Source organism: Desarmillaria tabescens (genome assembly GCF_030435595.1).
Source record: "Desarmillaria tabescens strain CCBAS 213 chromosome Unknown EV420scaffold_197, whole genome shotgun sequence".
Taxonomy (NCBI): domain Eukaryota; kingdom Fungi; phylum Basidiomycota; class Agaricomycetes; order Agaricales; family Physalacriaceae; genus Desarmillaria; species Desarmillaria tabescens.
Window position 1 is genome coordinate 1 of NW_026848496.1, and position 57,603 is coordinate 57,603.

General features: G+C 47.8%; 12 protein-coding genes across 12 annotated transcripts; 8 read left to right on the top strand and 4 right to left on the bottom strand.

Annotated features, from left to right (window-relative positions):
• Positions 1 to 2,989: 2,989 nt before the first annotated feature.
• On the bottom strand, positions 2,990 to 5,532 carry EV420DRAFT_1488774 (uncharacterized protein; the record flags this gene model as incomplete). Its single annotated transcript, XM_060470652.1, has 11 exons — positions 2,990 to 3,252; positions 3,387 to 3,501; positions 3,559 to 3,643; positions 3,702 to 4,396; positions 4,418 to 4,666; positions 4,725 to 4,751; positions 4,870 to 4,911; positions 4,951 to 5,042; positions 5,092 to 5,156; positions 5,215 to 5,390; positions 5,440 to 5,532. The coding sequence occupies 11 exons, from the start codon at positions 5,530 to 5,532 to the stop codon at positions 2,990 to 2,992; spliced, it is 1,902 nt and encodes a 633-aa protein (XP_060321654.1).
• A 17,272-nt stretch (positions 5,533 to 22,804) lies between these two features.
• On the bottom strand, positions 22,805 to 25,142 carry EV420DRAFT_421482 (MFS general substrate transporter). The gene is made up of 14 exons (XM_060482040.1): positions 24,603 to 25,142; positions 24,531 to 24,547; positions 24,460 to 24,479; positions 24,396 to 24,405; positions 24,326 to 24,345; positions 24,112 to 24,269; positions 23,889 to 24,055; positions 23,752 to 23,836; positions 23,640 to 23,701; positions 23,507 to 23,582; positions 23,418 to 23,452; positions 23,303 to 23,364; positions 23,166 to 23,244; positions 22,805 to 23,116 (listed from the first exon to the last, which is right to left on the bottom strand). Exons 1-14 carry the CDS (start codon positions 24,842 to 24,844, stop codon positions 22,935 to 22,937), a joined length of 1,215 nt encoding a protein of 404 aa, XP_060321655.1. The 5' UTR covers positions 24,845 to 25,142; the 3' UTR covers positions 22,805 to 22,934.
• Positions 25,143 to 25,776: 634 nt separating this feature from the next.
• On the top strand, positions 25,777 to 27,896 carry EV420DRAFT_1754600 (uncharacterized protein). Its single transcript, XM_060480487.1, has 11 exons — positions 25,777 to 25,858; positions 25,913 to 26,293; positions 26,363 to 26,375; positions 26,427 to 26,481; positions 26,536 to 26,733; positions 26,782 to 26,864; positions 26,914 to 27,018; positions 27,070 to 27,129; positions 27,184 to 27,271; positions 27,327 to 27,640; positions 27,691 to 27,896. The coding sequence occupies exons 2-11, from the start codon at positions 26,256 to 26,258 to the stop codon at positions 27,736 to 27,738; spliced, it is 1,002 nt and encodes a 333-aa protein (XP_060321656.1). The 5' UTR covers positions 25,777 to 25,858; positions 25,913 to 26,255; the 3' UTR covers positions 27,739 to 27,896.
• Positions 27,897 to 28,230: 334 nt separating this feature from the next.
• Positions 28,231 to 30,950, bottom strand: EV420DRAFT_1654167 (phenylacetyl-CoA ligase; the record flags this gene model as incomplete). The annotated part of the gene is made up of 18 exons (XM_060478794.1): positions 28,231 to 28,290; positions 28,352 to 28,423; positions 28,484 to 28,589; positions 28,642 to 28,699; positions 28,751 to 28,799; positions 28,848 to 28,917; positions 28,978 to 29,001; positions 29,054 to 29,249; positions 29,300 to 29,429; positions 29,481 to 29,514; positions 29,563 to 29,642; positions 29,701 to 29,818; positions 29,869 to 29,993; positions 30,038 to 30,368; positions 30,420 to 30,468; positions 30,524 to 30,550; positions 30,606 to 30,620; positions 30,779 to 30,950. 18 exons carry the CDS (start codon positions 30,948 to 30,950, stop codon positions 28,231 to 28,233), a joined length of 1,716 nt encoding a protein of 571 aa, XP_060321657.1.
• A 1,102-nt stretch (positions 30,951 to 32,052) lies between these two features.
• Positions 32,053 to 33,878, top strand: EV420DRAFT_1282740 (acyl-CoA oxidase; the record flags this gene model as incomplete). The annotated part of the gene is made up of 6 exons (XM_060468306.1): positions 32,053 to 32,369; positions 32,419 to 32,532; positions 32,589 to 33,121; positions 33,170 to 33,204; positions 33,260 to 33,272; positions 33,322 to 33,878. 6 exons carry the CDS (start codon positions 32,053 to 32,055, stop codon positions 33,876 to 33,878), a joined length of 1,569 nt encoding a protein of 522 aa, XP_060321658.1.
• Positions 33,879 to 34,021: 143 nt separating this feature from the next.
• EV420DRAFT_421644 (tetrapyrrole methylase) lies at positions 34,022 to 35,183 on the top strand. The gene is made up of 5 exons (XM_060482041.1): positions 34,022 to 34,129; positions 34,180 to 34,251; positions 34,299 to 34,423; positions 34,475 to 34,744; positions 34,796 to 35,183. The coding sequence occupies exons 1-5, from the start codon at positions 34,067 to 34,069 to the stop codon at positions 35,142 to 35,144; spliced, it is 879 nt and encodes a 292-aa protein (XP_060321659.1). The 5' UTR covers positions 34,022 to 34,066; the 3' UTR covers positions 35,145 to 35,183.
• Positions 35,184 to 36,260: 1,077 nt separating this feature from the next.
• EV420DRAFT_1654170 (uncharacterized protein) lies at positions 36,261 to 37,843 on the top strand (the record flags this gene model as incomplete). The annotated part of the gene is made up of 11 exons (XM_060478795.1): positions 36,261 to 36,323; positions 36,375 to 36,458; positions 36,514 to 36,526; positions 36,575 to 36,619; positions 36,679 to 36,876; positions 36,926 to 37,008; positions 37,059 to 37,163; positions 37,213 to 37,272; positions 37,321 to 37,408; positions 37,464 to 37,771; positions 37,820 to 37,843. The coding sequence occupies 11 exons, from the start codon at positions 36,261 to 36,263 to the stop codon at positions 37,841 to 37,843; spliced, it is 1,071 nt and encodes a 356-aa protein (XP_060321660.1).
• Positions 37,844 to 40,213: 2,370 nt separating this feature from the next.
• Positions 40,214 to 41,997, top strand: EV420DRAFT_421787 (uncharacterized protein). Its single transcript, XM_060482042.1, has 11 exons — positions 40,214 to 40,407; positions 40,463 to 40,475; positions 40,527 to 40,581; positions 40,636 to 40,833; positions 40,883 to 40,965; positions 41,016 to 41,120; positions 41,172 to 41,231; positions 41,281 to 41,368; positions 41,424 to 41,725; positions 41,779 to 41,825; positions 41,886 to 41,997. Exons 1-10 carry the CDS (start codon positions 40,370 to 40,372, stop codon positions 41,815 to 41,817), a joined length of 981 nt encoding a protein of 326 aa, XP_060321661.1. The 5' UTR covers positions 40,214 to 40,369; the 3' UTR covers positions 41,818 to 41,825; positions 41,886 to 41,997.
• Positions 41,998 to 42,908: 911 nt separating this feature from the next.
• Positions 42,909 to 43,854, top strand: EV420DRAFT_1654172 (uncharacterized protein; the record flags this gene model as incomplete). Its single annotated transcript, XM_060478796.1, has 8 exons — positions 42,909 to 42,946; positions 42,999 to 43,011; positions 43,063 to 43,117; positions 43,167 to 43,364; positions 43,416 to 43,498; positions 43,548 to 43,652; positions 43,705 to 43,764; positions 43,819 to 43,854. The coding sequence occupies 8 exons, from the start codon at positions 42,909 to 42,911 to the stop codon at positions 43,852 to 43,854; spliced, it is 588 nt and encodes a 195-aa protein (XP_060321662.1).
• A 2,290-nt stretch (positions 43,855 to 46,144) lies between these two features.
• Positions 46,145 to 46,623, bottom strand: EV420DRAFT_1488782 (uncharacterized protein; the record flags this gene model as incomplete). The annotated part of the gene is made up of 2 exons (XM_060470653.1): positions 46,145 to 46,398; positions 46,515 to 46,623. The coding sequence occupies 2 exons, from the start codon at positions 46,621 to 46,623 to the stop codon at positions 46,145 to 46,147; spliced, it is 363 nt and encodes a 120-aa protein (XP_060321663.1).
• A 1,066-nt stretch (positions 46,624 to 47,689) lies between these two features.
• On the top strand, positions 47,690 to 48,168 carry EV420DRAFT_1488783 (uncharacterized protein; the record flags this gene model as incomplete). Its single annotated transcript, XM_060470654.1, has 2 exons — positions 47,690 to 47,798; positions 47,915 to 48,168. 2 exons carry the CDS (start codon positions 47,690 to 47,692, stop codon positions 48,166 to 48,168), a joined length of 363 nt encoding a protein of 120 aa, XP_060321664.1.
• Positions 48,169 to 49,881: 1,713 nt separating this feature from the next.
• Positions 49,882 to 51,207, top strand: EV420DRAFT_1771194 (uncharacterized protein; the record flags this gene model as incomplete). The annotated part of the gene is made up of 8 exons (XM_060481087.1): positions 49,882 to 50,264; positions 50,320 to 50,332; positions 50,388 to 50,442; positions 50,501 to 50,698; positions 50,748 to 50,830; positions 50,881 to 50,985; positions 51,036 to 51,101; positions 51,160 to 51,207. The coding sequence occupies exons 1-8, from the start codon at positions 50,227 to 50,229 to the stop codon at positions 51,205 to 51,207; spliced, it is 606 nt and encodes a 201-aa protein (XP_060321665.1). The 5' UTR covers positions 49,882 to 50,226.
• Positions 51,208 to 57,603: the final 6,396 nt, after the last annotated feature.

Sequence of the window (57,603 nt, forward strand, 5' to 3'; positions counted from 1 at the left end):
GATGGCACACTAATCGGCTCTAAAATAGCCACTTTCTGAGTTATACCATATTTAGCTCGCCCCACTATAGACTTAGATGATAAAGTACTTTATTGGATGAAACAGAGCTCTAAGGAACTTAAAAGAATTATTGACTCGCCAGAACCCAAAGAGTGGTGGCCAGTTAATTTCACAGAAGAATTTGAGGAGGTGGAAAATCCAAGGGTCTCAGAGAGAGTAGACTTAGATGAGGACTAGAGATTAAAATGAATGCGGAAACGCCTCCCATGGGCATTTTATTCGAGTAAAGACAGAAAATACAGTAAAATTGCTGTATGAGGAAGGAAAATAACTACGACTTATGGGTACATATCAAGAAACTTTGCGACAAGGCACGTGACTGTCTTCTCTAGGAGTGGAAGCGAATCAAGCTGGAAAGGCAATATGTACTCAGTGTCGAAGTAAGGATAAGAAAAAGAAGGATGTAAGCCATGATATACCGAAATGAGGCGACCAGAAGACGGGTGGATAATGTAGACATCTAAAATAATAGGTTTAGAAGTGCGTAGCTGAAGACTCCATGCTAGACGTGGCAGAAGGAATGGGACGAGTGTCGGCCTCCACATGAGTGGTATCTCCAGCTGGGGTTGCCTCTTGAACCTGTGGGCGAAGGGCAGCCTGTATTCCATCAAGCTCATTGAGGAGAAAAGTGCGCTGCTTCTCTGCAGTGTAAATTGTATGCTGTAGCATGAAGATGTCACCCAAGACGGTGCTCTCAAGCCTAGCCAGATGCTCTGGTTGCTCCACCGTGAGGCTGCCCATGGATGGTCCCTGATAAAGCTTGTGAAGAGCAGAGCTGCTGGGAATACTTTCCCCATTGCTGGATGCTAGAAATAACAGTCAAGCATTAGGAATTAAAATTAAGAGAGATAAAGAGTTAGATACTTACAGGTACTAGTAAGTCCCAGAACAGAGGCTGGGCATTGATCTCCGACTCCTTTAGTACCACGAGTGTAATACTCTCGAGTAGAGGGTAGAGGGAAGGAGTGCTTAGCATGTTTATTAATGTGAGAACTGTCCTTGTTGACAGACTTGGAGGAATTTGTCTGAATAACTTTGTGAGTTAGAAACAGAAAGTAGTGCGTGATTAACTGAAACTCACCACGCCTTTCTCAGGACAATCCAAGAGGGAATGAGTATTTAAGCCACAGTGGAAGCAGGCAGAAGGCTCCTCCTAAAAGTCAGGACCTTTTAGTGGGGGGGATATGAGGCAGAAAGTGCAATAAAAATATTACCTTGCTGGGTTCCTTGCGCTTTTCACCAGTAGATGCCTCGCCCGCCTTAGCCTACGAGAACTTGAGGTTCTTAGCGGTCTTGGATACCTCGTCATCGAGGACCATCTTGAATAGACTCTGAGTCAAATAATCAAGCAGCAAGGGATTCTAAGCATACTTTAATCGACTCGGTATCAGAATCAGAATCGAGGGGGGCTACCTTGTCATTATCCTCATCTTCATCCTCAGAGTCAGTATTGACTGTGGGGCAGGAATGGTGAGTAAAGCGACCTTTGCCCTTGACACGAGATGCAGCATTGGCCTGAATAAAAATAGGTTGAGCCCGAAAGAAATAAACTAGAAGAGAAAAAGCCATACAGATTTACTGTCATGTCATGTGCCAGCACTAGCAGACGAGGAGTTATTACCTCCCTCACCAGACTGGGAACGCTTGGACTGAACCCATCCAGTAATAGTCTTGAGGACCTTATGGATGGGCTGTTTTGATGCACTGGTATGATATTCCTTCTCAACAGCAGTGCGAGCATGAAAGACAGCCTCCTTGAGATCCTTGTCCTTGATAAGCTCAGCCTTGTAGTGCTCAAGATGAGACTATGTTGTGTGTTTAGCTACAATAAATCTGAAAGATAGCATGACCGGACTTACAGTATATTCCTGGAGCTGAGCAAGATGCTCATTTGCAGTGGTAGCTGGGTCCTTGCAAAGGGACATGATAACAGCCTTCACAACGATGAAAGTAGGAATCATTTTGAAAAAGTCAAGAGTTGAGTAGTGAGAGATAAAAGCTTGGTAGGGCGAAGACAAGAAAAGATACCGTTGAGTGAAGAAATAATGGAGAGACATGCCCACTTTTATAGTGAAAAATGAGGGCATAGACAACCGCAAAAAGATTTAATTGCAGCGAGACAACTGTAGAACAAAGTCAAGCCTGTACTTAGAAAAATACATGGGGATAATAAACTACCGCGTGTGAGCCGCTAAGCTGACATTAATTGACTGGATGAAAGGGAATTAATTTATTTGAATTTGATGACTGAGGACAGTCAGTTTCTTTTAGTGGGGGGGATATAGTAGTATACCTACAGTATTACTATTAACATATTACCTGGAAAGGTACATAAAATTTTGCGATTTTCTGAAACTCAGAAAGAAGAGAGCAACAGAGTACCTTTAAGAATGAAAAAGAAATAAAATCAAATTAGAGCGGAAATAAACTTACAATATATGTCACGGTGTGGCGGATATGACAGATAAAAAGACATATTTCCTAGAGTGAAAAGGACAGGCTACAAAGCCTGAGGAATACAGGATTGGCTGTCACAACAAGCTAGGAAACAAAAGGAAATAAATTTAAGAAAGGAAAAACGAGATGATAAAATAACGAACTATGGAGCAGATGAATAAAGAAACTGTGGATCAGGCACATCATGACATGCCACAATAAGACGTCATTGACCATTAAGTTTGAAGGAAGAGAGACTTAGAGAGACACACAAAAGAGGAGCAGCAAGAAGAGAAGAGATGATATTAATTGTGGAGTTGAACTCTGTAAGAAACTGCATGGCATATACAATGTAGCTACTGCTGGCTGCATCTAAAGACCCTGAGTGCTACGATAAATAAAGGAAAATGAATGTACAAGAAAACAATTGACGCGGTATGACAAAAGAATACTAGAGCATTCAAGAAATTGGTATAGTACATACAAAAACCCTTTAAGCATCATCGGCCCCACCCTCAGACCCAGAATCGGAGGCATCCTTGCCAACCTCAATGATGAAAGAATGAATAAGGTTGGAGACCTCAGCATAGGCGTCGATGATAGCAGTTCCCCCCTCACGCAAAGCAATAGAGTCGAGACCGTCAACCAATTCTTGAACGACCTTGTTGTGCTTGGCCATGTGGCTGTGAGCAAGGTTGTAGAAGGTTCCGATCTTGGCATCGAGGACTGTGACATGGTCAAGATGCTCGCAGATAGCTGAAAAGAAATAATGAACTATGAAAAAGAAGAGGGAAATAAATAAATAGACTTACCAGGGTCACCACTCAAGGTGAGTGGGTCGAGAAGGGTAGCAGCATGCCGGAAATCCACGGCATTGAGTCATGCGGAACATTTTCCATGCCTGCCTGTCTTGCATTTGGTGCAGGCTTCTTCTCCAATTTCCCCAGTGAACTTGCAGAGTTCAGGAAAACCAGAGAAGCTGCAGTTAAAGCAGGGATGGAAAATCTGAATGAAGAAGATGAGAAAGGAGAATAACCATGACGAGAGAGAAAATAAACTTACATTAGGCATGCACAGGATGTGCGCCCCGAGATCAGAGTGAGCATGGAATACAGCAGGATGGCCATTGCGCATTTTGGTTGAAGGCCTAATAAATTAAGTTGAGCAGGAAGAAAAGAAAGAGAGAAAGTAATAAAATGCCTTACTTGAAAAGAGAAGCCAGTGCAGGAGGTAAAGCCAAGAGCTTGAGGTGCTCGAGGGCTTGACGGGACAAGGGCTCATGAAATTGGAGGTCCACCGATGGGTGGAAGGCACACGCATACATGGTATTGTCAACCATGACTGAGTGGACGCTCAAAGAAATTTCTTCCTCAGGCACACCAGAGCCAGACGCAATGGGCTCAGTCACAGCACTAGTAAACCTCCATGCATGCATGACATCGGCCATGACATGAGGTACAGAATCCCCCTGCTGCATGGCTTCCTCCTCGTCCTCGGGTACTGGCTCCATCTCCTCCTCAGGGATCTTGTCTTGAGAGTTGGGAGAAGGCGCTTCATAGGATAAGGCCTCAGATGCAGCCTTGGCATGTGGGTGTCCAGTAACAATAGAGGCCTTGAGATGGCCACGAATAGATTTTTGCATGCTAGAGGCACCCCGGCCTTTCTTGTTTTTGGAACTGGGGGGTCGTCCACATCCTCGCTTAGCCGGTTGAGGTGGTGGTGATGGGGAAGGAGGCACGGCAGCCTTTTGTTTTCCCTTGGCCTTCTCAGAGGGTGCAGCAGGTGGAAGAGGTGGCACGGGAGCACTGGGCACTATAGAAGATGAAATAAATGAGAGACCGTTTAACGGCTCTCCAGTGAGAGGATGATATGCATGAGGAGGGGGTGGCACATCAGGTGACTGCCTTCATACACGCTTTACCAGTGGAGGAGTAAGACTAGAGTCCTCCTCTATTAATTCCTCCTCCACAGCTCCTTCCTCCTCTGCTTCGTCTCCTTCCATCTCCTCATCTTCATAAGACACGATAGGAGGAGCTAGGAATAAGAAGTCGTCAGCAGAGAGAATAAGTAGAGGGACAAATAGATTATTATCTGGGATCACCGGCTTTTTGGCTGTGACCACGGGTTTCTTGGGGGATGGAGACCCCTCTTGGGTTCCACATGATGAAATCTATAAGGGAGAAATGGAAATTGAATAAAAAGAAGATAGCAAAAGAACTGGGGCTTACATAGAAGCTTGTGCCTTTTGCGGAGTACTTAAAATAGGCAACTAAAAGCAAAAAAAAAAAAAAAAAAAAAAGCGTCAATAAGAATAAGTACAGACAGAGCAAAAATGTACTTACACTGTCATGCTCGTGCTCTTCACGAGCTCACTTGTGTGTAAGGCGTGCAGGCTAGAAAGGAGAACCGAATAGTCTAAGTGCGGGACATGAGTGACTAAGTCAGTACACTCACAGGTGCTGGGAGTTTTGAGCTGGGCACCAGAGCAGGCACAGCTGGCTTAGAAGCCTTTTCCACCTTGTTGGAGGCACGATAATTGGCAAAAGCTATAAGAATTTAAGCAGAGAAGAAAAAGATAAACAGAGAGATGCCTACAAAGTTCCTTCAGTGGTTGAGGCCTCTTGATCATGACTGGGTGAGGAGGCTTGGTAACCTTAGGACTAGGGAACAAGTATTAAGGCAGGAGAAAATTAATTAATGGCCAGAGAAATTAATTACCTGAGATCAGCAGGTAGAGCCGTTTTACTGGGGGAAGGCGTCGCGCTAGGCCAGACAGGAGGCACGATGATATCCTCGATGCAGTATGGCCTGAGGTTGTATTCTGACATGCAGTGTTCACCGTTAGGTGAATAATCGGGGTCCCCAGGAATGCAGAGCGATTCGTCAAAGACGAGCTACATGAGAGTAAGCCAGGAAGAATAAAGAGAGAGTAAAGGAAAATACTATGCACAGTATCACAATAAGAGTCACGCCTCGACAACTCCCAGACACGCCATTTTGCCCAGCGGTGGTTGGCTGATAACTGAGCAACCACATGTTGGATCTGACCATGGAGGCCAATTCCATAGCACGAGTCTTGAAGGTGATAGGTCCGCAACATCTCCATGTGCACGTCCTAGGAAGTGTAACGCACTAACTTGGATTGAACAACGTTTGCCTCCAAACTGTCACTCACATTCAGTGATTCAGTGTGATAAAGGGTGTTGCAATCGCTAGGTCAGGAACGATAGTTCTTAGGCACGAAACAGGGAGTTTCTGCATGAAAAGTTAGGAGTGTATAACTTTAGCTGAAGCTGGGGTGTAAGACCACAGCGAGGCTTGTTTAAATACATTGTGGTATTTACTAGTATGTACTGCTCCTGTATCTCGGTGCGTGCTGTCCCAATGCAGCGCTGTCTTCTATGTCCTCCATGTCGTATGGTACTTGGTATAGGAGAAGCCCTCCTGCGAGTAAGAAGGCTGGCATCCATAGGGCATGGTCTTCTGAGGAGCGTACGTGGCGGCTTGTCCATCCTAGGATGTGATCAGAGTTGACCTAAAGAAGTGTGACTGGGTGAAGGAGGGTCAGGCCCATAGGAGTGTGATCAGTCTATGGGCCATCAAACGGATCATGCATGTGAGCGGTGGATCCAGGGACCTATCAGGGAAGACTGATGGTTGTGTTGTGGCAATGCTCCGATGATGCGGTGTGAGCGTGATGATGCTAGAAGCGCTCCTGCGAGTAAGAAGGGCAGCATCCATATGGTGCTGCCTCCCACCGTGTATGGCTGCAGAGCCCATGACAGAGTCCCAGTGATATGGTCCATGGCGCGAGGTAATGCCGTGTGGGTGTGTGACCGAGCAGGTCATGAATGATGTGGATCAGGTATGAGGAATGATGATGAGAGTTGAATGACGAGTTGATGAGATAAGATAAGATAAGATAAGGCAAAAAATAGGGGTGAATTCATGACAGGAAGAGCACAATAAATAAGAGAAGGAGAGAATATAAATTAAGACACACCAGATATTGGTGAGTGTTGACCAACGCTGCTTTCATCTCATAATCAGAGGCGCAGCTGAGCTGTCGAATATCAAAGTAACGACCAATGTGCATATGAGCCCTGCGCAGGTTGTGGCAAAACTCCTCGAGGGGGATAGCATATGAGACGGCGAGGGCATCTTCAGCGACCATGACAAGTGATGGTGACAGTGATGAGAGTACGAAATAAAATGAGAGGTAACAAGAGGACGACCCTTGCATACGACACAGAGGTGGAATGAAAGAGAGGATAAGGAAGAAAGAGGAGAAAACGGGCTGGAGTCAGTTTAAATATTCTCAGAAGTTCAGCGTGACATAAAAAGAGAAAAGAGAACATAAGAAGTTCCCACTGTCATGAGAAGCTGAAGATGCTACATGACTCAGGGCTTCTTTCCACATGAAAAGAAGTTGCCATGGTAACCAGAACCCATTAGAACCTACTGGAACCCACATGCACAGACCATGGAAGGTCCGAAGCTTAGTGAGGGGGATATGACACATGCGCAACGCATTCATATGTGTAATTTGCAAATCCTGTGAATCCAAATGTGTGTCAATCCACTAAGTAATATTAGAGTGCATACCCGGCATGGAGCGACATCTGTTGAGTGTTAGCCACTAACTCTATCGACTTAGATCGTACTAAGGTCGCTACTCGCACTTCGGTAGACGACGCTTTAGCAAGTCAAAGACGACGCAAGTCGATGGGACAGATAGTCACGAAGGACGGAGTTCGATATTAGGTAGATTAAACCTTAGCCGAAGCTGGGGTTCAGACCAGCTGAGGCTCTACTTAAATACACGTGAGTATTCTAAAAATACTACTGCGCAGTCAGTCCGTGATGATCGCGCACTGCGTAATCCGGCTGACTAAAGAAAAGAAAAGAAAAGAAAAGGAAAGAAAAAGAAAAAGAAAAGAATAACCGTAACATTACCCCCTCCTTAAGACTCATTCGTCCCGAATGAGAATATAACTCCTTCCTTCCACATCAGCGAGTCGAGGGTCTCCCTTCTGCTTTAAAACAGGATTGATTGGGCCTCCGCTACACCGTAAAGAGTCACTTCGTGTGTTCGGCCTCCAACCCTCTCTCCCCCTGGACTCAGGTTCCTATAACTCCTGAGCCACCTTGCGCCGGTTAGGCCTCGACTGTCTGTCGGGATTCACAATCCCTAAGGGTTCAGTGCTCGTGATTGAGCAGTGGAAATCCCCTTCTACACCGTAAGAAATGGCCTATCTAGGCCGCGCTCGTCTGGAGCGAATCGTTTGAGTCGGTTCCCTCGCTCGAGGTAGATTGTCGTGATTGTGAGTAGAACGACCAGGTATCGTCGTCTGTGTCGTCATCTCTATCGGACTCGGTGTCCCAATTCTCCCTTATACGTTCAAGGTTTTGGAGGTTGACCTCTTCTTCTTCTTCAGGACTGTCGTCGGGAGGGGCGATATGGTCAATGATGTCGGAGTGGTTTGGATTTGTACATTCCGAGGAATGCACCGTTTTGATGTCGGTGACACATGGGGAGTAGGGATTATGGTATTCGACAGGCAAATTGCGTGGTATCTTGTTGTCGAATCCGATTGTCCTTCCCTTGTTGTTCACCATCCAAATCATTTTTTGGATTCGGGCCTCATAGTCGTTGACGAGGTCCTCGGCGTTGGCCATGTCGGAACACTTTACCCATGAGTTTTCCTCCGCCGGGTATCCTTTCCAGTTGACGAGGTATTCTGTGATGGTGCGACGAGTTCGTCCGCGACCAATAGCCCGATCTCTTTCTCCAACGATTTGTTCAATCTCATATTCTTCTTCTTCGTCAATAAGTTCGGGAGGCGGTCGCTCAGGTTGTGGTTGATTGGGGAACTCTGGAGTCTGGTATGGAGTTAACAGCGATTCATTGAATCGGTTATGTATGCGCCACTTCGTGGGGAGCTTCAGTTCGTATGCTGATGCTCCTTTCTTGGCCACGATTGTAAATGGTCCTACTCTCCTGTCTCCTAGTTTCTTTGTTGGACGAGGGAGGTTTAGGTTGGTAGAATCCAACCACACCTTGTCGCCGACTCGGTAGTCCCGTGCCTTTCCTTTGTGCTTATCATAAGCCCTCTTCATGGATTCTGCCGCTCGCTCGAGCGATTCTTTCGCCTTTTCCTGCACTTCTTGAATCCCTTGGACGAGTTTTGAGGCAGCTGGTACCGCGTCCGGGCGTTGCACTGCTTTGATTACTTGCCCATCATGCCCGAAAACAACTTTGTACGGGGAGAAGCCCGTGGCTGAGTGTTTTCGGTTATTGTGAGTGAATGCAGCAAGAGGTAACCAGTCGCTCCAATCGTCTTGGCGATAACTGACAAACATTTTGAGGTACTTCTCAATTTCTTGATTGACCCTCTCGGTTTGTCCATCCGTCTGAGGGTGGTATGCCATGGAAGGGTTCCCAGTTACGTGAAGAAGGGCGTAGAATTCTTTCATAAATTTGGACACAAAGACCGCTCCTCTGTCGGAGATGATCTTTTCAGGCATTACTCCGTAAGGTACGTAGACGTAGTCCCGTAGGATTTTTGCAAATCCCAAGGACGACAGCTCCTCGGTGCACGCGATGGGGATAATGGTTTTAGAAAACCTGTCGACTAGGACGAGAATGGAGTTATTTCCCTTGGAGTCCGGAAGTTTGGTGATCATATCGACCGAAATGTGCATCCATGGTCGATCTGGAACCTCGTTCGGGTGGAGGGGAGCCCTTTTTGGGCGACGATCTGCCTTTGTTCGTTGACAGACTTCGCATCCCCGTACGTACGCCTCTACTTCAGAGCGCATTCGGGGCCACCAGTAATCCCGTAGAATCAACTCTTTTGTCTTTTCTATCCCTGGATGCCCGGCGGTTGCATGATCATGTCGCAAGGCGATGATCTCCCCTCGTAGTTGCCTGTCCCGGGGTACATAGATGCGTCCATCGTACCATAATAGTTCTTGGTCCCGGGAAACCCCTTTTTCGTGGTTGAGGGAATCAGAAATTCCCCGATCCCACTTGCGGGGGTCATGAGTGGCCACCCTGATCTTTTCGTGTAAGTCCTCCGTGGTTGGCATGATCAGGGCCCTGAAATGAGCGGGCTTTAAGACTGTCACGTCTTTATTATCGTCCTTCCCTTGATTGTGATCTGCTCGTCGAGATAACAAGTCGGCTTTTCGGTTCTGAGCCCCTGGTTTATGATGTAGCGTGAACCGGTATTCAGCCAGTTCCGTCACCCACCGGGCTTGTCGTCGATTGAGCTTCTGGGGCTTCCGGAAGTATTGGAGATTGGAGTGGTCGGTCCAAATCTCGAAGTCCTCTCGAGCCCCCATGAGATACTGTCGCCATTCTTCCAGCGCGAGCATAATGGCAAGGAGCTCCTTGTCATAAATTTTATAATTGCGCTCGGTGACCGACAGAGCCTTAGAGAGGAAGGCTACCGGTCGCCACTTCTCTTCCTGCCACTGGGACAGTACTGCCCCGATTGCCCCTTCACTGGAGTCGGCCTCTACGTGGAATCTGCCTTCATCGAGCGGAATGGCTAAAACCACGTCTTTTCGGAATAGCTCCTTCAGTTCTTCGAACGCCTTTTGTTGAGACTCTCCCCACTTCCATTCCACCTTTCCGGTTAACATGGTAAGCGGTTTGACATGCTTACTATAGTCCCGAATGAACCGTCGATAAAAATTGCAAAAGCCTAGGAATGATTGTAATTCCTGCTTCTTCGACGGGACTGGCCAGTCAAGTAGACCCGCGATCTTGACGGGGTCCATGCGAATCCTCCCTTCACTAATGAGAACGCCCAGGTACTTGGTTTCTTCGACCTCGAACTCACATTTCTCCGCCTTCAAGAATAACTTGTTGTCACGGAGTATTTTGAGCACTCTGCGCACGATACGTCGATGATCTTCTTTGGTCTTGGAGGCGATGAGTATGTCGTCGAGATAGACTGATACCTCCCCGGCGGTTATTAGATCCTTGAAAATATCGTTCATCATCCACTGAAAAGTGGCCGGAGAGTTCGTGAGCCCAAAGAACATAACCAGGGGTTCATAGAGACCCCGATTGGTCCTAAAGGCGGCTTTCCACTCATCCCCGTGCTTTATCTGGACGTTGTTGTATCCCCAACGCACGTCTAGCTTGGTGAAGTATTTGGCCTGTTTTAGGCGGTCCATGAGTTCCCCGATGAGTGGTAACGGATAACGATTCTTGATAGTCATCTCGTTAAGCTTTCGGTAGTCTTGCACTGGGTGAAGTTTTCCGTCCTTCTTCTTAACAAAGAAGAACGGAGACGCCATGGGAGATTTGGAGGGCTGAATGCGACCGGTGGAGAGGTTCTCGTCGAGAAACTTATCCAACTCCTCTTGCTCCGTTGGATTGAGCGGGTAGACTTTACAGTCCAGATTAGCGTTGGCGTTGGGAATCAGCTCAATGGCGTGGTCCCATGGTTTTCGTGGGGGTAGTTCATCGAAATTCTCTTTTGCGAACACATCCTCGAAATCCCTATATTCCTTGGGAACAATTTCTTCAAAGGATTTTGCTTCCTTGCGGGCGTTGGCTTGGGCAGCCAGTTCGTTGGCTTTAGTACCCATGGCTCGTACATGAAACGCTTCTTCGAAGTCGATCACTAGGATGGTATCTCCTTCCTCATATTCGTCCCACTTGGATGATGGATCCGTATCAGGCAGGGAGAAGGGAATCTTTCGACAAGTGCAGCGAGCTAGGGTGACCGCTCCGGTGTCCCAGTCGATCAATGGGTTGTGTCTTTGCAGCCAATCATGGCCGAGGAAAAGGGGAGTGGAGCCTAGATCCACTACGGCTAGCTCGATCCGTTCCACGTGGTCCCCAATGCGAAGCCGTACCTCGGCATATTCAGTGATGTCACCTCCTTTATTGCGGGTGCCATCCGCATTATATACCGGGACCGGTCGGGCCGCCTTTTTGAGATTAAGGGTGTGACTTTGGGCCCAGACGCGGTCTATCAAGCTGCCCATAGCGCTGCTGTCCACCAGCGCCTTTATGGAGTGCGTTTCTTGGGTGTCTAACGTTTCCAATTGCACGGTAATCGATACATTGCATCCTTTCCTTCCTCGTATATACATGGGTGGTTTAGTGAGATCCTCCATCCATTCCCACTTCTCTCTCGCTTCAGCGGCCGTTTCAGGTTGTTCCTTGAGCGCTTCCCATAACTCCGTTGTCACCTCCCCTGTTCGTCGAGGGTGTATCCATCGATGAAGGGCGGCGAATGCGGCGGACTCGTTATTGGCCAGTCGTAACGCCCTTCGGGTCCAGTGCGGACCGAAGGGCTGGTAATACGTGTCCAGGACGGGTTTGCGGCCCTCGCTCTTGAAAACAGGTGCAGGGGTCACAGGAGACCTCCCCTTCGGCTTGTTGGTCGGAATGTCGGACCGCAGGTGAGCTTCTTCATCCTCTACTTCTTCCACGGAAACTGGCGGTGTCTTCCCTCGAAGTGGCATTTGGTCACCAGGACGAGAAAGGTCCCGAGGTGGCACTTGGGCGCCCTTGGTAGTCAAGGTGGTGGAGGAGGGCTCTCTGCCCTTTGTTCGGCCCTGGCCTCGGGCGCTTGTGCGCGGCGTTGTAACCTCCACTTCGAATCCGTACTTACTGCTCTTCCTAGACCTGGCGGTACTTCGGGCTGCCCTTCGCGGGGGCACACATATTGGCTCCCTCGAGGGGTCTGCACTGTTGGCCACCGGATTGCCCTCGGCTACTAGGGGCAGGTGGTCCCTCGAGTTCCCAGCCTCAGCTGCTTTTCCGACGCTTCCTGCGAGAACAGACGCCTCCACATACGGGGACGCAGGCCCCGCAGGCTGGGCTGACGGCCTTTCTCCCACTCCGGGGTGACCTCCCCACGTCTGGGGTGCAGTCGAGACTCGACCTAGGGGGCTCTGCCCTCGAGGGGCTTTCCCTATACGGTGAGCCGGGGGTTCCTGAGCTCGGACGGCCCCTAGGGGTTCAGTACTGAGCGCAGGCTGCGCGGAGTGGCGGAAATCCCCTCCTACGCCGTTGGTGTTGTGCGATTCCTCATCCTTAGTTTCCTCGACTGGTAACGCGGCGAAAAGGTTGGTATATTGATCAAACGGAGTACCTACATACGTAGTATAAGTCCGACTAGAAGTACATGAGCGCGCACCAGTGGAAACTAAGTCCTTAGCCGACGCCGTCGAATCGCTTATTTCGACGCCGGCTCGTCTTTTGACGACTTCTCCTTCTCGTCCTTCACTTCTTCGACCTTGGTGTCCTTCCCGAGTTCTTCTTTCTCTGCTTCAGCGAGTAAAAGGCGCAGGCGGGCGACGTTGGGCTTTTTGCGAGGGGGGAGCTTGACAGGAAGCCACTTTGACTTGTCGTCGGGGCATTTATGTTTCGGGCTCCACCCCGTGTTCCCACACTTGAAGCAGCGCTTATCGGACCGAAGTTTGTCGATCTCCATTGGCTGTCCTGCTCCACCATACGTGGTTCCCGTGGCGTCCTTCTTGTCGCCGCTAGAACCCGATCCCTTCGATTGATTGCCTCGACCTGAACCGCCTTGGTTCGGGGAGGTCTTACTTGCGAGGCCCTGGGCCACGTCGTACCTGTAGTTGGCGTCGATCCGTAGGACTCACGCCTTCCATTGCGCATAGGTTGTGGGGCGCTTGTTGTCCCCATGCATAACCGTTTTGCGTACCGTCGATCTGATTGCCGCTTCGACCGCTTCAAACATCTGCTTCTCGTCGCCAAACTCCCCGCACTTGTGGGCCAGGCGCTCGAATTTAGCGAAGAATTTGACTGCGGACTTGAACTCCGACTGTCGCACCTTCTTCCATTCGGCCTTCCATATCGCAATCTCCGCCACTTCTCGGAATTCCTGCGTGATGTCGCGGGAGAATTCTGCCCAAGTGGGGAACCTCCAGTGCCCCTGGTCGTCCCGATAACGATAGTATTGGTCACCCCACCACTGCTTGGCCTTCTCCCATAGGTATCCCTGCGTGAAGGTGATCCGATAAGGGTTTTGGCCCTGATCGTTCATCGTGAAGTGGAGGGGGAAAACCTGGAAGTACATTTCACAGTGGTGGAGGAATCGGTTGATGTCCTCGGATTCCCCAGTGAAATACTCCGGCTGCGTGATGAGTTTAGGTTTGACGTCATTCCACGGGTTATTATCTTTCCCCGCGGCTAACGTCCATGGGGGAATCGGGTCCGGGGGCGATGGCATATGTGGCGGTACCGGGGGGTTAGGCGGCCTCGGTAGCGATCGAAGTTGATAATTGTCCCCCGGCGGGGGGTAGTCGCCCGGGTAAGCGGGTTGTCGTGGAGGCTGCGGCGGTGGTCGAGACGGGACCGTGGACTGCTTTCCCTTGTCCGAGGGCCTGGCTCCTGGGTCATCCATATCGTCATCGTCAGGCCCTGCTCCAGCCCAGAACTGCTCGGTTTCGAGCGGGTTGGGCATTGGTTGGGGGCGGTGGTACGGCGCGCACCCAGGCTGCGGTGCCTCGGGATTCATCGTATTCCATACGATGGCGGCCTGGTGCCATGTTTCTACTTCGAGGATGTTTTTCATGAGGTATACATCCCCCACGCTCTTCGCGCTTTGGTAATCTTCCCCCGCGTCCGTAAACATCCACTGGGGATCCTTCTCCATGTGCTCCATGATGATTTCATACAGTCCATGCCAGGGGAGTATGTTGAAGATACTAGGCTGAGGGGTCGGGCCCCTGAGGATGACTTGCGCCACCACCTCCATCACCGTCTGTTCGAGGCTCTGGTTCAGGGGCCGACTCGGCATCCTTGGCCGCCTGCCTCTCTCGGGCAAGGCGGTCAATCTCCCGGTTCCTTCTCCACCTCCCGATGTCTGAGTCTCCGTCAGTGATCTCGGCCTGGTAGGCGTTCCAGGCTCTCCTCTTTGCCTCGAGGTCGGTACCTGCTCTTCGAGCGGCGCCTGAGTATCGAGTGGCAGCGGCGCGGATTCGATTGTCCACCTCGGTGGGGGTGGCGTCGGGCTCGAGGGGGAGGTCCCACCAACCATTGGGTCCCTGGAGGGCGTCCTCCTCTGCTCTTCAGATGCGTGCATCATGCGCTCTGCCTCGCTCCATTCAGGCCTCGACTTCTGGGGCGAGCCGGGCAGTTCGGTTGAGTCCGAGGGACTCGACATACGTGTGATAAAGGAGCGGCCATGGACGCTGGGAGAGCGGGACGGGATCGGCGAAGGCTCTCGAGGGGACCGACGGCTCCCAATTGGCGACTCCGGCGAGTCGCTCGGCGGCGGTAACCGTTCCAAGTTCGTCAGGGTCGTAGTCTGGGTACTCGTTCCAAAGCTCCCCATCCGTCTGCTCGTTCGAGGAGACAGCGGGAGGGACCGTTGGGCCCTCGGTCCTTGGAGGGACCTGGTCGGGCTCTCCTGTGGGCGCGATTCTGGCCACAGGAGTTTCTTCCCTCCTGTCTGCATAGACCCAGCTTGTTGCGGGGTGCCAGGCGACTGGCTCTCCCCTATCGGTCGGCCAGGACCTTGGAAGAGACTGTGGGTGAGCTGTACTGGTGGAAGCTGCGGAGGCTCCGAGGCCAAGCTCGCCGGAATCGCTATCGTAGTCGTCCTCCTGGGCGACCCTGTATCTTCTGCTCTCACTCTTCCAGACTGCGTCTGTCCACTTGTTCCCCTCGTCGGTGTCTCTGGTATAGGTTGCATCTTCCTCCTCACCCGGGTAGAGGTCGTTGAGGAGGTCGTCGAGCCGGGTTCTTTCCCACTCGGTGAGCTCGTCCCCTTCGAACTCGGTGTTAGTTTCCTCCTCATCGTCGACCAGATGCCTGGTGCCTTGTCCTCGGCCTCCGTCGGTGCTTGACTCGCCTTGGACTGTAGGCTGGTCAAAGAGACCTGGTATGGGCGAGTCTCCTCTGTCGAGGAGTACGCCCCGGGTATCGGTGATGTCGATGGAGTCGGCTGGTGCACTGGAGGCGCTTCTGTAGGAGTCGGTGCTCGACTCTGAGTATCGCGAGCTGTGTCGCGACGATGTGTAGAGGGACCCTCCAGATCCCCCGGAGTTGTTGGATTCGACATCTCCTAGTGTCTGCTGGGATGCCGATGGAATGTCGATTACCGGCGGTGGGTATGCCGGGGTATTGGGAACGTAATGGAGCGGGAGTTGTGCGCGGACTTGTCTCCACTGGCAACAACGGTGAAGTTGGTACAAAGTAATGGAGAAGAAAAAGAGTATGAAAGTCGTGAAGACGGCGAGAATGGATTCTGACCAGGGCATTCATCAGTGGATCTATCCTCGGCGTAAGTCGACGATTGACCATGCAAGCTGATAAACAGCGAGTATGGTGAGGACAATGAGAAGGGCGATAATCAGGCTAAGGTCGGTCTCGTAGTTGGATCCGTTCATTAACTGGATTTCGCAGGATTCGTCGGATGGAGAGCTCGTTACTATCAATAACGCGATGGTTAAGATAGAGGCGAGCTGAAGGGCAAGTATGAAAGGTTTCGTGTTCTTAATGATGGCGTAAAAATCCGACCCAGAGGAGCAGGAGGAGTCCTGCAAACACTGGGGATGGGACGTATACGCAGGCGAGGAATACTCGAAGGATGGTTACAATAACCAATCCAAGAGGATCGTTCAGGAGGAATTGCAGCACAGAGAGTGCCACAACGATGAAGAGAATGACCGGGAAAATGTTGGGCAACGGTATGTCGTTGGGCAATGGAAGACGAGCTTCGGCTAAATGTTAGCCACTAACTCTATCGACTTAGATCGTACTAAGGTCGCTACTCGCACTTCGGTAGACGACGCTTTAGCAAGTCAAAGACGACGCAAGTCGATGGGACAGATAGTCACGAAGGACGGAGTTCGATATTAGGTAGATTAAACCTTAGCCGAAGCTGGGGTTCAGACCAGCTGAGGCTCTACTTAAATACACGTGAGTATTCTAAAAATACTACTGCGCAGTCAGTCCGTGATGATCGCGCACTGCGTAATCCGGCTGACTAAAGAAAAGAAAAGAAAAGAAAAGGAAAGAAAAAGAAAAAGAAAAGAATAACCGTAACATTGAGGCAGAAGCAGCATATAATAAAATAATCTGAGTGGAGCACATGGCTTAGACTTAGAGCAGCACACTGGTGTCATTTAAGTGTGGAGTATCAGTGCTCTGACTCACACCCTATGCATCCCTCAGCAGCGTCTCGCTCAAATAAAATACACTGAAAAGATAATATATTTATGGAGCTTTGCGCAACATTGATCTATGACGCGCAAACCCTGCCAGTCTGGCAATCACCAAGAGACATCATTCAGAACCAAGGACCACCCAGTCCAAGCCTCCTGAGAGGGCTTCGGCTGACACGAGAGAAACCCTGTACCCAGAATGAAATATTAAACTAAGAAAAGGTTGTGCAGCAACCAAATAAAAATACCAACTTGCTAGCGATGTGTGCGACAGAGGAATTAAAAACAAGGAGCCAATTAGGAGAAATATTCCGCATGATGTGGCAACTCTAGACCTTGCCAAGAAGAAAGAGCAGCATGTTACTGAGCACTAACTCAGATGACTGACTCAGGATATTAATTGGTGACCATGCGGTTGACGCGTCATGGAGAGAAAATGGCTCTGGGGTGGAGCATATCTATTTTTGATATTTCTATTTATATAATTAGCTGTAGATAAAAGCGCAGTAATTAGAAGTAGGTAGGAAGCTTTCGAACCCCTGCAGTTGTGACACAAAGCAGAGAGCCTAGTGCACAACCAAAGGACTTGTGTTTGTAGCTTCGAGCGAGAGAGTATTATTGGATCTAGAATTATTTTGAGATGCTTGAGAGGTCGTGAGGCATGCCTTGCTCACGCATGATGCCTAGCTTGATTCTGGACAGTAATTGATTGTGCTCAACTCAGAGAAATATTGTATTGTGATAACTTGAATGTGCATTTGTGTTTGCGGAATGTGTTTGTGAATTCTGAGTTGTTGCAAGTAGCAGAGGTTCGAACCCTTTGGCTTGTCAATACTCTTTGAGGGTTTTTGGTTTATTCCCAAGTAGCATAGGTTCAAACCCTGTGGCTTGTGGACGTGTTTCTGTGTTTCTGTGTCTCTGGATCGCATAGGTTTGAACCCTGTGGATCTATGAAAGGTTTCTGAAGTGTTTTCTGCTTAGAGCGTGAAGCTTTAAGTCGTGTGTAATTTGTTTGACAGGTTGTGGCCATCTGTGTGTCACATGCAACATCAATTGAGGGTTGTACATTCTTGTGGGACATTTGTGGGCTTGTGAAATATTACTTTTGCCTCGAGGCCGAGCGATACATATTGCTCACCTCCTGTCCTAAAAGCATTTGGACTTAGAGAATTCTGTTGAGCTAGCGCGCTATTATATCTTGAAGAGTGCAAGACATCTTTTAATTCTATTGTTATTGTGTGCTTGCATCGCACATCTCCCCCAAACTACTGAGATTCTGTGTGTGTGTGAGTGTGAGAGTGGGTGTGTTTAGTGTATCTACGCTATCGCATTTCGAGTTTGGCATGCACAGAGCCTCTTCACCAGAACAGTCTGAGCACAAGATCAGGGTCGGTTAGAGCATGGGGCCCATAACCTGACGAAGTCTAAATTAATATACTCAGTCATAATGATGACAAACTTGATATATTACCTGATGAAGTCTAAATTAATATACTACATCAGAAGTAAGTAATAGAATAAAGTAATAAGTAAGAAACATACCTCAGTCGTAATGATGATGAACTGAGGAAACAAGAAAGGAACAGTGTTGCGACTGCAGCCTATTTATGCGTGTAATTTTGCAATCTAACATGTTTTACATGCATACTGAGATATAGTGAGCGAGCGGACTCAAACTACACGTCGACACTAATGCTACGTGGTGCAATGATATGGAATATAACTTATGGCATAAGAAGCAATGGGATTCTAAACAGGACTTAGTCACAGCACTGTACCTGACGGGCATGCGTGATGAGAAGGCCAAACCCTATACCCAATGCCTTAGGCTTTAACTTACAAGCATGCTCGTGGGAGCTAGATAAAACCTTGAAGATTGCAGTGACACTGAGAATACTTAGCACGCTCGCTAACTGTGACGCGTCGTACCTGAAAATCCAGGGAAATCCTTAAGCGAGATGACAGATATCACTGGCACGAGCTTGGGCAATGGGCTTCGGCCGAAGTCCACGAGCCCACGTTCCATTGTTCTGAGTCCCATTGTTAGAAGACTCACTTGTTGCTGTGTCTATGAGAAGCCTCTGTGAATCCAAGAAAGAAGTCTTGAACAACATACACCAGGACTGATAGTTCCGGGCACCTAGACCTGTCAGTCGCTAGAAAACAAGCCTGCGGGTGTCAGGAGAGCACCTCTTGGCATGCGTTTAGCGAGCTCACTATAGAAATGAGACTAAAACTGGGAAGTCCGACTCGGATGCTCAGTAAGGCGGTGGTGGCAACGTGCTACGCATGTAGGAGTCTGGGTACTGCATGACATTTGTAATTCTAATTCCCCTGTAGTATAAGTAGGCGGGTTACAGTAGGTAGAGGCCAAGTTTCGAGCCCCCGAGTTCCCGTGCACGCGTTGAAGGCAGTACTGTAACAAAGGATCAGTTTGTGACTTCGAGCTGTGCATAGAATTAGTGAACTCACTCAGAGAAATACAAGATACCCTTTTGATAAGACTTTTGAGAACTTAGTCAGAGTGAATATGAATCAGTGACGCTGTTTCTGTTCTGTTAAGTGTGATAAGTCTGTTCGGAGAATGTGTTGAAGTGGAAATCTGAGATCTGTTCTGTTCTGTTCTGTTCTGTTCTGTTTCAGTCTGTTCCGTGTCAGTTCTGTTTGAAGTTCCGTTTCTGAATCTGTTTCCGAGCGCTTCTGAAGTGTTCTTGAGTCGAGATAACCTGCTGGAGTTAGTTGGAGAACCCCTACATACAGTTGTGTAGTGAGCAGGTTAAGTCAGTGCTTGCCTGTGGTGTTCTTTTTAGCGAGCTCACTAAAGTTTCAGCGTGTATTGCCTCTGTTTCTGTCAGGATCAGTGTCCCTTGTGTATTATAACTCAAATCTGCCTTGAAGGTTGCGTCGCGCCAGTGAACGACCTTCCTGTAAAAAGTTCCTAGACTTAGGAATTCATTAGAGAAAGCTTAGCTTCACTAAGAGCACTGAGAATAAGAGAAACTCCTCAAGATATTGAAGTATAGTTGGACCGCATTAGAAATAATCGCTCCCCTTAGAACTTATGAGGGTGATTGTAGTTTGTGTAGTTGTGTGAGTGTGTGTGTGGGTTTTTGAGGTTCGCCTTTTAGCCCGCTCACTATTCCACAGGTGCCCACAGTCAGCCTCTTCAACGGGCGGCGCTACGTGGCTGCCGCTGTGGAGGCTTCAAAATATAATATATACAAATATTCTAATTACAGTATCTACAGGTGCATGGTTGTATCGGTATTTACCTCAACAGTAGATTGGTGTGGGGTCTGGTGGTAGTGGAGTAGTTGTTGGTCCACTTGCAGAAGTCGCAGAGGTGGCAGGGCAGGGTATAGTACCTTCTATGTACCCCCACAATCCTTTCCTCTTCAATAGTTCAGTAAGCTGAAGTTTCCACAAGGCGTAGTTTTTCCTGTTGAAGTGGCTATGGGTATCAGGGAGGATTGTAACTCCTGACGTAGTCGACAACATGTTAGGAGTATGTGTTCAATAGTAATGGTTGGGCAAGTGTGGGCAGTGGGCAGTAGTTGAGTCGTTGATAATAAACATTTCGCTGCGTATCCTTTTTGACTGAGCTATAGGCTACAGGGCACCATAACCTAAAGACAAAGGATATAAGTAATGATCTCAGTCAGGCACAGCGAAGGTGGAATGACTGTATTGAAAGGTACTGTACCTAAAGATAAAGAATATAAGTAATAATCTAGTATGAACGAGTGTGAGTAAGTTATAAGCTAGAGACAGTAAGGTATACGTACCTCAGTTGGGCACAGCAAAGGTGGAATGACTGAGGTACTCAGGTATCAACGGCTAAGCTATATAGTGATTGAGTCAAGGACAGGAGGTAAGATATATATAGTAAGTAAAACGAACGATGGGAGAAAGATAAGGAAACTTGGTATACTGTACGGATATCCTCCAACACTTCAGGCATCCAACCTGACTCCAATGAGATGCTCAAAAGGCTTAATCCCGTCACAGGAGACCAGACCAGAAAGATGTCATTTCCAATTTGTTATTAGTGCCTATTTTGGAAATACTACTATACTTGTACAATCGAAGGACTATTTACCTGATTGTAATAGCGGAATGACGCAGACTGCAATGCATCAGAGTAAAGGAGTCCCATATTATCCCTTGCAGAATGTAATTTGATGCTTGAACCATGAACAACAGTGATAATGAGTGTGAAGTTTCTTACATCCTAATTGGGAAGAAGCTGACAGCTTAACCCGCTTAAGCTGCATCTGAGCTGGTCAAAATATCAAGCCGAGCGGCAACGAGCTGTTAGCCGGTTCTCTTAGCGCTGCTCGGAAATTCCCAGCTAAGCTCGGCTAGCTCGGCAGCTCGAGCCGGACTGGCGGCAACACTAGTGGCAGTGCCGGTTTCAGGGTCTTGGCGTTCATGTCCATATTGAGACCTTCCAGCCGAAATTCGATTCGTCTTACCTTCGACTCTGTCATGCCACTTCAGTCCCTCTTTCGGTTCTTTCAAAGTATGCTAACAATGCCGAACACGGACCCTCCCCGTCTTCCACCCCCTAGTATCCCGTCTGAAGCTGGTTTGCTCTTTTTCCCCAAGACCTCAGACAAAGCCAGTCTACGGTCTTTCCAGCCTTACGATTCCTGTAACCCCGAGGACGCATGGGAATACAGGCGACGACCTCCTTGTAACCCTGGTGGAGTACTATCAGCGTGTTGTGACCCCGCTGCGGCACCAGTTTATGGTCGTTTACTTTCAAGGTTGACACAAGAAGGCTTGTCGGAACTACCTTGTTATGGAGCGACAGAGGGATGTCACGGTTCGCAAGGCCAGAATGCTCGCTAATAGGTCAGCTTGCAATTGTGTAGACTTATACTACCCCTTTCACCATCAACCTGCCCTCCAGCTCGAAAACAAGCGAAGAAACATCCGAGCCTTTTTGAGTCCCACCTCCACTTGACAATATTGCATATTGCCATCTCCCTCCGCCGCAAGGTAGATGCCTTCGATGTACTGGAACCCAGGAACCGGCAACCCTAACGCCTCCCGCTTCCTCCACCTTCTTGATCGGCAACTTATGTGTTTTGGCTCGTCTTGTGTCTCACTCAGATATGTCTCCCTTTTGATGACAAAGGCTTTTAGTATGGGCGTGTCATTTGGGAGGCTATAAAACTGTGCACCAGAGCAGTTTGCGCTATGTGGACGGACCCCCTGCAGTGGGCTGTAGAGAATGACACTGACTATGGGCCGCCTGCTATGAAGAGCAAGTACGAGGCTGCCTGGGAAGAATTCACCCGGAGAGCTGGGAAATACCGAGTCGTGATTCTGTTTCCGACTCGGACAAGCTCAGTGAAGAAGCTGACAAGTCGATGAACAAGTCGATAAACGCACCGAAGAGATTGACAAGCTCAACAAGATATGTAACTCCCTGCGTCCGCAGGTTGCCGAAGCACAGTGATAAGGACCAGATTTAATGCGGCGGTTTTGTACTCTCCGATATCACGAAAGCCCCTCATTCGTGCATCAGATTAACGGTGGATACAATAGCTTCGATTTCTACCAGTTAATCTTACATCTTAAATGCTGCCGTGGTGAATCGAGTCGCGACGAAAGTCTGGCTGGAGATCCGAGTCGTTCGTAATGATGGCCCTCACGGAGTTTTGAAACGGTGCTTATATGCCATACTTCCATCTTTTCAGGAACATCGCAATGTTACGCTTGCGGCCTACTGTGTTATTAGGGGTATGTATCGTAGGACATGGGACCGAGGAAAGAGACCTATGAAACTAAAGAATCTACGACTGGCACTTCGGGTGACGAGAAAGCCGAACCTCATACCCAAAAACCGGCTGCGTAGACAAAAAGAAAAAAGAAAACTAAATAAGATTGACCTAGCCAGAGAAATAATCCATCGTCTTCTACATCATTCTTCACTCCTCTAGGCGAACGAAACTGATTAGACAAACTTCACGCCGCCCTTCCTTCGCACCAGCGCCTGTCGAGCAAGTATAAGGCAAAGTGTGCCAGCCATGATCACGACCTATATTACAGACGTCTAAGTTTCCACAACCCAAAGTTGATACCCACAGTCTACTTACGCAGGCAAAAGTAAGCGCGCGCCACCAGATGTAGTTTGGAGAGGACAGCAACGCGCCCGCGATTGGATTGCCCGTCAGGAGTGCCAAACCAATGAAGAAGCACGATATGCCTATCCGAAGCCTGCCAAAAAATCAGCACGGAAAATTCACTAGACCGTGAGCTTACCCTATGTCATCTAATGTGGGACTCCGAGTGAACGCCGCCACAGCTGGAGACGCAAGTGTCAAAAACGCGCCAGAAACGAATCCATATACCAGCCCGAATAGTGTCACTCCCGCAATGGTTCTGACGCCGAGAAGAGCCCACAGCATTCCGGCTGATATGATTCCACTTGGAATGATCACTGGAGGAATATCAGACTGGATTGAATTGGTCGATGGTATTCCACTGACCATTTAACGGCCCGTACTTGTCGGCTAGGAAGTTGGGCATGAATCGCCCGAAAACGGCACCGGCATTAAGGATGGGTAGCTATCATAGGACAGTTGTGAGTTACTGATAGAACTGCAAATAAAACGTTACGACGCACCGTCCAAGTCAGGAAGTTAGGGTCTACTCCGTGAGTCTCAGAGAAGAGCTGAAGGTAGAAATCTGTTAAAGATGCATCAGTCTCTCGGGATGAGGCGGACACGGAGAAAATGCACAAGGAATGAATATCCCCCAAAATCCTAGAAAGAGCCTTTCGGGAGTTGGTAAGAACACATAAATTACAGGTACCGGCGATACAACCCACCCTATATTCGTCACCCAATATGGGGTATCGTGTATTATCTGACTCATGTCCACTGGATTGCGTTTGCGAGTCGGCCCTAGAAGTGTAAATGAGTGAGATGCCGAAACAGCAATGATGTGTAGAGTTGTCCTACATCTTGGCTTCATGATCAAGTTCGCGATGACCAAGAAAACGATATTGATGAATGCAATGAAACTAATATAATGTGAGATGGATCTCGCCATAAAAATAGCTCGCCAGCTCACCGAACAGCCCAAGGAAACCCGAGACCCTCCCTCGGGAATACCTTATTCAGGATGATAGGGTAAATGACGCCCCCGAGGGACCCGCCTCCAGAAAACGTTAGTAAATATCGCTGGAGAATCGAAGAGGAGGCATGTACTCGCTACAACAATGCCCATGGCGACAGCTCTCCTCTTCCGGAAATAGTGCGACATGATGCTTAACGCTGGTAAGAACATGCAACCCATCCCGATACCCATGCCAAAACCCTGTGCCAATAAGGCTTGGTAGAATTGATGAGGCTTAGCGAGGGAGAGCATAAAAGATCTAACAAAAAGTAAATATGGATCAGTTCTGAAGATGTTACGTAGCAATTCACTCACGAGAAAAGGAGAAGGAGGCTGCCGCCAATCATGAGAGAATGGAAGTAGCCCTGGTCGAAGAGTTTCCCGGAGAAAACACCAACGGTAAACTGGAGGCATAGCTGGACGGAACCGATCCAGCTTATCCTGGATGGCGAGTTTCCGGAGAGGAAAGATTGCTATTTCGAATGTCAGTATTTCAAGAATCAGCTCTTCAAGGACAGGCGTCGCGTACGGTATAATAGGCTTGATAGACTATGGTCCATGAGCGACATGGTCAAAGATTAAAAGCGAATAGAACAAACCTCCAAAGGACTAGTGAAATACCCGGTCAAATTCCTGGTTGGAATAGTACAAGAGCGGCTTTACCTGAATATTTCCAAAGGTGCCTAGTAGTATGTGTTAGAGTAAGCACGTTCGCAGAAAGAGGCCACGCGTACACATTGCGACCAGAGATCTGAAAGCACGAGTTTTCAGCGTGGCGTAAGCCAACAACAGAGGGAAAAACCTACGCGCCACAGACTGTTAACCATCCTTGAAGTGTTCCTTCCACAAACTGAGGTGCACTTGGAGGCTCCTCGATTGGAAAGACTTTATCCTTCGCATAGGCCTTCTCGCTGATTGTGCTTCCTGCTCGAGTTCCAGGCTGCGATCCTATTTGAGAACCCTGAGCCCTTGAGCCCTGGCCGAGTTCTATGTCTCCTGAGTCGTTCTCAGTGGAGGACGAATGTCGAGGGGAAGGCTCGGAAGACATGGCACAGAGATGGCTCGATGCAGAGAGGTGGTTAAAGAGATAGCCGCCTGTAGTGCATATCGATACTGCATGCCGAAAGGCATGGAATTTCTTCGCATACCAACGAAATCACCGGGCGCTGTGTGAAAGATCAGAAAGAATTCCGATGACGGAAGAATCTAGGGTAGAAGAAGCTGCTACTGATGTCCGTTGAAGGAGAAGCATTAAAGGTTCACGGGCTGATGGTACTCTTTAAATCGCACGTCCGGTTCCAGTAAATTCGAGGGTTATCAGGTATCGCCTCGGGTCCCATCAGAATCACAGTTACAAGGGGAATTTCCCCTTTTACTGATGCTGTGGACCAACTTGCATAGAGAGTACGTACTAATAGAATTCATTTTCACCGATCTATTTTTGCAGTACCACGGGACTGGCTTTTGTCTAATCAGGAACTCGATATCGCGGGGTCAGTGACGTTCCTTGTTTTGATGGCCTCCTTCTGAGTTATGCACATTCAATGCTGCCGAAGTTGACTATCACGGAACTGAGTTTCAATGCCAAATGATAAGCGGGAACCATAACCTATGACTGTAGCACAAGAACGCTTTCCGCTTTGAAGCTTTTCTTGTCGATAGTGCTCAAAACGTGGCCATAGGTGGCTATCGCATGACCGTGATATCAAAATTCCTCGCGGCTCGCATCAGCACTGGCATGTGGTCGCCAGTTTACATTGCAGAATGTTTATCTGACTTGGAAGTCTGTGAAGTACACTGAGTGGATGGATGTGTATCTGATAGATCAGACTTACAGTGTCAACGACACATTCTTCCATCAACGATCACCTGGGAAAAATTAATGAACAACGACGGTTGGCCAACAGTCGACAGCTCGAAAGGACCGGCCCGCCGGCTACTCAGAAAGACATCGCACGGGATTCTCCGTGTTTGTGCTTGCTTAGTACACTCTTCAGCACATCAGGAGAAACGCAAATGCTACGTAGCCATGTGCCAAGCCTACGTACTGATAGTATATCCAGTATGTGTCGAACAGCAAGTGACAATCCCACTCTGATCTCCCTTCTTCTCGCAGTTTATCCCCGGGATAACTTTAAATTTTACGGTACATATTAACCCACCGGATCCGCTTCCGCTAACTTGGTCCGAGAACTTCTTTTCAACCAGTAGATCGGAATCATGAGAATGAGTTTGATGGATCAATGCACTGACCACATGAAAAACGTCGAATCGTTCCTGGTTAGAGGAGCTGGACTGCGATGGTTTATTCAGCTCGGTTTCGTGGCGTGATGAAACTCTGGCCACCGGCGTTGGTTAGTTATTCGAGAGTTCTTTCAGATTTCTCACGATGACTGTCGGGAATATATGTATAAGTTTTTTCCTCCCTTCAGGACGACTACAACAACCCCAGATACAACATGCAGCCTGTTCCCGCAGGTTATCCTATAGAAAGGCTGTAAGTCATCATTTTAAAATTGATTAGTTTGGTATGTACTGATACTAACACTGGATCATCTCATTTCAGGTCTGGACCTTTGGTTCGTCAATTTTTTTGTTTAGTCCCTCCAGTCCCTAACATGACAATCCAGATCGTCGCCTATCTCTTGCACTGGGGACTTTTCGGGACCCTTTCTGTGCAGCTCTGTGCGTCGCTCCGAGTCACTATTCAGTAGATTATTTCTGATACATTCCCGCTAGATCTGTACTATCTGGCATTTCCGAAAGACAGACAATTTACAAAATACCTTGTCTATGGAATCTACATTGTCGAGTTTGTTCAGACGATGCTCGTCACTCACGACGCCTTTGCAATGTTCGGTTACGGCTTCGGTGATATCGAGGCCCTCACTGATATGCATTTTGATTGGCTCACTGTCCCCATCATGAGCGCTGCAGGTGCGTGCAGCATTTTCTCGCTATTTCCTGTTATTTATCAGAGTACAGTCGCTTGCGTCGGACAGGTTTTCTACGCGTACCGAATCTTCGTATTGTCAAAGTCTCAAATTGTCCCGATATTTGTCACCTGTGTTCGTTGCCGTATTCTCCCCCCTGACAGTCTAGTTCATCTATTTACAGGTATCGTTGACCAGTTCCGTGGCAGCTATAATCACAGGCGTCTACTCTTTCGAAGCAGGCAACGTTACGAAACTCAATAATCGGAAGACGTCTATTGCCGTCGGGGTGAGTAATTGATTAAGCATCTCGTGTTCACCGTGCTGATCCCATATGCAGATTTGGTGCGGAGCCTCCGCCTTATGCGACATTGTTATCGCTATCTGTATGACTTACTACGTGAATTCTTTCTCTTTTTCAGCTATCTTCATTGATCTTTACCCTGTTTCGTAGCTTATGCGCAGCGACACTGGTTTCCGTCGTACCCGGATGCTTGTCACGAAGTTGATTCGTCTTACCATTGAAACGGGAACTGTGACAGGTATTTACTTTACGCCTTTCACACTCATCATGAGATTGACATCATTCACATTTAGCCGTGGTGGCTCTGCTCAACCTTATCCTCTTTTTTGCCTTCCCTCATCAGACTTTCTACGGGACCCCGGCCCTGATCATGCCCAAGCTGTATGCTAACACTGTTTACATGGTACTGAACTCGCGCATCCGGATTTTGGGTGGACGGGATACCTATACGTCTTCAATGGACATGAGCATCACGACCACCATGATACGGGACACCAATTCCCAATCAACACAAGGCACGCGGAGAATGGATGGGAGACAAGGGGCACCAGTGGTTGCTATAACTAAAGAGGTATTCAACGATGATTATGAGATGAGGCGAATGAATGTCAGTCACCGTGATTTACATGCTTTACCCGGAGCTGATTTTCCTCCAAGGATAAATCACAGGACAAAAGCGTGGGCTACCCTGATCATAACTGTTGAACTACAACCTTTGAGCCGACATCATATGCGGGAACCCGCCATAATTTATTTAGCTTGTCTTGTTGTAAAAATCATCGATACCAAGTTTATAACCAAACTTACTAAAGTGTCCCACTCGGGAAGATGGACATTTGCGACGAACCTGAATATAAGCATAAACATAACATTTTAGGAGCATCGTTCGAACTTCGCGAAGATCTAAAATTCATGCTGCCCACCAGAAATAAATTTCTGGAGCATGCAAATTTTTGTTAAATCACTGCCAAGATCGTCCTCCCAAAACGTTACCTTATTGTGCGCATTCTGCTTTCCCTCAAATTCTCATCTATCCGGTGTGACTTAGCTTGCACAGTTATCTACAGGATTGCTCTCTGAGCTCATCTTTTCAACTTCATATACAAAATTTGTAACGATATTTATTCAACGAAAAAAGCTCATGTTTGACGAGCGTAAATCAGAAGGCACAGACGTGCATATGAATCTTTCGTATATCTAAGCCGCAACCTTTAATCCATCTCGAAGGACCCGTCGAAGTAGCTTTCCACTCGGGCTCTATTGATATTAGCGATCGATAAGTGCCACGCTAAACTCAGGTAGTAATAAATTTACTCACCTTTGGAACAGAATCTACAAAGCGAACGCCACCGGTAAGCCACTTTTCTTTCACTTTGTGCTCGGCAACATGCTTTGGGTTCGCCCAGCGTCAGATTAGGGTAACAAATCTTTCGAGAGCTGGTTCGCTCACCTGCTTGATCTGTTCTTTAATGGCTTCCGGATCGCCACCATCGGCGATCATTTGGCGTGCTTGCGTGCTGGGAACAACAAATGCCAAAGGAAGTTCACCAGAGTATCTATTGAATAGGCTGAGTGAAAGTCTATAATTAGGACAGCAACCAGGCTTACTCGTCTGCGATGGGCACTACACAGACGTCAGCCACATGAGGATGGCTCATGAGGTGATCTAGGATAAGGTTTAATAAAAAAATATACGCGTAGAAATGAATATGTTTACCCTCTATTTCGGCGGGGGCAACTTGAAAGCCGCGGACTTTGATAAGTTCCTATGAAAGTTGAAGCGCAGACATGGTGTTGCTCCGGTGTAAACTTACTTTAAGCCTATCCACTACGAACAATTCTCCAGACTCGCTAAATCTAACTTCGTCTCCGGAACGAACCCACCTTGAACAAAAAGAGATTGAGCATCTCGATTCTACAGGGAGACGAATTTTGAGTTCTTACCCGTTAATGAAGGTGGATTTTGTGCTGAAAAATAAGCCGTTAGGAGATACGTATTTGGAGAGCGGAGAAAACTCACGCTTCCTCGTCTCCAACATATCCCAAACCCACAGAAGGTCCGGTCATGACTAGTTCTCCTGTTTCTCCCGCAACAGCGAGTGTTCCGTCAGCCTTGACGACCTTAGCGACGAAACCCGGGAGCATTGGGCCGCATCCTCCTGTACTAATTCGCTGGTCGACCGGCTGTATTGCAGCAATGATGGTCTCTGTCATACCTATAGAGGGGGTCAGACGGGAGTTAAGGTTTTTGATGGATGGGGCTTACCATAGCCTTGGGATATAGCGGCGTTTGGGAAGACTTTTGTGGCTTGATGCATGAGACCGACGGAGAGAGACGCGGCTCCGGTGAAGATTAGTTTAACGTGGTCAAAGTTGCGAGAAGCCACCGAGGGATCCTGTGATAATGAGTGATTAGTGCATATCTACTTGTTCGGATTCTTACCCACCTTGCAAATTATGACCACATGGGGTGGGACAAGACTGGAGGAAAACAGTTATACAAGGAAAATAATAATAAATGTTTCGTACTAAAGATGGGCGATGCGATACTTCGTTATGCTTGTGAGAAAGCTAGATAGGCTGAATCTCGGCACAACATCAACAGTCATCTTGTGATATGTACTGGTCAGAGATGCGCAAGCTCGAACAGTTCGGTTTGAAACATACCCCCAGGAACAAGGCCCAGTATATCTTTGGAGCATCGTCAGATTGTACGAAGAATACATCAAAGAGCATGCAGTCCTCACGTTTGCGATCAGACCGTAAACGTGAAAAAAGGGCAATACTTGGGGAACAGTGAGCGCCGGTGAAACGTGGAGGTTGATATACTTACACCCCGTAATCACATCCCCAGCCAAAAGAGCCCATTTCTCAGGTCCCCGAGGTTTTCCATTTTCTCTCTGATGAGCTGTCATCTGAAGGATGTTGGCAATAACAGCATAATGAGAAAGCGCCACCGCCTGTGAGGAAGATCAAAAATATAGGCAGTATCAGATCGTGACACACCCGTACGTGCCTTGGGTTTCCCGGTGGTTCCGGAGGAGAAAAAAAGGAGAGCAACCTTTTTCTTGCCTTCACCTGGAGCCAACCGCTTCTCCGGAACATGAGCAGATGATTTCTCTCCATGTGATACCAGTTCCGACACCATAGTGTAGGCCGAACTAGGATTAACGGTTCCGACATCGAATAATAGAATTGAACTTGCAGGGATACCAAATGTATTCGCTGCAGGGGTGACGACATTGAGGAAACGCTCGTCGGTAAGTATTCTAGTTGCCTTTGTTAGCGATAACAAATTCTCTAGCTCCTCAACAGTGTAAAGGGGATTCGCAGCCCTAAAAAAAGGGTTGAGTACAAGTTGTGTAACCCGTTGGAAGGATACCCACGCGATTGTCGCTCCAAGTCGGTGGATAGCCCATGTCGCAACGACATAGTCTATAATATCCGTGAGCTGGTCCTGCTGGCTCGCAGGTCGGTGGATTTCACGTACCGATATGATTGGGGCTGAAAAACAATACTACACGATAGATGTGAGATTGTTTTGTCACGTAATGAATTAATCATTGACTCACCAACATCGCCTTCCTCTAAAGACGAGATATTAAAGTGAATTTACACTCTGATTTTAGATCCTGGGGAATCTTACTAAGGTTACATTCACCATGCAGGCCTTTCGTCAAGTCGTTACTGCGGGTGCGCAACTGTATCAAAACGTTAGTCATCTTGCGATTTTCATTTCAATTACTGGCCTCCTTGAACGTGTATTCCCTTCCGGTAACATCATCTATGAGCCAGACTGCATCGTCCCCTTTCCTCATTTCACTCAACGGATGGTTGTAATCATCGAGGAGGAACTGGGGTACAGTAAGGTCATCAGGAATGAACGGTAACGGAATAGAGGATCTGAATTCTGTCATGGCTGCAGGGAAGGAGGATGATGATAACTACTGCCCCCGCATGAAAACATTCTCCATATAACGACCTTAACTCGAGCACGGGCTTGATGGGCTAAAGGCTTAGCTGGTTCAAGAATGACGTGTGCTGTGGGCGCTGGCTCCGACTTGATTGCGAACCGCACGAAGGCTATCGGTATCATGATGATGATGGGACAACTGAATGGGGGGTAGCAAAATAATAAGTGCAATTTCCGTCGTGATCATCAAAATGTGCATCAGAAAGCGCACGGTGACTGAGGAGATTGAATCATGATAAGTTCCGCAATGCAAATGGATGGAAATCCGAAGATGATCATTTGCTTGCCATGCGATGTTGTAGGCGCTGTGGCATCTATAGGTCCGCAGACAATCTTCTGATTAAATCCACGGAACCTTTTCCGGTGGCAACTGGTGACCATTGATGCCTAAAAAAATCATTTCTTTGCTAAGAGGTGCCTACGATACTTTGAAGCTGGTGAAGGGTCAGAACGCAAACAACCTGAAGAAAAAAGCGCGTTGGCAGCGACAGGAACAGAAGAGCAAGCGTGGGAATTATTCGGCGATATCTGGGCTGATGATAAACGTTAAACACTGGTGTTCCTTAAGACCATCATAAAGTTCCAAACCATCAGATGGTAAGCTCCTACTTTGTTACGAAGAATCCTACTTGACGTCGTTTGAAAGGCGATACGTTATCCGGATCCATGTGTTCTAGCCCGCTATCTTGAACACGAAACGATCTCTAAGCTTTAATCATTCACTTGCTACTTACCGGTGCAACGGAAAGTTACTATGGACGCTGAAAAAATGCATGCATTCCGTCTGTCCAAAAGCGTTTATTTGCGTTCGGCGCAAGGCTCTCATATAAAAGGCTTGCGAAGTAGCATCATGCTGTAAGATTTTCAGCGATGAACAGCAACTCTACACTGGCGAAGCACCCTCTTTTTCGTACTCAAGTAGAGAAGCTCACTACTGATGAACGAGTTGCTCTCGCATACAAGAGAGCGAAACTCATGCTCAGTACTCATAGTATGTCAAATATGTTCTTCCTTGCCATCAAGATAATTTGACTTCCTGACCAGGCATGACGGCCTCCGACGTTCAACACAGCTCTGAACGCTTCTGGGGCTTGTTCACAGATCCTGCAACATGTTTGGATGTCGGAATGTTTACCATTCTTGCTGCCCATGTGGGCTTGACCATTGGTACTCTGTCGCGCCACCTTGATGCCCGTCCGGACTTAAGGCCCCTGGTCTCTGAACTGCTTCGTTTTGAGAAAGTAGGCATCTTTCTCTTGACTGAACGCGGCCACGGCCTCGATGCTTTCAATATTGAAACTACGGCTACACGGTTGTCCGACGGAAGCTACGTTCTCAACACTCCGCGTGAAGAGGCTACCAAGTAAGATTGGCTTTTCCCTGAAAGTGCCCCTACTGATTACACTGAATAGATTTATGCCCGCCTCTACGCCCGCCTTTGGTATACCAAAGGTTGCGTTGGTCATGGCAAGGCTCATGGATAAAGGCAAAGATTTCGGGTGTAGATATTTTATAGTACCTATCTGGTAAGTTGCTGGCTACTCTCAATAAATGCATCAGTCTCGCTCATTCGTTTAACCAGCGATGAAAAAGAAATGTACACTGGTGTAAAGTCCACACGCCTTCCCCGTCGTAGTGGAACTGGCCCGCTCGATTTCTCCATCACCTCGTTTGACAACGTCCGCCTTCCTTCGACGGCGCTAGTGGCCGCCGATCCTCACAACATCACCGCTCCCGAACAGCCATTAGAAGCATGGTGGGATGAGAACTGGAGAATACAGTTAGGCTCATTGTTGATCATATCTCCCTTGATCTATGCTGTGAAGATGTCGGCTTATATTGTCGGTCGTTATTCCATGCACCGGTGCATCACAGATCGCAGAAGCTCTTCCATGGTCCCGATAATCTCGTTTAGGACCCAGCAATGGCCGATTGCTCATTCAGTCGCCGTGGGATACGTGTTGGATCACTGGTATGCATCGGTCACACAAGAGTCGCGAGATTCTGCATTGGATGGTCGCCTTCGGCATGCTATGGCTGTCATTACGAAGGCTACGGTGGTCCGTCACTTCCAGCGCTGCATAGCCGAGATCTCGGAGCGCTGTGGCGCACAAGGTGTGTAGTCGTTAAATATTGCGGAGCCAACTTTCAACATATTCGTAGGAACATTCGAACAGAATTACATGGCAAGAATGGAGGTAAGATATCCGCTGGCTTTGAGCATACTCGCGCTAACATGATAATGTCTTTTAGAACGACGGGAAAGGTCAGATACACTCGAATTATGTTCATGCTCAAGTTATTGATTCCTCGAGCAGGTGCTGTCGTTGCTGAGGGCGAGGTCCTTACCTTGTGCATCCGGTTGTTCTCCGAACTTCTTTTGAAGCGCTACACTATCCCCTTACCAGACGCTGATGAATCCTTGCTGGCCCAGCATGCTCACGGTCTGATGGAAGAGAATAGCCAGCTCCTTGCTGGAATAGGTGACCATCGCAACGAAGAATTCAACTCCCTCATTCTTCCCCAATCTCAACCAGTCATCGAGGCTCTGGGCCATGCCTTTGCATATTCCGCAGCGAAGAAAGCCAAACTCCCTCAGCCTATCTTGGATGTATACGAATGCGCTGTGATTCGCCAAGATCCAGCCTGGTACTCCGAAGCTGGAGTCTTGCGAGTGCAACAACGCATGCGCGAAGATCGTGCTGTTTCTTCGATGCTGCCGCACTTGACGTCGTACATTTCTGGACTGAACATGGCGGATTTTGCGACTGCACCCATCGTGTCGAACGAGACTTGGCAGGCGTATGTGTCTGAGTTGCCAGTATACTCAGGAAATGCAAAGATGGCAGGTAAGGCGTATGCAATGCTGTAAATGTATTACTTTATCGATTTTTCTGTACAACGGGAACGCAGAATGGGCGATGTAGATAGACATGTAGATGAATTCTAAATTTCTCAATTTCAATGTTTGCGGTAAACGTGAAATAAAATTTCGCAATGCTTTTTCAGCGTCACGGAGATTGCCGAAACTAATTCTCGCTTTCCTTTCCTTCTACCACCATGTTCTACATTATCGGTCTTGGGCTTTGCGATGAAAAAGATGTCACCGTTCGCGGACTCGAGGTAGAATATTCACTATACTCTGACTGGCCCATGCCTTACCATTTTTACAGGCCATCAAGAGTTCTTCACGCGTATATTTGGAAGCATATACTAGTATCTTGATGGTTCAAAAAGAGAAACTGGTATGATACTCACTCATCACGATATTTCTTGGGCCGACGTATGCAAGGAAGCATTCTACGAAAAACCACTGATTCTCGCCGACCGGGACACGGTGGAAACGGAGAGCGACGAAATACTGGCAAATGCAGACAGGGAGGATGTATCCTTGTTGGTTGTTGGAGATCCATTTGGGTGAGTAACGTTTCATTTTCTTCGGTAGTAGACTTACACTGGAGCTCGCAGGGCAACGACACATACCGACATCATCCTTCGAGCTCGTGCCCTGGGTATCCCTACTCGCGTCATCCACAATGCATCGATAATGAACGCAGTCGGCGCCTGTGGTCTCCAACTCTACAACTTTGGACAGACAGTTTCCTTAGTCTTCTTCACAGAGACATGGAAACCCGACAGCTTTTACGATAGGATCAAGGAGAACGCGGATCTCGGTTTGCACACGCTCGTGTTGCTGGATATAAAGGTCAAGGAGCAAAGCGAGGAGAATCTAGCTCGGTGAGGAACCTTCTTCCTCTCTCCCTCTCTCCCATCTTATGTTCATGTCAGTGGTCGGAAGATCTATGAACCACCTCGATACATGTCGATACGACAGGCTGTCTCTCAACTCATAGAGATAGAGTCTCTAAGGCAGACCGGGACGCTATCTCCTGATATAACTCTTGCAGTCGCGCTTTCTCGTGTTGGCGGTGGAAGCGACAATCAGAGGATCGTCGCTGGTACCCTGACCGAGCTCGTGAACCATCCAGAAGATGCTTTCGGAGACCCTCTGCATAGTCTTGTCATCGTCGGCAAACGACTTCACCACCTTGAGGTCGAATATGCTCAAGACTTCGCCATTGATGTCGAGAGATGGAGGAATACCGCCAAGAAAGTCTATGGATGTGCATTGGATTAGGCTTAGTGAAGCCAGGAGTCATAATGCATCGCTGTGTACATTTTAGCGTACGTTGTTGAAGCAATACGCTCACGCATTCACCCTTGACATGATATTCGTAGAGCGTTTACAACTGTATGGGCTAATACGAAATTTATATCGTCTGAAGCTCCAATGTTCCCCCTCAAAACGATAGGATCCATCACTGTGGTATCACATTGCTCATATGGACTCACGCTATTTTCGTCCTTGAGTGCCAATATTCGCATACTGTGAAGGCTCGGTAGTATCGAATGACAAGACATATCACTGGTGTTGAAGTCAATGACCGTTGAAGTGATACAGGTTCAGGGAGCCTGAGTGTAGGATCTACTCGGCTGGATGTTAATCTCCAGGGGCGTCAAGATATTATAGGCAGCACAAGCCTCTGTTGATTCTGGATCCAACCGAGTTCAGTTAGGATGAAACGTCAAAATCTCTTGAATGTTGGCGGGAAAGTGCCTTATTCTGTTGGTCCAATCATAGATAAGATCCTTCCACCCACCAAGCCAGGGCGCATTTGCAGCTGACACCGACGAGCTGGTCTCCATTACTGGTTGCCCTGGAAAGAAAGTCAAGAACTCTTGTAGATTGGCGGGATAGATGGTCACAATATTGGTGGTCATTGTTTCGGGTTTCTATCTGTCTTGATTTGAGAGTTTGCCTAGGGGGAGACCAGGCAAGGCACGCTTCTTTCCCACATTTATATTACGACCGATACGACGAGCCCTCGAGCTAGCCCAGTTCTACGTCTTCTTCACCGCTCTTCCCGGAGTATCAATGGCGGGAGACACTTGGAGAGATGGATACAGAGATTACTACCGTAGTCCACATCCATTCCGCATTCGGAGCAGTGGATGTTCTTTGAACCAACAAGATCACCAGACATCGTGGAAGATCAGGAAGATTTACGATGTTACAGAAACCAGAGGATAAAAAGCTGCTTTCGATGCGCCTGCAGGACAACTAGCTGTGTGCCTCCTTACATTTCATTCCGGGGTAAGTTCAATGTCGACGTGCGAGTGATTTCTTTTCTGAACCGTGGTATGGGATTATGATAATGAATTTGACAGATCAATGCGCTGACAACTGATGGACATGACTGACAACTGCCATTGGGCTCAGATTCTGTGTTTCGATGCTGGCCAGCCTTGGGTACTCGTGCGTCTTCTTTTAAGTCTCTCATGATGGGTGTTGGAAATATATATATAGAGGTTCTTTCCCTTCAAGACGGGTAAGACGACCCCCCAGGTACAACATGCTGCCCGTCCCCCCCGGTTATCCTATAGAAAGACTGTAAGTTATCATCACGAACTCGAGAAGTGGTATATACTAAACCAGTTTATTTCAGGTCTGGACCTGTGGTCTGTTTTTTTGCGTCTAGCCATTCAGACCCTAACACGGTAATTCAGATCGTTGCCTGTCTATTGCACTGGGGACTCTTTGGGACCCTTTCTGTGCAGCTTTGCACGTCGCTCATTTGCCAATGATATGGTTTCTAATTCATTCTGTTTAGATCTGTACTATCTGGCTTTTCCGAACGATAGAAAATTCGCAAAATCTCTCGTCTATGGCATCTACATTGTTGAATTGGTACAGATGGTACTCGTCACCCACGACGCCTTTGCAGTGTTCGGTTATGGCTTTGGGGATATTGAAGCCGTCATTGATATTCATTTTGATTGGCTCACTGTTCCCGTCATCAGCGGTGCCAGTACATGCAGCACTTTCTGATTGTTTTCTGATACTTATCATGAGTACAGCGGCTTGCGTCGGACAGGTTTTCTATGCATACCGAATCTTCATATTGTCAAAGTCACGAATCGTCCCTATATTCGTCACCTGTGTTAGTTGTAGTGCTCTTTCTCCGCGACATTCTAGCTCATTTATTTACAGGTGTCGTTGACCAGCTCTGTCGCAGCCATAATCACAGGTGTCTACTCTTTCGAAGCAGGTAACATTATTGAACTCGATAAGAGGAAAATTTTCGTTTCGGTCGGGGTAAATAACTGGCTAGGCGTCCATGTTCATTATGCTGATCCATGCATAGATTTGGTGCGGCGCCTCCGCCTTGTGTGATATTGTCATTGCTATCTGTATGACCTACTATGTCAGCTCTTTCTCTCTTTCAGTCATCTTCATTAATATTGTTCCATAGCTTATGCGCAGCGATACTGGTTTCCGGCGTACCCGAATGATAGTCACAAAGTTAATTCGTCTCACTATTGAAACGGGATCTGTGACAGGTATGTAATCCGCACAATTCACCGTTGTCAGAAGATTGACACGGCCTACTTTTAGCTGTTGTCGCTCTGCTCAACCTTATCCTCTTTTTTGCGTTCCCCCGTCAGACTTTCTTCACGACGCCCGCCCTCCTCATGCCCAAGCTCTATGCTAACACCGTTTACATGGTGTTGAATTCGCGAATCCGGATTATCGGTGGACGTGATACTTACACGTCTTCAACTGATATGAGCGTCACGAGTTCTATGTTACGGGATACCAGTTCCCAATCAACAGGCGGCACAAAGCGAACAGAAGGCCGGGCGCCAGTGGTCACGATAACTAAAGAGGTATTCAACGATGGATATGAAATGGGTCGAATGAATGTCAGTCATCGTGATTCATTCACTTGATTGGAACTGATTCTTCCCAAGAACAAACCGCAGGACGAAGTATAAATTGCACCATATAAATTCAAGGATACATCTCTTGAGCTCACAGCGAGATTATTGACAAAGTATTCAAAAAAGGATCATGACGGGTCCTGTTCCTGCCTAAGCAGGCGGGAAAATGTTATACGGGCATGTATTATTTACACCGCCTAAATCTTCTCGATACAAGTGCGCTGTGTTGACGTCCAGACACTACCCTGATCCCAAGGCTCATCATGTTTCTCTGGTCGATGCGTCGGCCTTTCAAGCAACGCAGGAGACGACGGGTACTCCATAAATTTGTTACTGACAGCAGGTCCGCCCAACAGTGCGATTTCAGCCAATCTCTCGTGATACGATGCTTATAGTGGCCCCTTCTCGCACTTGTGATGGAAACGACAATCGGAGGATCATCGCCGGTACCCTGATCGACCTCGTGTGCCATCCAGAAGATACTTTCGGAGATCCTCTGCATAGTCTCGTCATTGTTAACAAACGGCTTCACTACCTTGAGAACGAGTATGTGCAAAACTTTTTTGCTGATACTCGCATAAGCCAAAGCATCAACTGACAAGACACATCGCGAATATCAAAGTCAACAACCGTTGAAGTGATAAAATCAGTCACGGTAAGTTTTGGGAGGAGAGTGAAATTTGGTCGGCTGAGAAGTTGATCCCCAGGTGCAGTCAAGATATTATAGGCTATGACTCTGTTGCCGTCCCTGTCGACAGATCTGGACCCGGTTGAGGTGGGTAAGAAGGCACGTCAAGAACTCTCGAATGTTGATGGGAAAGTGCCTCAATTCATGGTTCAATAATAGTTAAGATCCGCTAGGGTGTATTTGCAGTCGACGTTGACGAACTTGTCTTCAGCGCTCAGCACTCACCCGGGAAAGAAAGTCAAGAATTAGCGGGATCGTCGGTGGTCCATATGATAGTCATTGTTTCGAGTTCCTATTTCGGTCCACGCATATTAATCCTTATACATGCATTTCCTTCGATGCAATGAGCCCTGCCTAGTTCTATGTCTCCTTGACCGCTCTCCCCGTGGAGTACGACTGTCGGCGGATACGAGCGACATGAAGCAGAGACAGATACAGCCACATTGATTCCGAACTGTGAAACCTTTTTGACCTAACAAAGTCATCAGACACCAGTGTGGAATACCAGGAAGATTCACGATGGGAGAATCCAGGGCATAAGAACGGCGGCTTCCTGTAGACTAAAATATCAAAGGGGGTTCGTGCTCCCTCTTACAGATTATTCCAGGGGAGGCTTCAATATTAGCTTGATACCAACGTGCCAATTTATCTGCTGTCAGTACTTCCATTTCTTCTGAACCTTGGTGCGGGATCATGGCCATTATTAACTTGAGGAACCAATGCGCTGATAACGGATGACCGCTGATGAACATTGGTATAGTCGAAACTGCCGTTCGAGAATCGGCTCAGCTGCCGTGGATGCTGACTGGTCCTGGGTATTTTTACGCTTTCTTTCAAGCTTCTCATGATGACTGCCGGAAGTATGTATCCGGCCGCTTTCCCTTCAGGACTGGAACTTGAACGACCCCCAGGTCGGAGATCGCCAAAACACTGACATTCCTGCCATCTCAGACTTGTTGAGTCAGAGTGTTCCATGGATCTGTCGCTGGCTGACGGCAGGTAGAACAAGGCAACTTTGACATTAATATTGTGCGACAAAAGAACGGTGAGCGCGCGCAACGCGAAACCGTCCTACGAGAACTGGTTGGAAGTAGGGCTTTCCATACGAGACCGGAATCCTTGCTGCTAGCTGCCGGAACGTTCATTGCTTGCGACTTGTAAAGTAGCAGTTGGAGCTGAGTTGGATTTGAGTTGAGGTTCGAGTGTCTATTTCGGTACATTTCTTTCCCACGCCTCCCTTTATCCGTCATCTCATCTCGTCGTTACATGCCACAGTACCTTCAGGCACAATGCATGTGCGCTGAGCGCTCTTTGGGACAGTTCTACGACTTTTGTATCGTTCTCAGTGGAGTACGATTACCGAGGGGGAGGCTCGTTGGAAGACATGTCCAAGAAATGGTTCGCAAAGAGAGCGTAGTACGCATTAATGACGCATTCGTGTGGCTTCTTCGGGCCAGCAAGATCACTGGATGCTATGAAAGGTCAGAAATATTCCTGATGATGGAAGAACCTGCGGCATAAACATCCTCTTTCGATACACCTTGTGCATGAGAGTAGAAAATAGATGATGCTCAGCCATAACTGTATAGCATGGTGAGTGGTTTCAAGTTATTAATGCGCTAGCATCTCCCCCGCTCTAACTTGGTTCAAAGATTTCTTCTGAACTGGTGAAACGGAATCACGATAATCAACCCCGCGAGTTAATCCGCCGCAGACTACTAATGAACTTGATTGATATTAGAGTTGGACTGCTTTTCAGCGCAACGTATGTGATGTGATGCTGACCTGCCTCAGGTATTCGAACCCCTTCTTTCAAATCTTTCACATGGTTGTTTGGTATATATGTACAGGTTCTCTCCCTTCAGGTCCGGTAGAACAACCACAGACGCAACATGCAGCCCGTCCCCGCAGGTTACCCCATAGAACAACTGTAGGTTATAATCATGGAATCAAGCAGTGACATGTACTGAATCATCTCTTTTAAGGTCTGGACCTCTGGTTTGTCAAATTGTGCGTTTGGTCCATTCAGTTGCTAACACGGTAATTTAGATCATTGCCTATCTCTTACACTGGGGACTCTTCGGGACTCTTTCTGTGCAACTCTGTGCGTCGCTCTGAGTCACTCCTCAGTTGATTGCTCCTGATGCATTCCCATTAGATCTGTACTATCTAGCATTTCCGAAAGACAGACGATCTACAAAATGCCTTGTCTATGGAATCTACATTGTCGAGTTTGTTCAGACGATGCTCGTTACCCATGATGCCTTTGCAGAGTTTGGGTATGGCTTCGGCGACATCGATGCCCTGACTGGAATGTATTTTAATTGGCTAACTGTCCCTATCATGAGCGCTGTCGGTTCGTGTAGCATCGTCTGTCTGTTTTCCATTACTTATAATTCATACAGTTGCTGGTGTCGGACAGGTCTTTTATGCATACCGAATCTTCATATTGTCAAGATCACGAACCGTCCCGATATTCATCGCCTGTGTCCGCTGCCACGATCTTCCTCTGTGACAGTCTAGCTCATCTATTTACAGGTGTCCTTGACCAGCTCTGTGGCAGCTATAATCACAGGCGCCTACTGTTTTCAAACAGGGAACATCGCCGACACCCATAACACGCGGTTGTCTATTGCCATTGGAGTAAGTGATTGACTAGGCGTCCCAAGGTTCATCGTGCTAATCCATGCATAGATTTGGGGCGGAGCAGCAGCCTTGTGTGATATTCTCATCGCTATCTGCATGACTTATTACGTGAGCTCCTCTCTCTGCTATCTTCCATGATGTTCATATCGTCCCATAGCTTATGCGCGGTGATGCTGATGTCCGTCAGACACAAATTCTAGTCACCAAACTAATTCGTCTCATCATTGAAACGGGAACTGTGACAGGTATTTACTCCCTACCATCCGCCATTGTTACAGAATTAACACCGCATGCGTTCAGCTGCTGCTGCTCTAGTCAACCTTATCCTCTTTTTTTCCTTCCCTCATCAGGCATTGGACGGGACAACAGCCTTCGTCATCCCTAAGCTGTATGCTAATACCATTTACATGGTGCTGAACTCGCGATTCCGAATTATGGGTGGACGGGATACATATACGTCTCCTACTGATACGAGCACTACGAGCACTACGATGGAGGATATGACCTTCCAATCAACAGAACGCCCACAGCCTGCAGACGGGACGGAAGGACAGGTGTCAGTGGTCGTGATATCTAAAGAAGTATTCAACAACAGGTTAAATGTGTGTGAGTCATCACGATTCATGTGCTTTATTAGAGCTAAATTTCTCTCAAGAACAAACCACAGGACGGCGATATGAGCTTCCCTACGTAACTGATAGAGTATGTTCTCTGAGCCGACACCGTGTATGGAAACTCACTCTAATTTATTTATTGCAACAGGCATCAATACCAAAGGTTACGACCTTGTGTGCTGCTGTGCGATGTGTAGGAATTTATACTCAGAATTACTTCTTCTCAACTGCCAATGAGGTGTAAACAAAACATGAATGTCAAACCCAAAGGCACATAGCAGCTTGGAGACGACTGACATCATGACGGCCATGGTCTTCAATCCAAGATCGAACTGCTGGATCAGTTCGTCCGCCTTTTGCAGCAAGATATTATCAAGGCTTAGTCGTTCTCATTCTCGTCACGTATTGGGATGGTTCTGTCCAAAGGAGAGTAGAATCTGGTCGGCTGACGATTGGTTAATCCCCAGGAGCTATTATGGACATAGGTTAATGTTGTGATCCATGGACTCCGCTGAGGTGGGTTAGGAAGAACTCATAATTATCGATGATGCCGTTAATCTCTCCTTTCCCGTGCCTGTCTATCGGAAGATCTTTCCGCCCACCATGCCAGGGCATATTTACAGTCGATGTTGACGAGTACGTCTCCTTGACCGCCCCCATCTCTGTGTGGTATGTTTTCCGAGGGATAATCGGAGGACATGACACTGAGATTGTTCGGTGCAAGACGGATACAGAAATTGCCGCCCGTAGCCCACTTTGATTCCGCATTCCGAGCTATAGCGGAACTTTTTCGAATGAACAAAATTAGCAGACAATGAAACACCAGGAAGATTTCCGACTCGCGACGGGGGCATCTAGGGAATAAGAAGCTGCTTTCGACGCCTCATTTGGATAACTAGAGGTCGGATGGGATAATTATATAGGGTGATATCGTCAAGTTCAGGTTCCTTCTTCCCACAGCCTATTCTGGGGGGCAGTTTCAATATGAACTTGACAATGCGCTGACCGCTGATGAACATTTGGAATTGCCATTCAGATCAGTTGCCGTGGTGTAATGCCGATCGGCCTTGCGTACCTATGCGCCTTCTTTCAAGTCTCGCACGATGATTGTCAGAGATATATGTATGGCAGGTTCTTTCTCTTCAGGACCAGCAAAACGACCCCAGATATAATGCAGCCCATACCCGCAGGTTATCCCGTAGAAAAGCTGTAAGCTATGATTTTCAAATTGATTGGCATTTACTGAAACAGCTCATTTTAGGTCTGGACCTTTGGTTCGTAAAGGGTTGCGTTGAGCCTATTAAGTACCTAACATGGCAATTAAGATCGTCGCCTCTCTCTTGCACTGGGGACTGTTTGGGTCTCTTTCCGTGCAGCTGTGTGCGTCGTCCACTCTCCAATAATATTGTTTCTGATTCATTCTGGTTAGATCTGTACTATCTCGCATTTCCGAAGGATAGACGATTTACAAAATGTCTTGTCTATGGCGTTTACATCATCGAGTTTGTTCAAATGGTGCTCGTCACCCACGATGTCTTTGCAGTGTTCGGTTACGGTTTTGGTGACATCGGAGCCCTGACTAGAATAAATTTTAATTGGCTCACAGTCCCCGTCATAAGCGGTGTCGGTGCGTGTAGCACCTTCTACTCATTTTCTATGACTTACTATCAGGGTACAGTTGCTTACGTCGGACAAACCTTCTATGCATACCGAATCTTTATATTGTCGAGGTCGCGAATCATCCCTATATTCATCGCCTGTGTTCGTTGCAGTGCTCTTTCTCTGTGGAGTCTAGCTCATTTATTTACAGGTATCCTTGACCAGCTCTGCGGCAGCTATAATTACAGGCGTCTACTCTTTTGAAGCAGGTAATATTATTGAACTCGATAAGAGGAAAATATTCATCACGGTCGGGGTAAATAATACTAAACATCCATGTTCATTGTGCTGATCCGCATGGCACGCAGATTTGGTGCGGGACCTCTGCCCTGTGTGATATTGTCATCGCTATCTGCATGACTTACCACGTGAACTCTTTATCTTTTTCAACTATCTTCAATGGTGCTCATCCTGTTTCGTAGCTTATGCGCAGAAATACCGGTCTGCGTCAGACATGAATTTTGGTCACAAAACTAGTTCGTCTTACTATTGAAACGGGATCTGTGACAGGTATGTAATCCGCACCATCGACCGTTATCACTGACAGAAGACTGAATGTCTGGTTTTTAGCTGTTGTCGCTCTGCTCAATCTTATCCTCTTTTTTGCGTTCCGTCATCAGACTTTCTACACGACACCCGCCCTCATCATGCCCAAGCTTTATGCTAATACCATTTACATGGTACTGAATTCGTGAATCCAAATTTTGGGAGGACGCGAAACCTATCTGGCTTCTACTGATATAAGCTTCACAACCGCTTTGATGCGGGATACTAGTTCCCAATCAACACAACAAATGGACAGGATGCAAGAACAGGCCCCAGCGGTTGCGATAAGTAAAGAGATATTCAACAATGATTATGAGATGGGCCGAATGAATGTCAGTCGTGGTGATTCACATGCTTCATCGGAGCTGATTTTCTATCAAGGATAAATGGCAGAGCAAAAGCGTTGGATCATAACTGTTAGCAGAGTACTTTTTGAGCTCACATCACCCTAAATTGTTTATTGTCATGTTATAAATGCCAATTCAAATGTTACGACTTGGATGTACTGGCACATCGCTCCATTGATCATACACACTAAAGAAAACGTTGGTTGGCCTTCAGTTGTGCCACCGCTGCAATGAAATAGAAAGCTATAGCTAGAGTTACTCATCGAAATCTGTATAGAGCAAGGTAAGTCGAGAAGATTAAATGTCAGATCAAAGGCGCTTTTTGAACAGGACTGACTTTAATGGTGATGAGGCTATAGTGTCCATTTGCTACAAAAATTCCCTATAACTATAGTGGAGTGACTTTTGTAAAAATCCCTATAACTATAGTAATGTCAAATTATACGTATCTTGTAGGGATGCCATCACTTTTTGATTCCTAATTATACGTATCCCTTGTAGCAGTCTCGCCAGCCCTAGCTAGGTCTAGAAACTGTTGCCGTATGGCTGCCGAGTTAGGGTCCATGGGCACTGGATCGGCATTCGTTGCTTGGGCCCGAAAAAAAAATTGCAGCCCAGAAAAATAATATTTAATGATTTACTATTGCCTCCCAACCCATGCGCAGCCTATTTTGGCTGGATGCACCCGTGCATACTTGGACATATAAAACTGTGGGAAAATATCATTCCCAATGCGGTAGCAGCTCTGTCGGCTTTGAAAGCTGGGTAAAATTCTGCATTGCACATGGATTATTTAGGCTCAGTTTAATTAAAATACATTTATGTGATATATAAATGCTTAATAGAGTGCAAATACTGTCATTCAACTGATACACAAACAGGAAAATGCCACTCTCACCATGGTCGGAATTTGCCAGATGCACCCCAATTAGGGGTGTAGGATAGAATACCCTTGCAATCAGGTACTCCTAGGGCTTTCTGTACCTCGAAAATATGATAGTCATATCTTACATTTCATGATTTTACATTTTAGGCCAATAAATTAGCCTTTAATTCATGTTTATTCGACCAATAAATGCGAATAATGGTGAGACAATTGTTGAATTCAACTTTTACAAAAGTATGCAGCACAATGTGCATCTAAATAATGATATAACAAATGAGAAAAAGACTTCTTATGTGAATGTTCAATGATACAAATGCATATATGGATCTGCCCTGAAGTGAATATATTATGAACACTCGTAGTATGCAAAACGAGCTTGTGAACTTTCGTCTGATTCTGTTTTCACTTCTTATGCATGAAACGGTATAATGGTGAGACTATAAGCAGATCGGGGTGGATTGGACTATTATTTTGACTTATACTAGACATAACCCTGCATTTTCAACAAAAAACATACCTATTGAGATGGTGCACAGATATATAGAACTGGTATTTGCTTACAAGTGCTCTAAAATGTGGGGCAACCAATGTAAATTGAGGATTATCATGAGATGAGGGTATCCTGTTGCATTAAAAATTATATATACACAATCCTTATACCTATAATACAAGATTCTGATACGCTTTGTGGCATCGGAGAGTGTACATCGAGCAGTGGAAGCATCCCAATGATGGATTCCGCTCGATCGATCACCCCGGACCAGACAACCATACCATGATCGAGTGGCTGTGCAGCACCATTTTCTGTTCCTCTCCACCACATCCACTTCCTTTCCTGCCCTCTTGCTCATCTGTTTTGCCCATTGTCATGGGTATATGGTATGTTTGAATTGTTTTTTATACTGACATGTCAAATTTAGGTCTTTTTGGCATATCCGGCAGCCCCAAGATCCTCGGGTAGTGACCATTTCATTCCCACCCCATGCATAAGCCCTCGCCTGAGGCAGCACTGCCAGATATGACTGCAACACTGTATGTTGACAATGTGACCCATGCACCCCTGCCATTGCCCTGATACGACTCATATTCTGCCATGACCCATCCCATGCCCCCTACATGCACATTGACCTCGATCGTCATTGGACACACAAGCGCGGCACGATGACGACACAGGATATCACTAGGGTTTCCATATTGGACCTCATCATGCAGCAGGACGGCACCTGTAACAGTGACAACCACAATGACAACGATGACGGAAAAGCCAGGAGACTTCGAGCACAATGAGGGTTAGGGTGGATCTTAGGCTAGGAATGTAGAGGGAGACTGGGCAGCATACTGGGGAGGAAGGGGGAGGGCAGGAGGGCAGGATGGAGACCGGGCTGCCGATGTCCAATGACAGCAGCGACACTGACGTCCATTTGGGCGTCAAATGTTCTCCAAGACATGGGGGATTCGATGGTGGTCTCCATTTTCTCTCACAAGCCCACCATGACGTTCATTAGTGCCATTGATCCCTAAATCGCTCCCTAGCCCATGCCACCTATATGTTAATTTATTTTTGTATTATATAGTATTTTATATTTATTTATTTGTTTTACAATGCTTTAATTATGAATACTAAATATTTTATTACTGATACCCATAAATAGGGAGTGCAAGAGCAGCAAACCTGAGGTAGGAATTGGTTGGGCACATGATGGGGAGAGACCAAGAAATGGATTGCATGTGAAAATTCATGGCTACATATAACTTCGCTTTCTAGTGGATACATGAATTTGACAGGCCTATAGTTATAGGGATTATTACAAAAGTGGTTCCACTATAGTTATAGAGATTTTTACGTAGAATGGACACAAAGGGATGTGGTGATAGCCTTGGTGCCAATCTGATTTCTGGTCGCGTCAAGAAGGGAAGGTTGGTTCAAATCATGGGACTGAAATAACAAGACAGAGAAGTTCTCATTCTCGTCATATGTTGGGATGGTTCTGTAGCACAATATTGATGTTGAAATTGCATCACTGTCAGCAACAGAACCGTGGTGTACTCTGACTGACCAGAAGTACTAGCAATCTCTCGTGAGAGGGTTGATTTTGCATCCCTTTGTGTCCATTCTACGTAAAAATCTCTATAACTATAGTGGAACCACTTTTGTAATAATCCCTATAACTATAGGCCTGTCAAATTCATGTATCCACTAGAAAGCGAAGTTATATGTAGCCATGAATTTTCACATGCAATCCATTTCTTGGTCTCTCCCCATCATGTGCCCAACCAATTCCTACCTCAGGTTTGCTGCTCTTGCACTCCCTATTTATGGGTATCAGTAATAAAATATTTAGTATTCATAATTAAAGCATTGTAAAACAAATAAATAAATATAAAATACTATATAATACAAAAATAAATTAACATATAGGTGGCATGGGCTAGGGAGCGATTTAGGGATCAATGGCACTAATGAACGTCATGGTGGGCTTGTGAGAGAAAATGGAGACCACCATCGAATCCCCCATGTCTTGGAGAACATTTGACGCCCAAATGGACGTCAGTGTCGCTGCTGTCATTGGACATCGGCAGCCCGGTCTCCATCCTGCCCTCCTGCCCTCCCCCTTCCTCCCCAGTATGCTGCCCAGTCTCCCTCTACATTCCTAGCCTAAGATCCACCCTAACCCTCATTGTGCTCGAAGTCTCCTGGCTTTTCCGTCATCGTTGTCATTGTGGTTGTCACTGTTACAGGTGCCGTCCTGCTGCATGATGAGGTCCAATATGGAAACCCTAGTGATATCCTGTGTCGTCATCGTGCCGCGCTTGTGTGTCCAATGACGATCGAGGTCAATGTGCATGTAGGGGGCATGGGATGGGTCATGGCAGAATATGAGTCGTATCAGGGCAATGGCAGGGGTGCATGGGTCACATTGTCAACATACAGTGTTGCAGTCATATCTGGCAGTGCTGCCTCAGGCGAGGGCTTATGCATGGGGTGGGAATGAAATGGTCACTACCCGAGGATCTTGGGGCTGCCGGATATGCCAAAAAGACCTAAATTTGACATGTCAGTATAAAAAACAATTCAAACATACCATATACCCATGACAATGGGCAAAACAGATGAGCAAGAGGGCAGGAAAGGAAGTGGATGTGGTGGAGAGGAACAGAAAATGGTGCTGCACAGCCACTCGATCATGGTATGGTTGTCTGGTCCGGGGTGATCGATCGAGCGGAATCCATCATTGGGATGCTTCCACTGCTCGATGTACACTCTCCGATGCCACAAAGCGTATCAGAATCTTGTATTATAGGTATAAGGATTGTGTATATATAATTTTTAATGCAACAGGATACCCTCATCTCATGATAATCCTCAATTTACATTGGTTGCCCCACATTTTAGAGCACTTGTAAGCAAATACCAGTTCTATATATCTGTGCACCATCTCAATAGGTATGTTTTTTGTTGAAAATGCAGGGTTATGTCTAGTATAAGTCAAAATAATAGTCCAATCCACCCCGATCTGCTTATAGTCTCACCATTATACCGTTTCATGCATAAGAAGTGAAAACAGAATCAGACGAAAGTTCACAAGCTCGTTTTGCATACTACGAGTGTTCATAATATATTCACTTCAGGGCAGATCCATATATGCATTTGTATCATTGAACATTCACATAAGAAGTCTTTTTCTCATTTGTTATATCATTATTTAGATGCACATTGTGCTGCATACTTTTGTAAAAGTTGAATTCAACAATTGTCTCACCATTATTCGCATTTATTGGTCGAATAAACATGAATTAAAGGCTAATTTATTGGCCTAAAATGTAAAATCATGAAATGTAAGATATGACTATCATATTTTCGAGGTACAGAAAGCCCTAGGAGTACCTGATTGCAAGGGTATTCTATCCTACACCCCTAATTGGGGTGCATCTGGCAAATTCCGACCATGGTGAGAGTGGCATTTTCCTGTTTGTGTATCAGTTGAATGACAGTATTTGCACTCTATTAAGCATTTATATATCACATAAATGTATTTTAATTAAACTGAGCCTAAATAATCCATGTGCAATGCAGAATTTTACCCAGCTTTCAAAGCCGACAGAGCTGCTACCGCATTGGGAATGATATTTTCCCACAGTTTTATATGTCCAAGTATGCACGGGTGCATCCAGCCAAAATAGGCTGCGCATGGGTTGGGAGGCAATAGTAAATCATTAAATATTATTTTTCTGGGCTGCAATTTTTTTTTCGGGCCCAAGCAACGAATGCCGATCCAGTGCCCATGGACCCTAACTCGGCAGCCATACGGCAACAGTTTCTAGACCTAGCTAGGGCTGGCGAGACTGCTACAAGGGATACGTATAATTAGGAATCAAAAAGTGATGGCATCCCTACAAGATACGTATAATTTGACATTACTATAGTTATAGGGATTTTTACAAAAGTCACTCCACTATAGTTATAGGGAATTTTTGTAGCAAATGGACACTATAGCCTCGATTTTGGGCCGACTAAGCTTCCGTATTCATAGGAAAATATCGTCTGCGAAATAGGTCACCGATGTCAGGGTCATCAACCAGAAGCGAGAGCAGACTGTATCGAGGGAGACGAGAATATTGTGGGCCGATGATCATCGCTAGAACCTAGAGCAAGCCTAGAGATTTGGGTTTCTATTTCGGTACATTTATTTCCCATGCCTTCTGTTGAAGATCTTGATCACAATGCCACGCAGGTGCTTTCTGCTCCACCTCTACATCATGTTACAGTGCATCTTCTGGGTATAGATGTACAATCAGTAACTCTTCTGCTACAACTTCATTCAGAAATTTCTTACTGGTAGAACAGAATCACGATAATCCATTTGATAGGTTAACGCACTGACCTATGATGAACATAGTTTGAGATCGCAGCAGTCGGACTGCCTTTCATCTCGGTTTCAGTGATGTGATATTGGCCGGTCTTAGAAATATGAAAGTCTCCAAGATGGCTGTTTAGTATATATCTACGGATTTTATCCCTTTGGAATCAGTAAAACAACCCCAGACACAACATGCAACCCATCCCTGCAGGTTATCCCATTGAAGAATTGTAAGTTATAGTCAGGATATTGAACAGCGGTTTTTACTGAATCATTTCATTTCAGATCTGGCCCTTTGGTTCGTCAAGTTGTATATTTAGCCTATTCAGTCTGACCCTAACACAAAAATTCAGATCGTCGCTTGTCTCTTGCACTGGGGACTCTTCAGAACCCTTTCTGTGCAACTCTGTGCATTGCTTCATGGCATTCCCCAGTAGATTGTTTCTAAGTGATGCCACCTCGTCAGATCTGTACTATCTAGCATTTCCGAATGACAGACAATCCACAAAATGTCTCGTCTATGTCATCTACACTATCGAATTTGTGCAGACCATACTTGTTGCTCACGACGAGTTTGAAACATTCGGGAACGGCTTCGGTGACATCAAAAGCCTTATTGGAATCAGTTTTAGTTGGTTAACTGTCCCTATCATGAGCGCTGTCAGTTCGTGCAGCATCATCCATTTATTCTCCATTACTCATAATAAATATAGTCACTTGTGTCGGACAGTTCTTCTATGCATACCGAATATTCATATTGTCAAAGTCACGAACGATCCCGGTATTTGTCACTTGTGTTCATTGCTGTGTTCTTTCATCATAGCAGCCTAGCTCATCTATTTACAGGTATCGTTGACCAGTTCTGTGGCAGGTATAGTTACAGGTGTCTACTGTTTACAAGCAGGTGACATCACTAAGCTCAACAACCAGAAGACATTCATCTCTGTCAGGGTACGTGACTGACTAGGTATCCCATGTTTATCATTCTGAACGCTATGCAGATTTGGTTGGGAGCCTCCGCCTTGTGCGATATCATCATCGCTGTCTGCATGACCTACTATGTGAGTGTAAGCCACTAACTCTACCGACTTAGATGTGTTAGGGTCGCTACTCGCACTTCGGTAGACGACGATCCAACAGATCAAAGGCAATGAAAGTCGATGGGACAAATAGTCACGAAGAACGGAGTTCAAGTTAGGTAGAATAAACCTTAGCCGAAGCTGGGGTTTAGACCAGCTGAGGCTCTACTTAAATACATGTGAATATCCTAAAAATACTACTGCGCAGTCAGTCCGTGATGATCGCGCACCGCGTAATCCAGCTGACTAAAGAAAAGAAAAGAAAAGAAAAGTAAAAGGAAAAGAAAAAGAAAAAGAAAAGGAATAATCGTAACATTACCCCCTCCTTAAGACTCATTCGTCCCGAATGAGAATATATCTCCTTCCTTCCTCATAAGCGAGTCGAGGGGCTCCCTTCTGCTTTAAAACAGGATCGATTGGACCTCCGCTACACCATAAAAAACCACTCGTTGTGTTCGGCCTCTGACCCTCTCTCCCCCTGGACTTAGGTTCCTATAACTCCTAAGCCACCTTGCGCCGGTTAGGCCTCGACTGTCTGTCGGGATCCGCGATCCCTAAGGGTTCAATGCTTGTGATTAAGCGGTGGAAATCCCCTTCTACACCGTAAGAAATGGCCTTTTTAGGCCGCGCTTGTTTGGAAAGAGTCGGCTCCACCGCTTGAGGTGGATTGTCGTGACTGGGAGTAGAACGACCAGGTATCGTCCTCATCGTTGTCATCATCTTCAGAGTCGAACTCCCAGTTTTCATAGACCCGTTGTAGGTGTTCGAGGTCCAACGTGGAGTCCTCGTCGTCCGATGTTTCTTTCAGTACTGGTATTCCCTCTGCTTCCTCCGTAGTGACTTCCCGTACCGCTATCGACGACTGTGAATCGGAATGTTTTGGGTTCGTGCATTCCGAGGAGTAAACGGTTTCGATATCCGTTACGCACGGGGTATCCGGGTCGTGGTAAATCATTCCAACGCCCGGTGGTATTTTGTCGTCTCTCCCCACCGTTTGCCCATGCTTGTTAACCTCCCAATAGATTCTTTGAAGGCGGGCTTCGTACTCGTTGACGAGTTCTTCTGCGTTCGCCATGTCCGAGCGTTTTACCCAGGAATTCTCTTCTCTTGGGTATCCTTTCCACTTCACTAGGTATTCAGTTATGGCGCGACGAGCCCGTCCGCGGCCTACCACCTTATCTCGCTGTTCCACGATCTCTTCTATCTCATACTCCTCCTCGTCATCAATTAACTCGGGCGGTGGCCTCTCGGGGTAAGGTTGGTTTGGAAATTCGGGGGCATGGTACGGCGTTAAAAGGGATTCGTTGAAACGGTTGTGGATTCTCCATTTAACTGGTAGTTTTAGTTCGTAAGCGGAAGCTCCCCTTTTTGCGGTAATGGTGAAGGGGCCAACACGACGGTCCCCAAGCTTCTTGGTCGGCCTAGGGAGATGAAGGTTGGTTGTGTCGAGCCATACCTTATCCCCTGGCTGGTACTCCACGGCCCGGCCTTTACGCTTGTCGTAAGCCTTTTTCATCGAGTCCGCTGCCTTTTCCAGGGATATCTTGGTCTCCTTCTGCGCCTTCTCAATTTCCGTCACTAATTCTGCCGCGGCTGGGACTATCGTCGGTTTTCGGGATGCGGTGATGACTTGCCCGTCTCTCCCGAAGACTACCTTGTACGGGGAGTATCCAGTAGACGAGTGTTGGCGATTATTATGGGTGAAGGCTGCTAGGGGCAGCCATTCACTCCAATCGTCCTGCCTATCGTTGACAAACATCTTGAGGTACTTCTCGATCTCCTGGTTCACCCTTTCCGTCTGTCCGTCCGTCTGCGGGTGGTATGCTGTGGAGGGGTTTCCTTCGACGTTAACGAGAGTGTAAAATTCCTTCATGAATTTGGAGACGAAGACGGAGCCACGATCCGAGATGACCTTTTCGGGCATTACTCCGTAGGGCACATAAACGTAATCCCTCAGGATCTTGGCGAAGCCGAGGGAGGTGAGCTCTTCAGTACAGGCGATAGGGATGATGGTTTTAGAAAAGCGATCGACGATAACCAAGATGGAATCATAGCCCTTCGAATTCGGCAGTTTGGTGATCATGTCTACTGAGATGTGGGTCCAAGGACGAGCCGGGATCTCGTTTGGATGAAGGGGCGCTTTCTTGGGGCGACGGTCTGCCTTGGTACGTTGACAGATATCGCACCCCTTCACGTAGGCTTCGACGTCCCTACGCATTCGTGGCCACCAGTAGTCAGCGAAGTACCAATTCCTTGGTCTTCTCGATTCCGGGATGTCCGGCGGTGACGTGGTCGTGTTTGAGGGCTATGATCTGCCCTCGTAGATCGCGGTCGACCGGTACATAGATACGTCCCATCATACCATAAGAGGTCCTGCTCGCGGGACACCCCCTTCTCATGGTTGAGGGAGTCCGAAATCCCTCTGTCCCAACGGCGGGGATCATGAGTGGCGATCTTGATCCTCTCGTGTAACTCCTCAGTAGTCGGCATGATCAGAGCCCTAAAATGCTCCGCCTTGAGGACTGTTATGTCCTTGTTGTCCTCTTTTCCCTGATTGTGGTCCGCCCTTCTCGATAAGAGATCTGCTTTGCGATTTTGTGCCCCGGGTTTGTGGTGCAGGGTGAACTGGTACTCCGCCAGCTCAGTTACCCACCGTGCCTTGTCGTCGGTTGAGCTTCTGAGGCTTACGGAAGTACTGGAGGTTGGAGTGGTCCGTCCAAATCTCAAAGTCCTCCCTTGCTCCCATGAGGTACTGCCGCCACTCCTCGAGGGCGATCATTATGGCTAAGAGCTCCTTGTCATAGATCTCGTAGTTTCGTTCCGTGATCGACAAGGCCTTGGAGAGGAAGGCTACTGGCCTCCACTTCTCGTCCTGCCACTGGGAGAGTACCGCCCCTACCGCTCCTTCGCTGGAATCCGCCTCTACTCGGAATCGCCCTTGATCAAGCGGAATGGCAAGTACCACGTCCTCCCGGAATAACTCCTTCAGTTTTTTGAAAGCTTTTTCTTGGGCTTCTCCCCAGTTCCATTCTTGTTTGCCGGTGAGAGACGTAAGTGGTCGAACGTGACGGCTGTAATCTCGAATGAATCGTCGATAGAAGTTACAAAATCCGAGAAAGGATTGTAACTCCTGTTTACGACGGGGAGTCGGCCAGTCAAGTAGGCCCGCAATCTTGACGGGGTCCATACGGATCTTTCCCTCGCTAATGATGACCCCAAGGTACTCAGTCTCCTCTACTTCGAATTCACACTTCTCTGCCTTTAGGAACAAGTTGTTCTCTCGTAATATCTGGAGGACTTTGCGTACAATCCTCTTATGCTCCGCCTTGGACTTGGAAGCAATGAGGATGTCGTCCAGATATACTGACACTTCCCAGCGGTGATGAGATCTTTAAAGATATCGTTCATCATCCACTGGAAAGTGGCAGGAGAGTTGGTGAGCCCGAAGAACATGACGAGGGGCTCGTAGAGACCGCGATTAGTTCGAAAAGCGGCCTTCCACTCGTCCCCCTTCTTGATTCGTACGTTGTTGTAGCCCCACCGGACGTCCAATTTGGTGAAGTATTTGGCCTTCTTTAGTCGGTCCATGAGTTCTCCGATAAGCGGTAATGGATAACGGTTCTTGATGGTCATCTCGTTGAGCTTTCGGTAAGTCCTGGACAGGTCGCAGTTTTCCATCCTTTTTCTTGACGAAGAAGAACGGAGAGGCCATGGGAGATTTCGAGGCCTGAATACGCCCAGTGGCCAAGTTCTCATCCAAGAACTTGTCCAGCTCCTCCTGTTCCGTGGGGTTGAGTGGGTAGACCTTACAGTCTAGGTTGGCGTTAGCGTTGGGGATTAGCTCGATGGCATGGTCCCAGGGTTTACGTGGGGGAAGTTCATCGAAATTCTCCTTATCGAAGATATCCTTGAAGTCCCGATATTCTTCGGGTACTATCTCTTCGAACGACTTGGCGTCTTTTTTCGCGTTAGCTTGGGCGGCCAGTTCGTTGGCTCGGGTTCCCATGGCCCGTATATGAAAGGCTTCTTCAAAGTCGATTACGAGGATGGTATCCCCTTCTTCGTACTCGTCCCACCGCGCGGAAGGGTCGGTATCAGGTAGGGAAAAGGGAATTTTCCTACAAGTACACCGGGCCAAAGTAACTGCTCCGGTGTCCCAATCAATAAGCGGATTGTGACGCTGCAACCAATCGTGCCCCTAGGAAACAGGGGCGTGGAGCCCAGATCGACTACGGCGAGTTCGATCCGTTCCACGTGGTCCCCTATTTTCAACCGTACCTCGGCGTATTCGGTGATATCGCCCCCTTTGTTGCGAGTGCCGTCGGCATTGTAAACCGGGACGGGTCGGGCCGCTTTCTTCAAGTTAAGGCCATGGGTTTGGGCCCAGGCCCGGTCAATTGAGCTGCCTGGTGGCCCCGCTGTCGACCAGGGCGCTCACGGCGTGGGTCTCCCTCGTGTCCAGAGTCTCTAACTTGTACTTTTATTGAGACATTGCGCCCTTTTCTCCCTCGTATGTACATGGGCGGCTTCCGCAAGTCCTCCATCCATTGCCACCGCTCCCTGGCCTGAGCGGCCGTTTCGGTCTGTTCTTCCAGCTGATGACACAATTGATCGGTTACCTCCTCGCGTCGTCGCGGGTGTACCCATCCGTTGAGAACGGCGCGAGCTGCCGCATCTCCTCGAGCAATTCGTAAGGCCCGACGGGTCCACAGAATGCCATGGGGCTCGTAGTACATCGCCGCAAATACCTTTTTGTCGTTGGCATTCGCGGTGAGGGACACGGCGGGGGACGCTGGCCTCCTAGGGATTACGACTGGGATGTCGGACCGTAGGTGGGCTTCTTCATCTTCGACTTCTTCCAACGAAACCGAAGGAGTCTTGCTTCGAGGCGGCATTTGGTCACCGGGCCGAAGAGGGCCCCTCGGCGGCACTTGGTCACCTTCCGTCGAAGTGGTGGAGGAGGGCTCGCTGCCCTGTGTTCGGCCCTGGCCTCGGGCGCTTGTGCGCGACGTTGTAACCTCCACGGTCGATCCTTTCTTACTGCTCTTCCTAGACCCGGCGGTACTTCGGGTTGCCCTTCGCGGGGGCACACGTATTGGCTCCTTCGAGGGGTCTGCACTGTTTGCCGTCGGGTGTCCCTTGGCTACTAAGGGCAGGTGGTCCCCCGAGCTCACAGCCTCAGCTGCTTTTCCGACGCTTCCCACTGGAACAGACGCCTCCACAGGCGGAGACGCAGGCCCAGCGGGCTGGGCTGACGACCTTTCTCCCACTCCGGGCTGACCTCCCTTCGTCAAGGGTGCAGTCGGGACGCTACCTAGGGGGCTCTGCCCTCGAGGGGCTTTCCCTGTGCGGTGCGCCGGGGGTTCCTGAGCTGGGACGGCCCCTAGGGGTTCAGTGCTTGTCGCAGACCGCGATGAGCGGCGGTAATCCCCTCCTACGCCATTTGGTTGTTGCGATTCCGAATCCTTAGTTTCTTCCACTGGTAACGCGGCGAAAATGTTTTGGTATTGTTCAAAAGGAGTACCTACATACGTAGTATAAGTCCGGCTAGTAGTACAAGAACGCGCACCAAGTGAAACTAAGTCCTTTGCCGACGCCGTCGAATCGCTTATTTCGACGCCGGCTGGTCTTTTGACGACTTCTCGTCCTTCTTCTTTTCTTCCTTTGCCTCCTCGATCTTCGTAGTGGGGGCGAGTTCCTCGTTTTCGGCTTCAGCGAGCAATTGGCGGAGGCGGGCGACGTTGGGCTTTTTGCGAGGTGGGAGTTTGACGGGAAGCCACTTGGACTTGTCGTCAGGGCACTTGTGCTTCGGGGTCCACCCAGTGTTTCCACACTTAAAGCACCGCTTGTCGGACCGCAGCTTATCGATCTCCATCGGCTGCCCGGCACCTCCATAGGTGGTTCCAGTGGCGTCCTTCTTATCGCCCCCGGAACCCGACCCGCTTCCCTTCGATTGATTGCCTCGACCCGAACCGCCTTGGTTCGAGGAGGACTTACTGCCCAGTCCTTGGGCTACTCCATACCGGTAATTCGCGTCGATACGCAATACTCGTGCCTTCCACTGGGCATAGGTTGTGGGGCGCTCATTGTCCCCATGCATAACCGTATTGCGTACCGTTGGCCTGATTGCCGCTTCCACCGCCTCGAACATTTGCTTCTCATCTCCGAACTCCTCGCACTTATGGGCCAGCCTCTCGAACTTGGCAAAGAACTCGACTGCGGACTTGAAGTCCGACTGCCGGATCTTTTTCCATTCTGCCTTCCATATAGTCAACTCCGCTACTTCGCGGAATTCGCGCTTGAGATCCTCGGAGAATTCCGCCCAGGTGGGGAACCTCCAATGACCTTGCAGGTCCCGGTATCGGTAGTACTGGTCGACCCACCATTGTTGCGCGTCCCCCTCGTAGATACCCCTGCGCGAACGTGATGCGATAGGGGTTGTGCCCCTGGTCGTTCATGGAGTAATACATGGGGAACACCGAGAAGTAGA

Bases quoted from the DNA above. Each gene is read 5' to 3' on its own strand.
- EV420DRAFT_421482 (XM_060482040.1), bottom strand. From the start codon at position 24,844: ATGTCTTCCGAGCCTTCCCCTCGACATTCGTCCTCCACTGAGAACGAC. The intron at 23,365-23,417 runs GTGCATTTTCTC...CATCTTTAACAG, and splicing joins TTGGGGGATATTCATTCCTT to ATTTCTACCTTCAGCTCTTC. The intron at 23,245-23,302 runs GTGCGTCGTAAC...GTCCTATGATAG, and splicing joins CTAACTTCCTGACTTGGACG to CTACCCATCCTTAATGCCGG.
- EV420DRAFT_1754600 (XM_060480487.1), top strand. From the start codon at position 26,256: ATGCAGCCTGTTCCCGCAGGTTATCCTATAGAAAGGCT. The intron at 26,482-26,535 runs GTGCGTCGCTCC...CATTCCCGCTAG, and splicing joins GACCCTTTCTGTGCAGCTCT to ATCTGTACTATCTGGCATTT. The intron at 27,130-27,183 runs GTGAATTCTTTC...CCTGTTTCGTAG, and splicing joins CTATCTGTATGACTTACTAC to CTTATGCGCAGCGACACTGG.
- EV420DRAFT_421644 (XM_060482041.1), top strand. From the start codon at position 34,067: ATGTTCTACATTATCGGTCTTGGGCTTTGCGATGAAAAAGATGTCACC. The intron at 34,130-34,179 runs GTAGAATATTCA...CCATTTTTACAG, and splicing joins TCACCGTTCGCGGACTCGAG to GCCATCAAGAGTTCTTCACG. The intron at 34,424-34,474 runs GTGAGTAACGTT...TGGAGCTCGCAG, and splicing joins GTTGTTGGAGATCCATTTGG to GGCAACGACACATACCGACA.
- EV420DRAFT_421787 (XM_060482042.1), top strand. From the start codon at position 40,370: ATGCAGCCCGTCCCCGCAGGTTACCCCATAGAACAACT. The intron at 40,966-41,015 runs GTCCGCTGCCAC...ATCTATTTACAG, and splicing joins TCCCGATATTCATCGCCTGT to GTGTCCTTGACCAGCTCTGT. The intron at 41,232-41,280 runs GTGAGCTCCTCT...ATCGTCCCATAG, and splicing joins CTATCTGCATGACTTATTAC to CTTATGCGCGGTGATGCTGA.